Source organism: Camellia sinensis, chromosome 15 (genome assembly GCF_055761805.1).
Source record: "Camellia sinensis isolate YWXY chromosome 15, ASM5576180v1, whole genome shotgun sequence".
Classification (NCBI taxonomy): Eukaryota; Viridiplantae; Streptophyta; class Magnoliopsida; order Ericales; family Theaceae; genus Camellia; species Camellia sinensis.
In genome coordinates, this window is record NC_138975.1 from 58,545,873 (window position 1) to 58,617,961 (window position 72,089).

Genomic DNA, 72,089 nt, shown 5'->3' on the forward strand with positions numbered 1-72,089 from the left:
GTGTTCGAGTGTTCGAACCGTAATGCGCAAGAAATGGTATGTAAACCCCGTATTTACATATCTGCCACTGTGCAGGGGAATCCGTATAGGTGTTCGAGTGTTCGAACCGTAATGCGCAAGAAATGGAACGGAAACCCCGTATTTACATATCTGCCACTGTGCAGGAGAATCCGTATAGGTGTTCGATTGTTCGAACCGTAATGCGCAAGAAATGGTACCGAAACCCCGTATTTACATATCTGCCACTGTGCAGGAGAATCCGTATAGGTGTTCGAGTGTTCGAACCGTAATGCGCAAGAAATGGTATGGAAACCCCGTATTTACATATCTGCCACTGTGCAGGAGAATCCGTATAGGTGTTCGAGTGTTCGAACCGTAATGCGCAAGAAATGGTTCCGAAACCCCGTATTTACATATCTGCCACTGTGCAGGAGAATCCGTATAGCTGTTCGAGAGTTCGAACCGTAATGCGCAAGAAATGGTACGGAAACCCCGTATTTACATATATGCCACTTTGTAGGAGAATCCGCATAGGTGTTCGAGTGTTCGAACCGTAATGTGCAAGAAATGGTATGGAAACCCCGTATTTACATATCTGCCACTGTGCAGGAGAATCCGTATAGGTGTTCGAGTGTTCGAATCGTAATGAGCAAGAAATGGTACCGAAACCCCATATTTACATATCTGCCACTGTGCAGGAGAATCCGAATAGGTGTTCGAGTGTTCGAACCGTAATGCGCAAGAAATGGTATGTAAACCCCGTATTTACATATCTGCCACTGTGCAGGAGAATCCGTATAGGTGTTCGAGTGTTCGAACCGTAATGTGCAAGAAATGATATGTAAACCCCGTATTTACATATCTGCCACTTTGCAGGAGAATCCGTATAGGTGTTCGAGTGTTCGAACCGTAATGCGCAAGAAATGGTACGGAAACCCCGTATTTAGATATCTGCCACTGTGCAGGAGAATCCGTATAGGTGTTCGATTGTTCGAACCGTAATGCGCAAGAAATGGTATGTAAACTCCGTATTTACATATCTACCACTATGCAGGAGAATCCGTATAGGTGTTCGAGTGTTCGAACCGTAATGCGCAAGAAATGGTATGGAAACCCCGTATTTACATATCAGCCACTGTGCAGGAGAATCCGTATAGGTGTTCGAGTGTTCGAACCGTAATGCGCAAGAAATGGTACCGAAACCCCGTATTTACATATCTGCCACTGTGCAGGAGAATCCGTATAGGTGTTCGAGTGTTCGAACCGTAATGCGCAAGAAATGGTATGTAAACCCCGTATTTATATATCTGCCACTGTGCTGGATAATCCGTATAGGTGTCCGAGTGTTCGAACCGTAATGCGCAAGAAATGGTACGGAAACCCCGTATTTACATATATGCCACTTTGTTGGAGAATCCGCATAGGTGTTCGAGTGTTGGAACCGTAATGTGCAAGAAATGGTATGGAAACCCCGTATTTACATATCTGCCACTGTGCAGGAGAATCCGTATAGGTGTTCGAGTGTTCGAATCGTAATGCGCAAGAAATGGTACCGAAACCCCGTATTTACATATCTGCCACTGTGCAAGAGAATCCGAATAGGTGTTCGAGTGTTCGAACCGTAATGCGCAAGAAATGGTTCCGAAACCCCGTATTTACATATCTGTCACTGTGCAGGAGAATCCGTATAGGTGTTCGAGAGTTCGAACCGTAATGCGCAAGAAATGGTACGGAAACCCCGTATTTACATATATGCCACTTTGTAGGAGAATCTGCATAGGTGTTCGAGTGTTCGAACCGTAATGTGCAAGAAATGGTATGGAAACCCCGTATTTACATATCTGCCACTGTGCAGGAGAATCCGTATAGGTGCTCGAGTGTTCGAATCGTAATGCGCAAGAAATGGTACCGAAACCCCGTATTTACATATCTGCCACTGTGCAGGAGAATCCGAATAGGTGTTCGAGTGTTCGAACCGTAATGCGCAAGAAATGGTATGTAAACCCCGTATTTACATATCTGCCACTGTGCAGGAGAATCCGTATAGGTGTTCGAGTGTTCGAACCGTAATGCGAAAGAAATGGTATGGAAACCCCGTATTTACATATCTGCCACTGTGCAGGAGAATCCTTATAGGTGTTCGAGTGTTCGAATCGTAATGCGCAAGAAATGGTACCGAAACCCCGTATTTACATATCTGCCACTGTGCAGGAGAATCCGAATAGGTGTTCGAGTGTTCGAACCGTAATGCGCAAGAAATGGTATGTAAACCCCGTATTTACATATCTGCCACTGTGCAGGAGAATCCGTATAGGTGTTCGAGTGTTCGAACCGTAATGCGAAAGAAATGGTATGGAAACCCCGTATTTACATATCTGCCACTGTGCAGGAGAATCCTTATAGGTGTTCGAGTGTTCGAATCGTAATGCGCAAGAAATGGTACCGAAACCCCGTATTTACATATCTGCCACTGTGCAGGAGAATCCGAATAGGTGTTCGAGTGTTCGAACCGTAATGCGCAAGAAATGGTATGTAAACCCCGTATTTACATATCTGCCACTGTGCAGGAGAATCCGTATAGGTGTTCGAGTGTTCGAACCGTAATGCGCAAGAAATGGTACGGAAACCTCGTATTTACATATCTGCCACTGTGCAGGAGAATCCGTATAGGTGTTCGATTGTTCGAACCGTAATGCGCAAGAAATGTTATGTAAACCCCGTTTTTACATATCTGCCACTGTGCAGGAGAATCCGTATAGGTGTTCGAGTGTTCGAACCGTAATGCGCAAAAAATGGTACCGAAACCCCGTATTTACATATCTGCCACTGTGCAGGAGAATTCGTATAGGTGTTCGACTGTTCGAACCGTAATGCGCAAGAAATGGTATGGAAACCCCGTATTTACATATCTGCCACTGTGCAGGAGAATCCGTATAGGTGTTCGAGTGTTCGAACCGTAATGCGCAAGAAATGGTTCCGAAACCCCGTATTTACATATCTGCCACTATGCAGGAGAATCCGTATAGGTGTTCGAGAGTTCGAACCGTAATGCGCACGAAATGGTACGGAAACCCCGTATTTACATATCTGCCACTTTGTAGGAGAATCCGCATAGGTGTTCGAGTGTTCGAACCGTAATGTGCAAGAAATGGTATGGAAACCCCGTATTTACATATCTGCCACTGTGCAGGATAATCCGTATAGGTGTTCGAGTGTTCGAATCGTAATGCGCAAGAAATGGTACCGAAACCCCGTATTTACATATCTGCCACTGTGCAGGAGAATCCGAATAGGTGTTCGAGTGTTCGAACCGTAATGCGCAAGAAATGGTATGTAAACCCCGTATTTACATATCTGCCACTGTGCAGGGGAATCCGTATAGGTGTTCGAGTGTTCGAACCGTAATGCGCAAGAAATGGAACGGAAACCCCGTATTTACATATCTGCCACTGTGCAGGAGAATCCGTATAGGTGTTCGATTGTTCGAACCGTAATGCGCAAGAAATGGTACCGAAACCCCGTATTTACATATCTGCCACTGTGCAGGAGAATCCGTATAGGTGTTCGAGTGTTCGAACCGTAATGCGCAAGAAATGGTATGGAAACCCCGTATTTACATATCTGCCACTGTGCAGGAGAATCCGTATAGGTGTTCGAGTGTTCGAACCGTAATGCGCAAGAAATGGTTCCGAAACCCCGTATTTACATATCTGCCACTGTGCAGGAGAATCCGTATAGCTGTTCGAGAGTTCGAACCGTAATGCGCAAGAAATGGTACGGAAACCCCGTATTTACATATATGCCACTTTGTAGGAGAATCCGCATCGGTGTTCGAGTGTTCGAACCGTAATGTGCAAGAAATGGTATGGAAACCCCGTATTTACATATCTGCCACTGTGCAGGAGAATCCGTATAGGTGTTCGAGTGTTCGAATCGTAATGAGCAAGAAATGGTACCGAAACCCCATATTTACATATCTGCCACTGTGCAGGAGAATCCGAATAGGTGTTCGAGTGTTCGAACCGTAATGCGCAAGAAATGGTATGTAAACCCCGTATTTACATATCTGCCACTGTGCAGGAGAATCCGTATAGGTGTTCGAGTGTTCGAACCGTAATGTGCAAGAAATGATATGTAAACCCCGTATTTACATATCTGCCACTTTGCAGGAGAATCCGTATAGGTGTTCGAGTGTTCGAACCGTAATGCGCAAGAAATGGTACGGAAACCCCGTATTTAGATATCTGCCACTGTGCAGGAGAATCCGTATAGGTGTTCGATTGTTCGAACCGTAATGCGCAAGAAATGGTATGTAAACTCCGTATTTACATATCTACCACTATGCAGGAGAATCCGTATAGGTGTTCGAGTGTTCGAACCGTAATGCGCAAGAAATGGTATGGAAACCCCGTATTTACATATCAGCCACTGTGCAGGAGAATCCGTATAGGTGTTCGAGTGTTCGAACCGTAATGCGCAAGAAATGGTACCGAAACCCCGTATTTACATATCTGCCACTGTGCAGGAGAATCCGTATAGGTGTTCGAGTGTTCGAACCGTAATGCGCAAGAAATGGTATGTAAACCCCGTATTTATATATCTGCCACTGTGCTGGATAATCCGTATAGGTGTCCGAGTGTTCGAACCGTAATGCGCAAGAAATGGTACGGAAACCCCGTATTTACATATATGCCACTTTGTTGGAGAATCCGCATAGGTGTTCGAGTGTTGGAACCGTAATGTGCAAGAAATGGTATGGAAACCCCGTATTTACATATCTGCCACTGTGCAGGAGAATCCGTATAGGTGTTCGAGTGTTCGAATCGTAATGCGCAAGAAATGGTACCGAAACCCCGTATTTACATATCTGCCACTGTGCAAGAGAATCCGAATAGGTGTTCGAGTGTTCGAACCGTAATGCGCAAGAAATGGTTCCGAAACCCCGTATTTACATATCTGTCACTGTGTAGGAGAATCCGTATAGGTGTTCGAGAGTTCGAACCGTAATGCGCAAGAAATGGTACGGAAACCCCGTATTTACATATATGCCACTTTGTAGGAGAATCTGCATAGGTGTTCGAGTGTTCGAACCGTAATGTGCAAGAAATGGTATGGAAACCCCGTATTTACATATCTGCCACTGTGCAGGAGAATCCGTATAGGTGTTCGAGTGTTCGAACCGTAATGCGCAAGAAATGGTACCGAAACCCCGTATTTACATATCTGCCACTGTGCAGGAGAATCCTTATAGGTGTTCGAGTGTTCGAATCGTAATGCGCAAGAAATGGTACCGAAACCCCGTATTTACATATCTGCCACTGTGCAGGAGAATCCGTATAGGTGTTCGAGTGTTCGAACCGTAATGCGCAGGAAATGGTATGTAAACCCCGTATTTACATATCTGCCACTGTGCAGGAGAATCCGTATAGGTGTTCGAGTGTTCGAACCGTAATGCGCAAGAAATGGTTCCGAAACCCCGTATTTACATATCTGCCACTGTGCAGGAGAATCCGTATAGGTGTTCGAGAGTTCGAACCGTAATGCGCAAGAAATGGTACGGAAACCCCGTATTTACATATCTGCCACTTTGTAGGAGAATCCGCAAAGGTGTTCGAGTGTTCGAACCGTAATGCGAAAGAAATGGTATGGAAACCCCGTATTTACATATCTGCCACTGTGCAGGAGAATCCTTATAGGTGTTCGAGTGTTCGAATCGTAATGCGCAAGAAATGGTACCGAAACCCCGTATTTACATATCTGCCACTGTGCAGGAGAATCCGAATAGGTGTTCGAGTGTTCGAACCGTAATGCGCAAGAAATGGTATGTAAACCCCGTATTTACATATCTGCCACTGTGCAGGAGAATCCGTATAGGTGTTCGAGTGTTCGAACCGTAATGCGCAAGAAATGGTACGGAAACCTCGTATTTACATATCTGCCACTGTGCAGGAGAATCCGTATAGGTGTTCGATTGTTCGAACCGTAATGCGCAAGAAATGTTATGTAAACCCCGTTTTTACATATCTGCCACTGTGCAGGAGAATCCGTATAGGTGTTCGAGTGTTCGAACCGTAATGCGCAAAAAATGGTACCGAAACCCCGTATTTACATATCTGCCACTGTGCAGGAGAATTCGTATAGGTGTTCGACTGTTCGAACCGTAATGCGCAAGAAATGGTATGGAAACCCCGTATTTACATATCTGCCACTGTGCAGGAGAATCCGTATAGGTGTTCGAGTGTTCGAACCGTAATGCGCAAGAAATGGTTCCGAAACCCCGTATTTACATATCTGCCACTGTGCAGGAGAATCCGTATAGGTGTTCGAGAGTTCGAACCGTAATGCGCACGAAATGGTACGGAAACCCCGTATTTACATATCTGCCACTTTGTAGGAGAATCCGCATAGGTGTTCGAGTGTTCGAACCGTAATGTGCAAGAAATGGTATGGAAACCCCGTATTTACATATCTGCCACTGTGCAGGATAATCCGTATAGGTGTTCGAGTGTTCGAATCGTAATGCGCAAGAAATGGTACCGAAACCCCGTATTTACATATCTGCCACTGTGCAGGAGAATCCGAATAGGTGTTCGAGTGTTCGAACCGTAATGCGCAAGAAATGGTATGTAAACCCCGTATTTACATATCTGCCACTGTGCAGGGGAATCCGTATAGGTGTTCGAGTGTTCGAACCGTAATGCGCAAGAAATGGAACGGAAACCCCGTATTTACATATCTGCCACTGTGCAGGAGAATCCGTATAGGTGTTCGATTGTTCGAACCGTAATGCGCAAGAAATGGTACCGAAACCCCGTATTTACATATCTGCCACTGTGCAGGAGAATCCGTATAGGTGTTCGAGTGTTCGAACCGTAATGCGCAAGAAATGGTATGGAAACCCCGTATTTACATATCTGCCACTGTGCAGGAGAATCCGTATAGGTGTTCGAGTGTTCGAACCGTAATGCGCAAGAAATGGTTCCGAAACCCCGTATTTACATATCTTCCACTGTGCAGGAGAATCCGTATAGCTGTTCGAGAGTTCGAACCGTAATGCGCAAGAAATGGTACGGAAACCCCGTATTTACATATATGCCACTTTGTAGGAGAATCCGCATAGGTGTTCGAGTGTTCGAACCGTAATGTGCAAGAAATGGTATGGAAACCCCGTATTTACATATCTGCCACTGTGCAGGAGAATCCGTATAGGTGTTCGAGTGTTCGAATCGTAATGAGCAAGAAATGGTACCGAAACCCCATATTTACATATCTGCCACTGTGCAGGAGAATCCGAATAGGTGTTCGAGTGTTCGAACCGTAATGCGCAAGAAATGGTATGTAAACCCCGTATTTACATATCTGCCACTGTGCAGGAGAATCCGTATAGGTGTTCGAGTGTTCGAACCGTAATGTGCAAGAAATGATATGTAAACCCCGTATTTACATATCTGCCACTTTGCAGGAGAATCCGTATAGGTGTTCGAGTGTTCGAACCGTAATGCGCAAGAAATGGTACGGAAACCCCGTATTTAGATATCTGCCACTGTGCAGGAGAATCCGTATAGGTGTTCGATTGTTCGAACCGTAATGCGCAAGAAATGGTATGTAAACTCCGTATTTACATATCTACCACTATGCAGGAGAATCCGTATAGGTGTTCGAGTGTTCGAACCGTAATGCGCAAGAAATGGTATGGAAACCCCGTATTTACATATCAGCCACTGTGCAGGAGAATCCGTATAGGTGTTCGAGTGTTCGAACCGTAATGCGCAAGAAATGGTACCGAAACCCCGTATTTACATATCTGCCACTGTGCAGGAGAATCCGTATAGGTGTTCGAGTGTTTGAACCGTAATGCGTGAGAAATGGTATGTAAACCCCGTATTTATATATCTGCCACTGTGCTGGATAATCCGTATAGGTGTTCGAGTGTTCGAACCGTAATGCGCCAGAAATGGTACCGAAACCCCGTATTTACATATCTGCCACTGTGCAGGAGAATCCGTATAGGTGTTCGAGAGTTCGAACCGTAATGCGCAAGAAATGGTACGGAAACCCCGTATTTACATATCTGCCACTTTGTAGGAGAATCCGCATAGGTGTTCGAGTGTTCGAACCGTAATGTGCAAGAAATGGTATGGAAACCCCGTATTTACATATCTGCCACTGTGCAGGAGAATCCTTATAGGTGTTCGAGTGTTCGAATCGTAATGCGCAAGAAATGGTACCGAAACCCCGTATTTACATATCTGCCACTGTGCAGGAGAATCCGAATAGGTGTTCGAGTGTTCGAACCGTAATGCGCAAGAAATGGTATGTAAACCCCGTATTTACATATCTGCCACTGTGCAGGAGAATCCGTATAGGTGTTCGAGTGTTCGAACCGTAATGCGCAAGAAATGGTACCGAAACCCCGTATTTACATATCTGCCACTGTGCAGGAGAATCCGTATAGGTGTTCGAGTGTTCGAACCGTAATGCGCAAGAAATGGTATGTAAACCCCGTATTTATATATCTGCCACTGTGCTGGATAATCCGTATAGGTGTCCGAGTGTTCGAACCGTAATGCGCAAGAAATGGTACGGAAACCCCGTATTTACATATATGCCACTTTGTTGGAGAATCCGCATAGGTGTTCGAGTGTTGGAACCGTAATGTGCAAGAAATGGTATGGAAACCCCGTATTTACATATCTGCCACTGTGCAGGAGAATCCGTATAGGTGTTCGAGTGTTCGAATCGTAATGCGCAAGAAATGGTACCGAAACCCCGTATTTACATATCTGCCACTGTGCAAGAGAATCCGAATAGGTGTTCGAGTGTTCGAACCGTAATGCGCAAGAAATGGTTCCGAAACCCCGTATTTACATATCTGTCACTGTGTAGGAGAATCCGTATAGGTGTTCGAGAGTTCGAACCGTAATGCGCAAGAAATGGTACGGAAACCCCGTATTTACATATATGCCACTTTGTAGGAGAATCTGCATAGGTGTTCGAGTGTTCGAACCGTAATGTGCAAGAAATGGTATGGAAACCCCGTATTTACATATCTGCCACTGTGCAGGAGAATCCGTATAGGTGTTCGAGTGTTCGAACCGTAATGCGCAAGAAATGGTACCGAAACCCCGTATTTACATATCTGCCACTGTGCAGGAGAATCCTTATAGGTGTTCGAGTGTTCGAATCGTAATGCGCAAGAAATGGTACCGAAACCCCGTATTTACATATCTGCCACTGTGCAGGAGAATCCGTATAGGTGTTCGAGTGTTCGAACCGTAATGCGCAGGAAATGGTATGTAAACCCCGTATTTACATATCTGCCACTGTGCAGGAGAATCCGTATAGGTGTTCGAGTGTTCGAACCGTAATGCGCAAGAAATGGTTCCGAAACCCCGTATTTACATATCTGCCACTGTGCAGGAGAATCCGTATAGGTGTTCGAGAGTTCGAACCGTAATGCGCAAGAAATGGTACGGAAACCCCGTATTTACATATCTGCCACTTTGTAGGAGAATCCGCAAAGGTGTTCGAGTGTTCGAACCGTAATGCGAAAGAAATGGTATGGAAACCCCGTATTTACATATCTGCCACTGTGCAGGAGAATCCTTATAGGTGTTCGAGTGTTCGAATCGTAATGCGCAAGAAATGGTACCGAAACCCCGTATTTACATATCTGCCACTGTGCAGGAGAATCCGAATAGGTGTTCGAGTGTTCGAACCGTAATGCGCAAGAAATGGTATGTAAACCCCGTATTTACATATCTGCCACTGTGCAGGAGAATCCGTATAGGTGTTCGAGTGTTCGAACCGTAATGCGCAAGAAATGGTACGGAAACCTCGTATTTACATATCTGCCACTGTGCAGGAGAATCCGTATAGGTGTTCGATTGTTCGAACCGTAATGCGCAAGAAATGTTATGTAAACCCCGTTTTTACATATCTGCCACTGTGCAGGAGAATCCGTATAGGTGTTCGAGTGTTCGAACCGTAATGCGCAAAAAATGGTACCGAAACCCCGTATTTACATATCTGCCACTGTGCAGGAGAATTCGTATAGGTGTTCGACTGTTCGAACCGTAATGCGCAAGAAATGGTATGGAAACCCCGTATTTACATATCTGCCACTGTGCAGGAGAATCCGTATAGGTGTTCGAGTGTTCGAACCGTAATGCGCAAGAAATGGTTCCGAAACCCCGTATTTACATATCTGCCACTGTGCAGGAGAATCCGTATAGGTGTTCGAGAGTTCGAACCGTAATGCGCACGAAATGGTACGGAAACCCCGTATTTACATATCTGCCACTTTGTAGGAGAATCCGCATAGGTGTTCGAGTGTTCGAACCGTAATGTGCAAGAAATGGTATGGAAACCCCGTATTTACATATCTGCCACTGTGCAGGATAATCCGTATAGGTGTTCGAGTGTTCGAATCGTAATGCGCAAGAAATGGTACCGAAACCCCGTATTTACATATCTGCCACTGTGCAGGAGAATCCGAATAGGTGTTCGAGTGTTCGAACCGTAATGCGCAAGAAATGGTATGTAAACCCCGTATTTACATATCTGCCACTGTGCAGGGGAATCCGTATAGGTGTTCGAGTGTTCGAACCGTAATGCGCAAGAAATGGAACGGAAACCCCGTATTTACATATCTGCCACTGTGCAGGAGAATCCGTATAGGTGTTCGATTGTTCGAACCGTAATGCGCAAGAAATGGTACCGAAACCCCGTATTTACATATCTGCCACTGTGCAGGAGAATCCGTATAGGTGTTCGAGTGTTCGAACCGTAATGCGCAAGAAATGGTATGGAAACCCCGTATTTACATATCTGCCACTGTGCAGGAGAATCCGTATAGGTGTTCGAGTGTTCGAACCGTAATGCGCAAGAAATGGTTCCGAAACCCCGTATTTACATATCTGCCACTGTGCAGGAGAATCCGTATAGCTGTTCGAGAGTTCGAACCGTAATGCGCAAGAAATGGTACGGAAACCCCGTATTTACATATATGCCACTTTGTAGGAGAATCCGCATAGGTGTTCGAGTGTTCGAACCGTAATGTGCAAGAAATGGTATGGAAACCCCGTATTTACATATCTGCCACTGTGCAGGAGAATCCGTATAGGTGTTCGAGTGTTCGAATCGTAATGAGCAAGAAATGGTACCGAAACCCCATATTTACATATCTGCCACTGTGCAGGAGAATCCGAATAGGTGTTCGAGTGTTCGAACCGTAATGCGCAAGAAATGGTATGTAAACCCCGTATTTACATATCTGCCACTGTGCAGGAGAATCCGTATAGGTGTTCGAGTGTTCGAACCGTAATGTGCAAGAAATGATATGTAAACCCCGTATTTACATATCTGCCACTTTGCAGGAGAATCCGTATAGGTGTTCGAGTGTTCGAACCGTAATGCGCAAGAAATGGTACGGAAACCCCGTATTTAGATATCTGCCACTGTGCAGGAGAATCCGTATAGGTGTTCGATTGTTCGAACCGTAATGCGCAAGAAATGGTATGTAAACTCCGTATTTACATATCTACCACTATGCAGGAGAATCCGTATAGGTGTTCGAGTGTTCGAACCGTAATGCGCAAGAAATGGTATGGAAACCCCGTATTTACATATCAGCCACTGTGCAGGAGAATCCGTATAGGTGTTCGAGTGTTCGAACCGTAATGCGCAAGAAATGGTACCGAAACCCCGTATTTACATATCTGCCACTGTGCAGGAGAATCCGTATAGGTGTTCGAGTGTTTGAACCGTAATGCGTGAGAAATGGTATGTAAACCCCGTATTTATATATCTGCCACTGTGCTGGATAATCCGTATAGGTGTTCGAGTGTTCGAACCGTAATGCGCCAGAAATGGTACCGAAACCCCGTATTTACATATCTGCCACTGTGCAGGAGAATCCGTATAGGTGTTCGAGAGTTCGAACCGTAATGCGCAAGAAATGGTACGGAAACCCCGTATTTACATATCTGCCACTTTGTAGGAGAATCCGCATAGGTGTTCGAGTGTTCGAACCGTAATGTGCAAGAAATGGTATGGAAACCCCGTATTTACATATCTGCCACTGTGCAGGAGAATCCTTATAGGTGTTCGAGTGTTCGAATCGTAATGCGCAAGAAATGGTACCGAAACCCCGTATTTACATATCTGCCACTGTGCAGGAGAATCCGAATAGGTGTTCGAGTGTTCGAACCGTAATGCGCAAGAAATGGTATGTAAACCCCGTATTTACATATCTGCCACTGTGCAGGAGAATCCGTATAGGTGTTCGAGTGTTCGAACCGTAATGCGCAAGAAATGGTACGGAAACCCCGTATTTACATATCTGCCACTGTGCAGGAGAATCCGTATAGGTGTTCGATTGTTCGAACCGTAATGCGCAAGAAATGTTATGTAAACCCCGTTTTTACATATCTGCCACTGTGCAGGAGAATCCGTATAGGTGTTCGAGTGTTCGAACCGTAATGCGCAAAAAATGGTACCGAAACCCCGTATTTACATATCTGCCACTGTGCAAGAGAATCCGTATAGGTGTCCGAGTGTTCGAACCGTAATGCGCAAGAAATGGTACGGAAACCCCGTATTTACATATATGCCACTTTGTAGGAGAATCCGCATAGGTGTTCGAGTGTTCGAACCGTAATGTGCAAGAAATGGTATGGAAACCCCGTATTTACATATCTGCCACTGTGCAGGAGAATCCGTATAGGTGTTCGAGTGTTCGAATCGTAATGCGCAAGAAATGGTACCGAAACCCCGTATTTACATATCTGCCACTGTGCAAGAGAATCCGAATAGGTGTTCGAGTGTTCGAACCGTAATGCGCCAGAAATGGTACCGAAACCCCGTATTTACATATCTGCCACTGTGCAGGAGAATCCGTATAGGTGTTCGAGAGTTCGAACCGTAATGCGCAAGAAATGGTACGGAAACCCCGTATTTACATATCTGCCACTTTGTAGGAGAATCCGCATAGGTGTTCGAGTGTTCGAACCGTAATGTGCAAGAAATGGTATGGAAACCCCGTATTTACATATCTGCCACTGTGCAGGAGAATCCTTATAGGTGTTCGAGTGTTCGAATCGTAATGCGCAAGAAATGGTACCGAAACCCCGTATTTACATATCTGCCACTGTGCAGGAGAATCCGAATAGGTGTTCGAGTGTTCGAACCGTAATGCGCAAGAAATGGTATGTAAACCCCGTATTTACATATCTGCCACTGTGCAGGAGAATCCGTATAGGTGTTCGAGTGTTCGAACCGTAATGCGCAAGAAATGGTACGGAAACCCCGTATTTACATATCTGCCACTGTGCAGGAGAATCCGTATAGGTGTTCGATTGTTCGAACCGTAATGCGCAAGAAATGTTATGTAAACCCCGTTTTTACATATCTGCCACTGTGCAGGAGAATCCGTATAGGTGTTCGAGTGTTCGAACCGTAATGCGCAAAAAATGGTACCGAAACCCCGTATTTACATATCTGCCACTGTGCAAGAGAATCCGTATAGGTGTCCGAGTGTTCGAACCGTAATGCGCAAGAAATGGTACGGAAACCCCGTATTTACATATATGCCACTTTGTAGGAGAATCCGCATAGGTGTTCGAGTGTTCGAACCGTAATGTGCAAGAAATGGTATGGAAACCCCGTATTTACATATCTGCCACTGTGCAGGAGAATCCGTATAGGTGTTCGAGTGTTCGAATCGTAATGCGCAAGAAATGGTACCGAAACCCCGTATTTACATATCTGCCACTGTGCAAGAGAATCCGAATAGGTGTTCGAGTGTTCGAACCGTAATGCGCAAGAAATGGTTCCGAAATCCCGTATTTACATATCTGCCACTGTGCAGGAGAATCCGTATAGGTGTTCGAGAGTTCGAACCGTAATGCGCAAGAAATGGTACGGAAACCCCGTATTTACATATATGCCACTTTGTAGGAGAATCCGCATAGGTGTTCGAGTGTTCGAACCGTAATGTGCAAGAAATGGTATGGAAACCCCGTATTTACATATCTGCCACTGTGCAGGAGAATCCGTATAGGTGTTCGAGTGTTCGAATCATAATGCGCAAGAAATGGTACCGAAACCCCGTATTTACATATCTGCCACTGTGCAGGAGAATCCGAATAGGTGTTCGAGTGTTCGAACCGTAATGCGCAAGAAATGGTATGTAAACCCCGTATTTACATATCTGCCACTGTGCAGGAGAATCCGTATAGGTGTTTGAGTGTTCGAACCGTAATGCGCAAGAAATGGTATGTAAACCCCGTATTTACATATCTGCCACTATGCAGGAGAATCCGTATAGGTGTTCGAGAGTTCGAACCGTAATGCGCAAGAAATGGCACGGAAACCCCGTATTTACATATATGCCACTTTGTAGGAGAATCCGCATAGGTGTTCGAGTGTTCGAACCGTAATGTGCAAGAAATGGTATGGAAACCCCGTATTTACATATCTGCCACTGTGCAGGAGAATCCGTATAGGTGTTCGAGTGTTCGAATCGTAATGCGCAAGAAATGGTACCGAAACCCCGTATTTACATATCTGCCACTGTGCAGGAGAATCCGAATTGGTGTTCGAGTGTTCGAACCGTAATGCGCAAGAAATGGTATGTAAACCCCGTATTTACATATCTGCCACTGTGCAGGAGAATCTGTATAGGTGTTCGAGTGTTCGAACCGTAATGTGCAAGAAATGATATGTAAACCCCGTATTTACATATCTGCCACTTTGCAGGAGAATCCGTATAGGTGTTCGAGTGTTCGAACCGTAATGCGCAAGAAATGGTACGGAAACCCCGTATTTAGATATCTGCCACTGTGCAGGAGAATCCGTATAGGTGTTCGATTGTTCGAACCGTAATGCGCAAGAAATGGTATGTAAACTCCGTATTTACATATCTACCACTATGCAGGAGAATCCGTATAGGTGTTCGAGTGTTCGAACCGTAATGCGCAAGAAATGGTATGGAAACCCCGTATTTACATATCAGCCACTGTGCAGGAGAATCCGTATAGGTGTTCGAGTGTTCGAACCGTAATGCGCAAGAAATGGTACCGAAACCCCGTATTTACATATCTGCCACTATGCAGGAGAATCCGTATAGGTGTTCGAGTGTTTGAACCGTAATGCGTGAGAAATGGTATGTAAACCCCGTATTTATATATCTGCCACTGTGCTGGATAATCCGTATAGGTGTTCGAGTGTTCGAACCGTAATGCGCCAGAAATGGTACCGAAACCCCGTATTTACATATCTGCCACTGTGCAGGAGAATCCGTATAGGTGTTCGAGAGTTCGAACCGTAATGCGCAAGAAATGGTACGGAAACCCCGTATTTACATATCTGCCACTTTGTAGGAGAATCCGCATAGGTGTTCGAGTGTTCGAACCGTAATGTGCAAGAAATGGTATGGAAACCCCGTATTTACATATCTGCCACTGTGCAGGAGAATCCTTATAGGTGTTCGAGTGTTCGAATCGTAATGCGCAAGAAATGGTACCGAAACCCCGTATTTACATATCTGCCACTGTGCAGGAGAATCCGAATAGGTGTTCGAGTGTTCGAACCGTAATGCGCAAGAAATGGTATGTAAACCCCGTATTTACATATCTGCCACTGTGCAGGAGAATCCGTATAGGTGTTCGAGTGTTCGAACCGTAATGCGCAAGAAATGGTACGGAAACCCCGTATTTACATATCTGCCACTGTGCAGGAGAATCCGTATAGGTGTTCGATTGTTCGAACCGTAATGCGCAAGAAATGTTATGTAAACCCCGTTTTTACATATCTGCCACTGTGCAGGAGAATCCGTATAGGTGTTCGAGTGTTCGAACCGTAATGCGCAAAAAATGGTACCGAAACCCCGTATTTACATATCTGCCACTGTGCAAGAGAATCCGTATAAGTGTCCGAGTGTTCGAACCGTAATGCGCAAGAAATGGTACGGAAACCCCGTATTTACATATATGCCACTTTGTAGGAGAATCCGCATAGGTGTTCGAGTGTTCGAACCGTAATGTGCAAGAAATGGTATGGAAACCCCGTATTTACATATCTGCCACTGTGCAGGAGAATCCGTATAGGTGTTCGAGTGTTCGAATCGTAATGCGCAAGAAATGGTACCGAAACCCCGTATTTACATATCTGCCACTGTGCAGGAGAATCCGAATAGGTGTTCGAGTGTTCGAACCGTAATGCGCAAGAAATGGTATGTAAACCCCGTATTTACATATCTGCCACTGTGCAGGAGAATCCGTATAGGTGTTCGAGTGTTCGAACCGTAATGCGCAAGAAATGGTATGTAAACCCCGTATTTACATATCTGCCACTGTGCAGGAGAATCCGTATAGGTGTTCGAGTGTTCGAACCGTAATGCGCAAGAAATGGTACGGAAACCCCGTATTTAGATATCTGCCACTGTGCAGGAGAATCCGTATAGGTGTTCGATTGTTCGAACCGTAATGCGCAAGAAATGGTACCGAAACCCCGTATTTACATATCTGCCACTGTGCAGGAGAATCCGTATAGGTGTTCTAGTGTTCGAACCGTAATGCGCAAGAAATGGTATGGAAACCCCGTATTTACATATCTGCCACTGTGCAGGAGAATCCGTATAGGTGTTCGAGTGTTCGAACCGTAATGCGCAAGAAATGGTACCGAAACCCCGTATTTACATATCTGCCACTGTGCAGGAGAATCCGTATAGGTGTTCGAGTGTTTGAACCGTAATGCGTGAGAAATGGTATGTAAACCCCGTATTTATATATCTGCCACTGTGCTGGATAATCCGTATAGGTGTTCGAGTGTTCGAACCGTAATGCGCCAGAAATGGTACCGAAACCCCGTATTTACATATCTGCCACTGTGCAGGAGAATCCGTATAGGTGTTCGAGAGTTCGAACCGTAATGCGCAAGAAATGGTACGGAAACCCCGTATTTACATATCTGCCACTTTGTAGGAGAATCCGCATAGGTGTTCGAGTGTTCGAACCGTAATGTGCAAGAAATGGTATGGAAACCCCGTATTTACATATCTGCCACTGTGCAGGAGAATCCTTATAGGTGTTCGAGTGTTCGAATCGTAATGCGCAAGAAATGGTACCGAAACCCCGTATTTACAAATCTGCCACTGTGCAGGAGAATCCGAATAGGTGTTCGAGTGTTCGAACCGTAATGCGCAAGAAATGGTATGTAAACCCCGTATTTACATATCTGCCACTGTGCAGGAGAATCCGTATAGGTGTTCGAGTGTTCGAACCGTAATGCGCAAGAAATGGTACGGAAACCCCGTATTTACATATCTGTCACTGTGCAGGAGAATCCGTATAGGTGTTCGATTGTTCGAACCGTAATGCGCAAGAAATGTTATGTAAACCCCGTTTTTACATATCTGCCACTGTGCAGGAGAATCCGTATAGGTGTTCGAGTGTTCGAACCGTAATGCGCAAAAAATGGTACCGAAACCCCGTATTTACATATCTGCCACTGTGCAAGAGAATCCGTATAGGTGTCCGAGTGTTCGAACCGTAATGCGCAAGAAATGGTACGGAAACCCCGTATTTACATATATGCCACTTTGTAGGAGAATCCGCATAGGTGTTCGAGTGTTCGAACCGTAATGTGCAAGAAATGGTATGGAAACCCCGTATTTACATATCTGCCACTGTGCAGGAGAATCCGTATAGGTGTTCGAGTGTTCGAATCGTAATGCGCAAGAAATGGTACCGAAACCCCGTATTTACATATCTGCCACTGTGCAAGAGAATCCGAATAGGAGTTCGAGTGTTCGAACCGTAATGCGCAAGAAATGGTTCCGAAACCCCGTATTTACATATCTGCCACTGTGCAGGAGAATCCGTATAGGTGTTCGAGAGTTCGAACCGTAATGCGCAAGAAATGGTACGGAAACCCCGTATTTACATATATGCCACTTTGTAGGAGAATCCGCATAGGTGTTCGAGTGTTCGAACCGTAATGTGCAAGAAATGGTATGGAAACCCCGTATTTACATATCTGCCACTGTGCAGGAGAATCCGTATAGGTGTTCGAGTGTTCGAATCGTAATGCGCAAGAAATGGTACCGAAACCCCGTATTTACATATCTGCCACTGTGCAGGAGAATCCGAATAGGTGTTCGAGTGTTCGAACCGTAATGCGCAAGAAATGGTATGTAAACCCCGTATTTACATATCTGCCACTGTGCAGGAGAATCCGTATAGGTGTTCGAGTGTTCGAACCGTAATGCGCAAGAAATGGTATGTAAACCCCGTATTTACATATCTGCCACTATGCAGGAGAATCCGTATAGGTGTTCGAGAGTTCGAACCGTAATGCGCAAGAAATGGTACGGAAACCCCGTATTTACATATATGCCACTTTGTAGGAGAATCCGCATAGGTGTTCGAGTGTTCGAACCGTAATGTGCAAGAAATGGTATGGAAACCCCGTATTTACATATCTGCCACTGTGCAGGAGAATCCGTATAGGTGTTCGAGTGTTCGAATCGTAATGCGCAAGAAATGGTACCGAAACCCCGTATTTACATATCTGCCACTGTGCAGGAGAATCCGAATAGGTGTTCGAGTGTTCGAACCGTAATGCGCAAGAAATGGTATGTAAACCCCGTATTTACATATCTGCCACTGTGCAGGAGAATCCGTATAGGTGTTCGAGTGTTCGAACCGTAATGCGCAAGAAATGGTATGTAAACCCCGTATTTACATATCTGCCACTGTGCAGGAGAATCCGTATAGGTGTTCGAGTGTTCGAACCGTAATGCGCAAGAAATGGTACGGAAACCCCGTATTTAGATATCTGCCACTGTGCAGGAGAATCCGTATAGGTGTTCGATTGTTCGAACCGTAATGCGCAAGAAATGGTACCGAAACCCCGTATTTACATATCTGCCACTGTGTAGGAGAATCCGTATAGGTGTTCGAGTGTTCGAACCGTAATGCGCAAGAAATGGTATGGAAACCCCGTATTTACATATCTGCCACTGTGCAGGAGAATCCGTATAGGTGTTCGAGTGTTCGAACCGTAATGCGCAAGAAATGGTACCGAAACCCCGTATTTACATATCTACCACTGTGCAGGAGAATCCGTATAGGTGTTCGAGTGTTTGAACCGTAATGCGTGAGAAATGGTATGTAAACCCCGTATTTATATATCTGCCACTGTGCTGGATAATCCGTATAGGTGTTCGAGTGTTCGAACCGTAATGCGCCAGAAATGGTACCGAAACCCCGTATTTACATATCTGCCACTGTGCAGGAGAATCCGTATAGGTGTTCGAGAGTTCGAACCGTAATGCGCAAGAAATGGTACGGAAACCCCGTATTTACATATCTGCCACTTTGTAGGAGAATCCGCATAGGTGTTCGAGTGTTCGAACCGTAATGTGCAAGAAATGGTATGGAAACCCCGTATTTACATATCTGCCACTGTGCAGGAGAATCCTTATAGGTGTTCGAGTGTTCGAATCGTAATGCGCAAGAAATGGTACCGAAACCCCGTATTTACAAATCTGCCACTGTGCAGGAGAATCCGAATAGGTGTTCGAGTGTTCGAACCGTAATGCGCAAGAAATGGTATGTAAACCCCGTATTTATATATCTGCCACTGTGCTGGATAATCCGTATAGGTGTTCGAGTGTTCGAACCGTAATGCGCCAGAAATGGTACCGAAACCCCGTATTTACATATCTGCCACTGTGCAGGAGAATCCGTATAGGTGTTCGAGAGTTCGAACCGTAATGCGCAAGAAATGGTACGGAAACCCCGTATTTACATATCTGCCACTTTGTAGGAGAATCCGCATAGGTGTTCGAGTGTTCGAACCGTAATGTGCAAGAAATGGTATGGAAACCCCGTATTTACATATCTGCCACTGTGCAGGAGAATCCGTATAGGTGTTCGAGTGTTTGAACCGTAATGCGTGAGAAATGGTATGTAAACCCCGTATTTATATATCTGCCACTGTGCTGGATAATCCGTATAGGTGTTCGAGTGTTCGAACCGTAATGCGCCAGAAATGGTACCGAAACCCCGTATTTACATATCTGCCACTGTGCAGGAGAATCCGTATAGGTGTTCGAGAGTTCGAACCGTAATGCGCAAGAAATGGTACGGAAACCCCGTATTTACATATCTGCCACTTTGTAGGAGAATCCGCATAGGTGTTCGAGTGTTCGAACCGTAATGTGCAAGAAATGGTATGGAAACCCCGTATTTACATATCTGCCACTGTGCAGGAGAATCCTTATAGGTGTTCGAGTGTTCGAATCGTAATGCGCAAGAAATGGTACCGAAACCCCGTATTTACAAATCTGCCACTGTGCAGGAGAATCCGAATAGGTGTTCGAGTGTTCGAACCGTAATGCGCAAGAAATGGTATGTAAACCCCGTATTTACATATCTGCCACTGTGCAGGAGAATCCGTATAGGTGTTCGAGTGTTCGAACCGTAATGCGCAAGAAATGGTACGGAAACCCCGTATTTACATATCTGTCACTGTGCAGGAGAATCCGTATAGGTGTTCGATTGTTCGAACCGTAATGCGCAAGAAATGTTATGTAAACCCCGTTTTTACATATCTGCCACTGTGCAGGAGAATCCGTATAGGTGTTCGAGTGTTCGAACCGTAATGCGCAAAAAATGGTACCGAAACCCCGTATTTACATATCTGCCACTGTGCAAGAGAATCCGTATAGGTGTCCGAGTGTTCGAACCGTAATGCGCAAGAAATGGTACGGAAACCCCGTATTTACATATATGCCACTTTGTAGGAGAATCCGCATAGGTGTTCGAGTGTTCGAACCGTAATGTGCAAGAAATGGTATGGAAACCCCGTATTTACATATCTGCCACTGTGCAGGAGAATCCGTATAGGTGTTCGAGTGTTCGAATCGTAATGCGCAAGAAATGGTACCGAAACCCCGTATTTACATATCTGCCACTGTGCAAGAGAATCCGAATAGGAGTTCGAGTGTTCGAACCGTAATGCGCAAGAAATGGTTCCGAAACCCCGTATTTACATATCTGCCACTGTGCAGGAGAATCCGTATAGGTGTTCGAGAGTTCGAACCGTAATGCGCAAGAAATGGTACGGAAACCCCGTATTTACATATATGCCACTTTGTAGGAGAATCCGCATAGGTGTTCGAGTGTTCGAACCGTAATGTGCAAGAAATGGTATGGAAACCCCGTATTTACATATCTGCCACTGTGCAGGAGAATCCGTATAGGTGTTCGAGTGTTCGAATCGTAATGCGCAAGAAATGGTACCGAAACCCCGTATTTACATATCTGCCACTGTGCAGGAGAATCCGAATAGGTGTTCGAGTGTTCGAACCGTAATGCGCAAGAAATGGTATGTAAACCCCGTATTTACATATCTGCCACTGTGCAGGAGAATCCGTATAGGTGTTCGAGTGTTCGAACCGTAATGCGCAAGAAATGGTATGTAAACCCCGTATTTACATATCTGCCACTATGCAGGAGAATCCGTATAGGTGTTCGAGAGTTCGAACCGTAATGCGCAAGAAATGGTACGGAAACCCCGTATTTACATATATGCCACTTTGTAGGAGAATCCGCATAGGTGTTCGAGTGTTCGAACCGTAATGTGCAAGAAATGGTATGGAAACCCCGTATTTACATATCTGCCACTGTGCAGGAGAATCCGTATAGGTGTTCGAGTGTTCGAATCGTAATGCGCAAGAAATGGTACCGAAACCCCGTATTTACATATCTGCCACTGTGCAGGAGAATCCGAATAGGTGTTCGAGTGTTCGAACCGTAATGCGCAAGAAATGGTATGTAAACCCCGTATTTACATATCTGCCACTGTGCAGGAGAATCCGTATAGGTGTTCGAGTGTTCGAACCGTAATGCGCAAGAAATGGTATGTAAACCCCGTATTTACATATCTGCCACTGTGCAGGAGAATCCGTATAGGTGTTCGAGTGTTCGAACCGTAATGCGCAAGAAATGGTACGGAAACCCCGTATTTAGATATCTGCCACTGTGCAGGAGAATCCGTATAGGTGTTCGATTGTTCGAACCGTAATGCGCAAGAAATGGTACCGAAACCCCGTATTTACATATCTGCCACTGTGTAGGAGAATCCGTATAGGTGTTCGAGTGTTCGAACCGTAATGCGCAAGAAATGGTATGGAAACCCCGTATTTACATATCTGCCACTGTGCAGGAGAATCCGTATAGGTGTTCGAGTGTTCGAACCGTAATGCGCAAGAAATGGTACCGAAACCCCGTATTTACATATCTACCACTGTGCAGGAGAATCCGTATAGGTGTTCGAGTGTTTGAACCGTAATGCGTGAGAAATGGTATGTAAACCCCGTATTTATATATCTGCCACTGTGCTGGATAATCCGTATAGGTGTTCGAGTGTTCGAACCGTAATGCGCCAGAAATGGTACCGAAACCCCGTATTTACATATCTGCCACTGTGCAGGAGAATCCGTATAGGTGTTCGAGAGTTCGAACCGTAATGCGCAAGAAATGGTACGGAAACCCCGTATTTACATATCTGCCACTTTGTAGGAGAATCCGCATAGGTGTTCGAGTGTTCGAACCGTAATGTGCAAGAAATGGTATGGAAACCCCGTATTTACATATCTGCCACTGTGCAGGAGAATCCTTATAGGTGTTCGAGTGTTCGAATCGTAATGCGCAAGAAATGGTACCGAAACCCCGTATTTACAAATCTGCCACTGTGCAGGAGAATCCGAATAGGTGTTCGAGTGTTCGAACCGTAATGCGCAAGAAATGGTATGTAAACCCCGTATTTATATATCTGCCACTGTGCTGGATAATCCGTATAGGTGTTCGAGTGTTCGAACCGTAATGCGCCAGAAATGGTACCGAAACCCCGTATTTACATATCTGCCACTGTGCAGGAGAATCCGTATAGGTGTTCGAGAGTTCGAACCGTAATGCGCAAGAAATGGTACGGAAACCCCGTATTTACATATCTGCCACTTTGTAGGAGAATCCGCATAGGTGTTCGAGTGTTCGAACCGTAATGTGCAAGAAATGGTATGGAAACCCCGTATTTACATATCTGCCACTGTGCAGGAGAATCCTTATAGGTGTTCGAGTGTTCGAATCGTAATGCGCAAGAAATGGTACCGAAACCCCGTATTTACAAATCTGCCACTGTGCAGGAGAATCCGAATAGGTGTTCGAGTGTTCGAACCGTAATGCGCAAGAAATGGTATGTAAACCCCGTATTTACATATCTGCCACTGTGCAGGAGAATCCGTATAGGTGTTCGAGTGTTCGAACCGTAATGCGCAAGAAATGGTACGGAAACCCCGTATTTACATATCTGTCACTGTGCAGGAGAATCCGTATAGGTGTTCGATTGTTCGAACCGTAATGCGCAAGAAATGTTATGTAAACCCCGTTTTTACATATCTGCCACTGTGCAGGAGAATCCGTATAGGTGTTCGAGTGTTCGAACCGTAATGCGCAAAAAATGGTACCGAAACCCCGTATTTACATATCTGCCACTGTGCAAGAGAATCCGTATAGGTGTCCGAGTGTTCGAACCGTAATGCGCAAGAAATGGTACGGAAACCCCGTATTTACATATATGCCACTTTGTAGGAGAATCCGCATAGGTGTTCGAGTGTTCGAACCGTAATGTGCAAGAAATGGTATGGAAACCCCGTATTTACATATCTGCCACTGTGCAGGAGAATCCGTATAGGTGTTCGAGTGTTCGAATCGTAATGCGCAAGAAATGGTACCGAAACCCCGTATTTACATATCTGCCACTGTGCAAGAGAATCCGAATAGGAGTTCGAGTGTTCGAACCGTAATGCGCAAGAAATGGTTCCGAAACCCCGTATTTACATATCTGCCACTGTGCAGGAGAATCCGTATAGGTGTTCGAGAGTTCGAACCGTAATGCGCAAGAAATGGTACGGAAACCCCGTATTTACATATATGCCACTTTGTAGGAGAATCCGCATAGGTGTTCGAGTGTTCGAACCGTAATGTGCAAGAAATGGTATGGAAACCCCGTATTTACATATCTGCCACTGTGCAGGAGAATCCGTATAGGTGTTCGAGTGTTCGAATCGTAATGCGCAAGAAATGGTACCGAAACCCCGTATTTACATATCTGCCACTGTGCAGGAGAATCCGAATAGGTGTTCGAGTGTTCGAACCGTAATGCGCAAGAAATGGTATGTAAACCCCGTATTTACATATCTGCCACTGTGCAGGAGAATCCGTATAGGTGTTCGAGTGTTCGAACCGTAATGCGCAAGAAATGGTATGTAAACCCCGTATTTACATATCTGCCACTATGCAGGAGAATCCGTATAGGTGTTCGAGAGTTCGAACCGTAATGCGCAAGAAATGGTACGGAAACCCCGTATTTACATATATGCCACTTTGTAGGAGAATCCGCATAGGTGTTCGAGTGTTCGAACCGTAATGTGCAAGAAATGGTATGGAAACCCCGTATTTACATATCTGCCACTGTGCAGGAGAATCCGTATAGGTGTTCGAGTGTTCGAATCGTAATGCGCAAGAAATGGTACCGAAACCCCGTATTTACATATCTGCCACTGTGCAGGAGAATCCGAATAGGTGTTCGAGTGTTCGAACCGTAATGCGCAAGAAATGGTATGTAAACCCCGTATTTACATATCTGCCACTGTGCAGGAGAATCCGTATAGGTGTTCGAGTGTTCGAACCGTAATGCGCAAGAAATGGTATGTAAACCCCGTATTTACATATCTGCCACTGTGCAGGAGAATCCGTATAGGTGTTCGAGTGTTCGAACCGTAATGCGCAAGAAATGGTACGGAAACCCCGTATTTAGATATCTGCCACTGTGCAGGAGAATCCGTATAGGTGTTCGATTGTTCGAACCGTAATGCGCAAGAAATGGTACGGAAACCCCGTATTTACATATCTGCCACTTTGTAGGAGAATCCGCATAGGTGTTCGAGTGTTCGAACCGTAATGTGCAAGAAATGGTATGGAAACCCCGTATTTACATATCTGCCACTGTGCAGGAGAATCCTTATAGGTGTTCGAGTGTTCGAATCGTAATGCGCAAGAAATGGTACCGAAACCCCGTATTTACAAATCTGCCACTGTGCAGGAGAATCCGAATAGGTGTTCGAGTGTTCGAACCGTAATGCGCAAGAAATGGTATGTAAACCCCGTATTTATATATCTGCCACTGTGCTGGATAATCCGTATAGGTGTTCGAGTGTTCGAACCGTAATGCGCCAGAAATGGTACCGAAACCCCGTATTTACATATCTGCCACTGTGCAGGAGAATCCGTATAGGTGTTCGAGAGTTCGAACCGTAATGCGCAAGAAATGGTACGGAAACCCCGTATTTACATATCTGCCACTTTGTAGGAGAATCCGCATAGGTGTTCGAGTGTTCGAACCGTAATGTGCAAGAAATGGTATGGAAACCCCGTATTTACATATCTGCCACTGTGCAGGAGAATCCTTATAGGTGTTCGAGTGTTCGAATCGTAATGCGCAAGAAATGGTACCGAAACCCCGTATTTACAAATCTGCCACTGTGCAGGAGAATCCGAATAGGTGTTCGAGTGTTCGAACCGTAATGCGCAAGAAATGGTATGTAAACCCCGTATTTACATATCTGCCACTGTGCAGGAGAATCCGTATAGGTGTTCGAGTGTTCGAACCGTAATGCGCAAGAAATGGTACGGAAACCCCGTATTTACATATCTGTCACTGTGCAGGAGAATCCGTATAGGTGTTCGATTGTTCGAACCGTAATGCGCAAGAAATGTTATGTAAACCCCGTTTTTACATATCTGCCACTGTGCAGGAGAATCCGTATAGGTGTTCGAGTGTTCGAACCGTAATGCGCAAAAAATGGTACCGAAACCCCGTATTTACATATCTGCCACTGTGCAAGAGAATCCGTATAGGTGTCCGAGTGTTCGAACCGTAATGCGCAAGAAATGGTACGGAAACCCCGTATTTACATATATGCCACTTTGTAGGAGAATCCGCATAGGTGTTCGAGTGTTCGAACCGTAATGTGCAAGAAATGGTATGGAAACCCCGTATTTACATATCTGCCACTGTGCAGGAGAATCCGTATAGGTGTTCGAGTGTTCGAATCGTAATGCGCAAGAAATGGTACCGAAACCCCGTATTTACATATCTGCCACTGTGCAAGAGAATCCGAATAGGAGTTCGAGTGTTCGAACCGTAATGCGCAAGAAATGGTTCCGAAACCCCGTATTTACATATCTGCCACTGTGCAGGAGAATCCGTATAGGTGTTCGAGAGTTCGAACCGTAATGCGCAAGAAATGGTACGGAAACCCCGTATTTACATATATGCCACTTTGTAGGAGAATCCGCATAGGTGTTCGAGTGTTCGAACCGTAATGTGCAAGAAATGGTATGGAAACCCCGTATTTACATATCTGCCACTGTGCAGGAGAATCCGTATAGGTGTTCGAGTGTTCGAATCGTAATGCGCAAGAAATGGTACCGAAACCCCGTATTTACATATCTGCCACTGTGCAGGAGAATCCGAATAGGTGTTCGAGTGTTCGAACCGTAATGCGCAAGAAATGGTATGTAAACCCCGTATTTACATATCTGCCACTGTGCAGGAGAATCCGTATAGGTGTTCGAGTGTTCGAACCGTAATGCGCAAGAAATGGTATGTAAACCCCGTATTTACATATCTGCCACTATGCAGGAGAATCCGTATAGGTGTTCGAGAGTTCGAACCGTAATGCGCAAGAAATGGTACGGAAACCCCGTATTTACATATATGCCACTTTGTAGGAGAATCCGCATAGGTGTTCGAGTGTTCGAACCGTAATGTGCAAGAAATGGTATGGAAACCCCGTATTTACATATCTGCCACTGTGCAGGAGAATCCGTATAGGTGTTCGAGTGTTCGAATCGTAATGCGCAAGAAATGGTACCGAAACCCCGTATTTACATATCTGCCACTGTGCAGGAGAATCCGAATAGGTGTTCGAGTGTTCGAACCGTAATGCGCAAGAAATGGTATGTAAACCCCGTATTTACATATCTGCCACTGTGCAGGAGAATCCGTATAGGTGTTCGAGTGTTCGAACCGTAATGCGCAAGAAATGGTATGTAAACCCCGTATTTACATATCTGCCACTGTGCAGGAGAATCCGTATAGGTGTTCGAGTGTTCGAACCGTAATGCGCAAGAAATGGTACGGAAACCCCGTATTTAGATATCTGCCACTGTGCAGGAGAATCCGTATAGGTGTTCGATTGTTCGAACCGTAATGCGCAAGAAATGGTACCGAAACCCCGTATTTACATATCTGCCACTGTGTAGGAGAATCCGTATAGGTGTTCGAGTGTTCGAACCGTAATGCGCAAGAAATGGTATGGAAACCCCGTATTTACATATCTGCCACTGTGCAGGAGAATCCGTATAGGTGTTCGAGTGTTCGAACCGTAATGCGCAAGAAATGGTACCGAAACCCCGTATTTACATATCTACCACTGTGCAGGAGAATCCGTATAGGTGTTCGAGTGTTTGAACCGTAATGCGTGAGAAATGGTATGTAAACCCCGTATTTATATATCTGCCACTGTGCTGGATAATCCGTATAGGTGTTCGAGTGTTCGAACCGTAATGCGCCAGAAATGGTACCGAAACCCCGTATTTACATATCTGCCACTGTGCAGGAGAATCCGTATAGGTGTTCGAGAGTTCGAACCGTAATGCGCAAGAAATGGTACGGAAACCCCGTATTTACATATCTGCCACTTTGTAGGAGAATCCGCATAGGTGTTCGAGTGTTCGAACCGTAATGTGCAAGAAATGGTATGGAAACCCCGTATTTACATATCTGCCACTGTGCAGGAGAATCCTTATAGGTGTTCGAGTGTTCGAATCGTAATGCGCAAGAAATGGTACCAAAACCCCGTATTTACATATCTGCCACTGTGCAGGAGAATCCGAATAGGTGTTCGAGTGTTCGAACCGTAATGCGCAAGAAATGGTATGTAAACCCCGTATTTACATATCTGCCACTGTGCAGGAGAATCCGTATAGGTGTTCGAGTGTTCGAACCGTAATGCGCAAGAAATGGTACGGAAACCCCGTATTTACATATCTGCCACTGTGCAGGAGAATCCGTATAGGTGTTCGATTGTTCGAACCGTAATGCGCAAGAAATGTTATGTAAACCCCGTTTTTACATATCTGCCACTGTGCAGGAGAATCCGTATAGGTGTTCGAGTGTTCGAACCGTAATGCGCAAAAAATGGTACCGAAACCCCGTATTTACATATCTGCCACTGTGCAGGAGAATCCGTATAGGTGTTCGACTGTTCGAACCGTAATGCGCAAGAAATGGTATGGAAACCCCGTATTTACATATCTGCCACTGTGCAGGAGAATCCGTATAGGTGTTCGAGTGTTCGAACCGTAATGCGCAAGAAATGGTTCCGAAACCCCGTATTTACATATCTGCCACTGTGCAGGAGAATCCGTATAGGTGTTCGAGAGTTCGAACCGTAATGCGCACGAAATGGTACGGAAACCCCGTATTTACATATCTGCCACTTTGTAGGAGAATCCGCATAGGTGTTCGAGTGTTCGAACCGTAATGTGCAAGAAATGGTATGGAAACCCCGTATTTACATATCTGCCACTGTGCAGGATAATCCGTATAGGTGTTCGAGTGTTCGAATCGTAATGCGCAAGAAATGGTACCGAAACCCCGTATTTACATATCTGCCACTGTGCAGGAGAATCCGAATAGGTGTTCGAGTGTTCGAACCGTAATGCGCAAGAAATGGTACGGAAACCCCGTATTTACATATCTGCCACTGTGCAGGAGAATCCGTATAGGTGTTCGATTGTTCGAACCGTAATGCGCAAGAAATGTTATGTAAACCCCGTTTTTACATATCTGCCACTGTGCAGGAGAATCCGTATAGGTGTTCGAGTGTTCGAACCGTAATGCGCAAAAAATGGTACCGAAACCCCGTATTTACATATCTGCCACTGTGCAGGAGAATCCGTATAGGTGTTCGACTGTTCGAACCGTAATGCGCAAGAAATGGTACCGAAACCCCGTATTTACATATATGCCACTTTGTAGGAGAATCCGCATAGGTGTTCGAGTGTTCGAACCGTAATGTGCAAGAAATGGTATGGAAACCCCGTATTTACATATCTGCCACTGTGCAGGAGAATCCGTATAGGTGTTCGAGTGTTCGAATCGTAATGCGCAAGAAATGGTACCGAAACCCCGTATTTACATATCTGCCACTGTGCAGGAGAATCCGAATAGGTGTTCGAGTGTTCGAACCGTAATGCGCAAGAAATGGTATGTAAACCCCGTATTTACATATCTGCCACTGTGCAGGAGAATCCGTATAGGTGTTCGAGTGTTCGAACCGTAATGCACAAGAAATGGTATGTAAACCCCGTATTTACATATCTGCCACTATGCAGGAGAATCCGTATAGGTGTTCGAGAGTTCGAACCGTAATGCGCAAGAAATGGTACGGAAACCCCGTATTTACATATATGCCACTTTGTAGGAGAATCCGCATAGGTGTTCGAGTGTTCGAACCGTAATGTGCAAGAAATGGTATGGAAACCCCGTATTTACATATCTGCCACTGTGCAGGAGAATCCGTATAGGTGTTCGAGTGTTCGAATCGTAATGCGCAAGAAATGGTACCGAAACCCCGTATTTACATATCTGCCACTGTGCAGGAGAATCCGAATAGGTGTTCGAGTGTTCGAACCGTAATGCGCAAGAAATGGTATGTAAACCCCGTATTTACATATCTGCCACTGTGCAGGAGAATCCGTATAGGTGTTCGAGTGTTCGAACCGTAATGCGCAAGAAATGGTATGTAAACCCCGTATTTACATATCTGCCACTGTGCAGGAGAATCCGTATAGGTGTTCGAGTGTTCGAACCGTAATGCGCAAGAAATGGTACGGAAACCCCGTATTTAGATATCTGCCACTGTGCAGGAGAATCCGTATAGGTGTTCGATTGTTCGAACCGTAATGCGCAAGAAATGGTACCGAAACCCCGTATTTACATATCTGCCACTGTGTAGGAGAATCCGTATAGGTGTTCGAGTGTTCGAACCGTAATGCGCAAGAAATGGTATGGAAACCCCGTATTTACATATCTGCCACTGTGCAGGAGAATCCGTATAGGTGTTCGAGTGTTCGAACCGTAATGCGCAAGAAATGGTACCGAAACCCCGTATTTACATATCTACCACTGTGCAGGAGAATCCGTATAGGTGTTCGAGTGTTCGAACCGTAATGCGCCAGAAATGGTACCGAAACCCCGTATTTACATATCTGCCACTGTGCAGGAGAATCCGTATAGGTGTTCGAGAGTTCGAACCGTAATGCGCAAGAAATGGTACGGAAACCCCGTATTTACATATCTGCCACTTTGTAGGAGAATCCGCATAGGTGTTCGAGTGTTCGAACCGTAATGTGCAAGAAATGGTATGGAAACCCCGTATTTACATATCTGCCACTGTGCAGGAGAATCCTTATAGGTGTTCGAGTGTTCGAATCGTAATGCGCAAGAAATGGTACCAAAACCCCGTATTTACATATCTGCCACTGTGCAGGAGAATCCGAATAGGTGTTCGAGTGTTCGAACCGTAATGCGCAAGAAATGGTATGTAAACCCCGTATTTACATATCTGCCACTGTGCAGGAGAATCCGTATAGGTGTTCGAGTGTTCGAACCGTAATGCGCAAGAAATGGTACGGAAACCCCGTATTTACATATCTGCCACTGTGCAGGAGAATCCGTATAGGTGTTCGATTGTTCGAACCGTAATGCGCAAGAAATGTTATGTAAACCCCGTTTTTACATATCTGCCACTGTGCAGGAGAATCCGTATAGGTGTTCGAGTGTTCGAACCGTAATGCGCAAAAAATGGTACCGAAACCCCGTATTTACATATCTGCCACTGTGCAGGAGAATCCGTATAGGTGTTCGACTGTTCGAACCGTAATGCGCAAGAAATGGTATGGAAACCCCGTATTTACATATCTGCCACTGTGCAGGAGAATCCGTATAGGTGTTCGAGTGTTCGAACCGTAATGCGCAAGAAATGGTTCCGAAACCCCGTATTTACATATCTGCCACTGTGCAGGAGAATCCGTATTGGTGTTCGAGAGTTCGAACCGTAATGCGCACGAAATGGTACGGAAACCCCGTATTTACATATCTGCCACTTTGTAGGAGAATCCGCATAGGTGTTCGAGTGTTCGAACCGTAATGTGCAAGAAATGGTATGGAAACCCCGTATTTACATATCTGCCACTGTGCAGGATAATCCGTATAGGTGTTCGAGTGTTCGAATCGTAATGCGCAAGAAATGGTACCGAAACCCCGTATTTACATATCTGCCACTGTGCAGGAGAATCCGAATAGGTGTTCGTGTGTTCGAACCGTAATGCGCAAGAAATGGTACGGAAACCCCGTATTTACATATCTGCCACTGTGCAGGAGAATCCGTATAGGTGTTCGATTGTTCGAACCGTAATGCGCAAGAAATGTTATGTAAACCCCGTTTTTACATATCTGCCACTGTGCAGGAGAATCCGTATAGGTGTTCGAGTGTTCGAACCGTAATGCGCAAAAAATGGTACCGAAACCCCGTATTTACATATCTGCCACTGTGCAGGAGAATCCGTATAGGTGTTCGACTGTTCGAACCGTAATGCGCAAGAAATGGTATGGAAACCCCGTATTTACATATCTGCCACTGTGCAGGAGAATCCGTATAGGTGTTCGAGTGTTCGAACCGTAATGCGCCAGAAATGGTACCGAAACCCCGTATTTACATATCTGCCACTGTGCAGGAGAATCCGTATAGGTGTTCGAGAGTTCGAACCGTAATGCGCAAGAAATGGTACGGAAACCCCGTATTTACATATCTGCCACTTTGTAGGAGAATCCGCATAGGTGTTCGAGTGTTCGAACCGTAATGTGCAAGAAATGGTATGGAAACCCCGTATTTACATATCTGCCACTGTGCAGGAGAATCCGTATAGGTGTTCGAGTGTTCGAATCGTAATGCGCAAGAAATGGTACCGAAACCCCGTATTTACATATCTGCCACTGTGCAGGAGAATCCGAATAGGTGTTCGAGTGTTCGAACCGTAATGCGCAAGAAATGGTATGTAAACCCCGTATTTACATATCTGCCACTGTGCAGGAGAATCCGTATAGGTGTTCGAGTGTTCGAACCGTAATGCGCAAGAAATGGTATGTAAACCCCGTATTTACATATCTGCCACTATGCAGGAGAATCCGTATAGGTGTTCGAGAGTTCGAACCGTAATGCGCAAGAAATGGTACGGAAACCCCGTATTTACATATATGCCACTTTGTAGGAGAATCCGCATAGGTGTTCGAGTGTTCGAACCGTAATGTGCAAGAAATGGTACCGAAACCCCGTATTTACATATCTGCCACTGTGCAGGAGAATCCGTATAGGTGTTCGAGTGTTCGAATCGTAATGCGCAAGAAATGGTACCGAAACCCCGTATTTACATATCTGCCACTGTGCAGGAGAATCCGAATAGGTGTTCGAGTGTTCGAACCGTAATGCGCAAGAAATGGTATGTAAACCCCGTATTTACATATCTGCCACTGTGCAGGAGAATCCGTATAGGTGTTCGAGTGTTCGAACCGTAATGCGCAAGAAATGGTATGTAAACCCCGTATTTACATATCTGCCACTGTGCAGGAGAATCCGTATAGGTGTTCGAGTGTTCGAACCGTAATGCGCAAGAAATGGTACGGAAACCCCGTATTTAGATATCTGCCACTGTGCAGGAGAATCCGTATAGGTGTTCGATTGTTCGAACCGTAATGCGCAAGAAATGGTACCGAAACCCCGTATTTACATATCTGCCACTGTGTAGGAGAATCCGTATAGGTGTTCGAGTGTTCGAACCGTAATGCGCAAGAAATGGTATGGAAACCCCGTATTTACATATCTGCCACTGTGCAGGAGAATCCGTATAGGTGTTCGAGTGTTCGAACCGTAATGCGCAAGAAATGGTACCGAAACCCCGTATTTACATATCTACCACTGTGCAGGAGAATCCGTATAGGTGTTCGAGTGTTTGAACCGTAATGCGTGAGAAATGGTATGTAAACCCCGTATTTACATATCTGCCACTGTGCTGGATAATCCGTATAGGTGTTCGAGTGTTCGAACCGTAATGCGCCAGAAATGGTACCGAAACCCCGTATTTACATATCTGCCACTGTGCAGGAGAATCCGTATAGGTGTTCGAGAGTTCGAACCGTAATGCGCAAGAAATGGTACGGAAACCCCGTATTTACATATCTGCCACTTTGTAGGAGAATCCGCATAGGTGTTCGAGTGTTCGAACCGTAATGTGCAAGAAATGGTATGGAAACCCCGTATTTACATATCTGCCACTGTGCAGGAGAATCCGTATAGGTGTTCGACTGTTCGAACCGTAATGCGCAAGAAATGGTATGGAAACCCCGTATTTACATATCTGCCACTGTGCAGGAGAATCCGTATAGGTGTTCGAGTGTTCGAACCGTAATGCGCAAGAAATGGTTCCGAAACCCCGTATTTACATATCTGCCACTGTGCAGGAGAATCCGTATAGGTGTTCGAGAGTTCGAACCGTAATGCGCACGAAATGGTACGGAAACCCCGTATTTACATATCTGCCACTTTGTAGGAGAATCCGCATAGGTGTTCGAGTGTTCGAACCGTAATGTGCAAGAAATGGTATGGAAACCCCGTATTTACATATCTGCCACTGTGCAGGATAATCCGTATAGGTGTTCGAGTGTTCGAATCGTAATGCGCAAGAAATGGTACCGAAACCCCGTATTTACATATCTGCCACTGTGCAGGAGAATCCGAATAGGTGTTCGAGTGTTCGAACCGTAATGCGCAAGAAATGGTACGGAAACCCCGTATTTACATATCTGCCACTGTGCAGGAGAATCCGTATAGGTGTTCGATTGTTCGAACCGTAATGTGCAAGAAATGTTATGTAAACCCCGTTTTTACATATCTGCCACTGTGCAGGAGAATCCGTATAGGTGTTCGAGTGTTCGAACCGTAATGCGCAAAAAATGGTACCGAAACGCCGTATTTACATATCTGCCACTGTGCAGGAGAATCCGTATAGGTGTTCGACTGTTCGAACCGTAATGCGCAAGAAATGGTATGGAAACCCCGTATTTACATATCTGCCACTGTGCAGGAGAATCCGTATAGGTGTTCGAGTGTTCGAACCGTAATGCGCCAGAAATGGTACCGAAACCCCGTATTTACATATCTGCCACTGTGCAGGAGAATCCGTATAGGTGTTCGAGAGTTCGAACCGTAATGCGCAAGAAATGGTACGGAAACCCCGTATTTACATATCTGCCACTTGTTAGGAGAATCCGCATAGGTGTTCGAGTGTTCGAACCGTAATGTGCAAGAAATGGTATGGAAACCCCGTATTTACATATCTGCCACTGTGCAGGAGAATCCTTATAGGTGTTCGAGTGTTCGAATCGTAATGCGCAAGAAATGGTACCGAAACCCCGTATTTACATATCTGCCACTGTGCAGGAGAATCCGAATAGGTGTTCGAGTGTTCGAACCGTAATGCGCAAGAAATGGTATGTAAACCCCGTATTTACATATCTGCCACTGTGCAGGAGAATCCGTATAGGTGTTCGAGTGTTCGAACCGTAATGCGCAAGAAATGGTACGGAAACCACGTATTTACATATCTGTCACTGTGCAGGAGAATCCGTATAGGTGTTCGATTGTTCGAACCGTAATGCGCAAGAAATGTTATGTAAACCCCGTTTTTACATATCTGCCACTGTGCAGGAGAATCCGTATAGGTGTTCGAGTGTTCGAACCGTAATGCGCAAAAAATGGTACCGAAACCCCGTATTTACATATCTGCCACTGTGCAAGAGAATCCGTATAGGTGTCCGAGTGTTCGAACCGTAATGCGCAAGAAATGGTACGGAAACCCCGTATTTACATATATGCCACTTTGTAGGAGAATCCGCATAGGTGTTCGAGTGTTCGAACCGTAATGTGCAAGAAATGGTATGGAAACCCCGTATTTACATATCTGCCACTGTGCAGGAGAATCCGTATAGGTGTTCGAGTGTTCGAATCGTAATGCGCAAGAAATGGTACCGAAACCCCGTATTTACGTATCTGCCACTGTGCAAGAGAATCCGAATAGGTGTTCGAGTGTTCGAACCGTAATGCGCAAGAAATGGTTCCGAAACCCCGTATTTACATATCTGCCACTGTGCAGGAGAATCCGTATAGATGTTCGAGAGTTCGAACCGTAATGCGCAAGAAATGGTACGGAAACCCCGTATTTACATATATGCCACTTTGTAGGAGAATCCGCATAGGTGTTCGAGTGTTCGAACCGTAATGTGCAAGAAATGGTATGGAAACCCCGTATTTACATATCTGCCACTGTGCAGGAGAATCCGTATAGGTGTTCGAGTGTTCGAATCGTAATGCGCAAGAAATGGTACCGAAACCCCGTATTTACATATCTGCCACTGTGCAGGAGAATCCGAATAGGTGTTCGAGTGTTCGAACCGTAATGCGCAAGAAATGGTATGTAAACCCCGTATTTACATATCTGCCACTGTGCAGGAGAATCCGTATAGGTGTTCGAGTGTTCGAACCGTAATGCGCAAGAAATGGTATGTAAACCCCGTATTTATATATCTGCCACTATGCAGGAGAATCCGTATAGGTGTTCGAGAGTTCGAACCGTAATGCGCAAGAAATGGTACGGAAACCCCGTATTTACATATATGCCACTTTGTAGGAGAATCCGCATCGGTGTTCGAGTGTTCGAACCGTAATGTGCAAGAAATGGTATGGAAACCCCGTATTTACATATCTGCCACTGTGCAGGAGAATCCGTATAGGTGTTCGAGTGTTCGAATCGTAATGCGCAAGAAATGGTACCGAAATCCCGTATTTACATATCTGCCACTGTGCAGGAGAATCCGAATAGGTGTTCGAGTGTTCGAACCGTAATGCGCAAGAAATGGTATGTAAACCCCGTATTTACATATCTGCCACTGTGCAGGAGAATCCGTATAGGTGTTCGAGTGTTCGAACCGTAATGCGCAAGAAATGGTATGTAAACCCCGTATTTACATATCTGCCACTGTGCAGGAGAATCCGTATAGGTGTTCGAGTGTTCGAACCGTAATGCGCAAGAAATGGTACGGAAACCCCGTATTTAGATATCTGCCACTGTGCAGGAGAATCCGTATAGGTGTTCGATTGTTCGAACCGTAATGCGCAAGAAATGGTACCGAAACCCCGTATTTACATATCTGCCACTGTGCAGGAGAATCCGTATAGGTGTTCGAGTGTTCGAACCGTAATGCGCAAGAAATGGTATGGAAACCCCGTATTTACATATCTGCCACCGTGCAGGAGAATCCGTATAGGTGTTCGAGTGTTCGAACCGTAATGCGCAAGAAATGGTACCGAAACCCCGTATTTACATATCTACCACTGTGCAGGAGAATCCGTATAGGTGTTCGAGTGTTTGAACCGTAATGCGTGAGAAATGGTATGTAAACCCCGTATTTATATATCTGCCACTGTGCTGGATAATCCGTATAGGTGTTCGAGTGTTCGAACCGTAATGCGCCAGAAATGGTACCGAAACCCCGTATTTACATATCTGCCACTGTGCAGGAGAATCCGTATAGGTGTTCGAGAGTTCGAACCGTAATGCGCAAGAAATGGTACGGAAACCCCGTATTTACATATCTGCCACTTTGTAGGAGAATCCGCATAGGTGTTCGAGTGTTCGAACCGTAATGTGCAAGAAATGGTATGGAAACCCCGTATTTACATATCTGCCACTGTGTAGGAGAATCCTTATAGGTGTCCGAGTGTTCGAACCGTAATGCGCAAGAAATGGTACGGAAACCCCGTATTTACATATATGCCACTTTGTAGGAGAATCCGCATAGGTGTTCGAGTGTTCGAACCGTAATGTGCAAGAAATGGTATGGAAACCCCGTATTTACATATCTGCCACTGTGCAGGAGAATCCGTATAGGTGTTCGAGTGTTCGAATCGTAATGCGCAAGAAATGGTACCGAAACCCCGTATTTACGTATCTGCCACTGTGCAAGAGAATCCGAATAGGTGTTCGAGTGTTCGAACCGTAATGCGCAAGAAATGGTTCCGAAACCCCGTATTTACATATCTGCCACTGTGCAGGAGAATCCGTATAGATGTTCGAGAGTTCGAACCGTAATGCGCAAGAAATGGTACGGAAACCCCGTATTTACATATATGCCACTTTGTAGGAGAATCCGCATAGGTGTTCGAGTGTTCGAACCGTAATGTGCAAGAAATGGTATGGAAACCCCGTATTTACATATCTGCCACTGTGCAGGAGAATCCGTATAGGTGTTCGAGTGTTCGAATCGTAATGCGCAAGAAATGGTACCGAAACCCCGTATTTACATATCTGCCACTGTGCAGGAGAATCCGAATAGGTGTTCGAGTGTTCGAACCGTAATGCGCAAGAAATGGTATGTAAACCCCGTATTTACATATCTGCCACTGTGCAGGAGAATCCGTATAGGTGTTCGAGTGTTCGAACCGTAATGCGCAAGAAATGGTATGTAAACCCCGTATTTACATATCTGCCACTATGCAGGAGAATCCGTATAGGTGTTCGAGAGTTCGAACCGTAATGCGCAAGAAATGGTACGGAAACCCCGTATTTACATATATGCCACTTTGTAGGAGAATCCGCATCGGTGTTCGAGTGTTCGAACCGTAATGTGCAAGAAATGGTATGGAAACCCCGTATTTACATATCTGCCACTGTGCAGGAGAATCCGTATAGGTGTTCGAGTGTTCGAATCGTAATGCGCAAGAAATGGTACCGAAACCCCGTATTTACATATCTGCCACTGTGCAGGAGAATCCGAATAGGTGTTCGAGTGTTCGAACCGTAATGCGCAAGAAATGGTATGTAAACCCCGTATTTACATATCTGCCACTGTGCAGGAGAATCCGTATAGGTGTTCGAGTGTTCGAACCGTAATGCGCAAGAAATGGTATGTAAACCCCGTATTTACATATCTGCCACTGTGCAGGAGAATCCGTATAGGTGTTCGAGTGTTCGAACCGTAATGCGCAAGAAATGGTACGGAAACCCCGTATTTAGATATCTGCCACTGTGCAGGAGAATCCGTATAGGTGTTCGATTGTTCGAACCGTAATGCGCAAGAAATGGTACCGAAACCCCGTATTTACATATCTGCCACTGTGCAGGAGAATCCGTATAGGTGTTCGAGTGTTCGAACCGTAATGCGCAAGAAATGGTATGGAAACCCCGTATTTACATATCTGCCACCGTGCAGGAGAATCCGTATAGGTGTTCGAGTGTTCGAACCGTAATGCGCAAGAAATGGTACCGAAACCCCGTATTTACATATCTACCACTGTGCAGGAGAATCCGTATAGGTGTTCGAGTGTTTGAACCGTAATGCGTGAGAAATGGTATGTAAACCCCGTATTTATATATCTGCCACTGTGCTGGATAATCCGTATAGGTGTTCGAGTGTTCGAACCGTAATGCGCCAGAAATGGTACCGAAACCCCGTATTTACATATCTGCCACTGTGCAGGAGAATCCGTATAGGTGTTCGAGAGTTCGAACCGTAATGCGCAAGAAATGGTACGGAAACCCCGTATTTACATATCTGCCACTTTGTAGGAGAATCCGCATAGGTGTTCGAGTGTTCGAACCGTAATGTGCAAGAAATGGTATGGAAACCCCGTATTTACATATCTGCCACTGTGTAGGAGAATCCTTATAGGTGTTCGAGTGTTCGAATCGTAATGCGCAAGAAATGGTACCCAAACCCCGTATTTACATATCTGCCACTGTGCAGGAGAATCCGAATAGGTGTTCGAGTGTTCGAACCGTAATGCGCAAGAAATGGTATGTAAATCCCGTATTTACATATCTGCCGTTGTGCAGGAGAATCCGTATAGGTGTTCGAGTGTTCGAACCGTAATGCGCAAGAAATGGTACGGAAACCCCGTATTTACATATCTGCCACTGTGCAGGAGAATCCGTATAGGTGTTCGATTGTTCGAACCGTAATGCGCAAGAAATGTTATGTAAACCCCGTTTTTACATATCTGCCACTGTGCAGGAGAATCCGTATAGGTGTTCGAGTGTTCGAACCGTAATGCGCAAAAAATGGTACCGAAACCCCGTATTTACATATCTGCCACTGTGCAGGAGAATCCGTATAGGTGTTCGACTGTTCGAACCGTAATGCGCAAGAAATGGTATGGAAACCCCGTATTTACATATCTGCCACTGTGCAGGAAAATCCGTATAGGTGTTCGAGTGTTCGAACCGTAATGCGCAAGAAATGGTTCCGAAACCCCGTATTTACATATCTGCCACTGTGCAGGAGAATCCGTATAGGTGTTCGAGAGTTCGAACCGTAATGCGCACGAAATGGTACGGAAACCCCGTATTTACATATCTGCCACTTTGTAGGAGAATCCGCATAGGTGTTCGAGTGTTCGAACCGTAATGTGCAAGAAATGGTATGGAAACCCCGTATTTACATATCTGCCACTGTGCAGGATAATCCGTATAGGTGTTCGAGTGTTCGAATCGTAATGCGCAAGAAATGGTACCGAAACCCCGTATTTACATATCTGCCACTGTGCAAGAGAATCCGAATAGGTGTTCGAGTGTTCGAACCGTAATGCGCAAGAAATGGTATGTAAACCCCGTATTTACATATCTGCCACTGTGCAGGAGAATCCGTATAGGTGTTCGAGTGTTCGAACCGTAATGCGCAAGAAATGGAACGGAAACCCCGTATTTACATATCTGCCACTGTGCAGGAGAATCCGTATAGGTGTTCGACAGTTCGAACCGTAATGCGCAAGAAATGGTACGGAAACCCCGTATTTACATATCTGCCACTTTGTAGGAGAATCCGCATAGGTGTTCGAGTGTTCGAACCGTAATGTGCAAGAAATGGTATGTAAACCCAGTATTTACATATCTGCCACTGTGCAGGAGAATCCGAATAGGTGTTCGAGTGTTCGAACCGTAATGCGCAAGAAATGGTATGTAAACCCCGTATTTACATATCTGCCACTGTGCAGGAGAATCCGTATAGGTGTTCGAGTGTTCGAACCGTAATGCGCAAGAAATGGTACGGAAACCCCGTATTTACATATCTGCCACTGTGCAGGAGAATCCGTATAGGTGTTCGAGTGTTCGAACCGTAATGCGCAAGAAATGGTATGTAAACCCCGTATTTACATATCTGACACTGTGCAGGAGAATCCGTATAGGTGTTCGAGTGTTCGAACCGTAATGCGCAAGAAATGGTACGGAAATCCCGTATTTACATATCTGCCACTGTGCAGGAGAATCCGTATAGGTGTTCGATTGTTCGAACCGTAATGCGCAAGAAATGTTATGTAAACCCCGTTTTTACATATCTGCCACTGTGCAGGAGAATCCGTATAGGTGTTCGAGTGTTCGAACCGTAATGCGCAAAAAATGGTACCGAAACCCCGTATTTACATATCTGCCACTGTGCAAGAGAATCCGTATAGGTGTTCGACTGTTCGAACCGTAATGCGCAAGAAATGGTATGGAAACCCCGTATTTACATATCTCCCACTGTGCAGGAGAATCCGTATAGGTGTTCGAGTGTTCGAACCGTAATGCGCAAGAAATGGTTCCGAAACCCCGTATTTACATATCTGCCACTGTGCAGGAGAATCCGTATAGGTGTTCGAGAGTTCGAACCGTAATGCGCACGAAATGGTACGGAAACCCCGTATTTACATATCTGCCACTTTGTAGGAGAATCCGCATAGGTGTTCGAGTGTTCGAACCGTAATGTGCAAGAAATGGTATGGAAACCCCGTATTTACATATCTGCCACTGTGCAGGATAATCCGTATAGGTGTTCGAGTGTTCGAATCGTAATGCGCAAGAAATGGTACCGAAACCCCGTATTTACATATCTGCCACTGTGCAGGAGAATCCGAATAGGTGTTCGAGTGTTCGAACCGTAATGCGCAAGAAATGGTATGTAAACCCCGTATTTACATATCTGCCACTGTGCAGGAGAATCCGTATAGGTGTTCGAGTGTTCGAACCGTAATGCGCAAGAAATGGTACGGAAACCCCGTATTTACATATCTGCCACTATGCAGGAGAATCCGTATAGGTGTTCGATTGTTCGAACCGTAATGCGCAAGAAATGGTATGTAAACCCCGTATTTACATATCTGCCACTGTGCAGGAGAATCCGTATAGGTGTTCGAGTGTTCGAACCGTAATGCGCAAGAAATGGTACGGAAACCCCGTATTTACATATCTGCCACTGTGCAGGAGAATCCGTATAGGTGTTCGATTGTTCGAACCGTAATGCACAAGAAATGTTATGTAAACCCCGTTTTTACATATCTGCCACTGTGCAGGAGAATCCGTATAGGTGTTCGAGTGTTCGAACCGTAATGCGCAAAAAATGGTACCGAAACCCCGTATTTACATATCTGCCACTGTGCAGGAGAATCCGTATAGGTGTTCGAGTGTTCGAACCGTAATGCGCAAGAAATGGTATCGAAACCCCGTATTTACATATCTGCCACTGTGCAGGAGAATCCGTATAGGTGTTCGAGTGTTCGAACCGTAATGCGCAAGAAATGGTTCCGAAACCCCGTATTTACATATCTGCCACTGTGCAGGAGAATCCGTATAGGTGTTCGAGAGTTCGAACCGTAATGCGCAAGAAATGGTACGGAAACCTCGTATTTACATATCTGCCACTTTGTAGGAAAATCCGCATAGGTGTTCGAGTGTTCGAACCATAATGTGCAAGAAATGTTATGGAAACCCCGTATTTACATATCTGCCACTGTGCAGGAGAATTCGTATAGGTGTTCGAGTGTTCGAATCGTAATGCGCAAGAAATGGTACCGAAACCCCGTATTTACATATCTGCCACTGTGCAGGAGAATCCGAATAGGTGTTCGAGTGTTCGAACCGTAATGCGCAAGAAATGGTATGTAAACCCCGTATTTACATATCTGCCACTATGCAGGAGAATCCGTATAGGTGTTCGAGTGTTCGAACCGTATTGCGCAAGAAATGGTACGGAAACCCCGTATTTACATATCTGCCACTGTGCAGGAGAATCCGTATAGGTGTTCGATTGTTCGAACCGTAATGCGCAAGAAATGGTATGTAAACCCCGTATTTACATATCTGCCACTGTGCAGGAGAATCCGTATAGGTGTTCGAGTGTTCGAACCGTAATGCGCAAGAAATGGTACGGAAACCCCGTATTTAGATATCTGCCACTGTGCAGGAGAATCCGTATAGGTGTTCGATTGTTCGAACCGTAATGCGCAAGAAATGGTACCGAAACCCCGTATTTACATATCTGCCACTGTGCAGGAGAATCCGTATAGGTGTTCGAGTGTTCGAACCGTAATGCGCAAGAAATGGTATGGAAACCCCGTATTTACATATCTGCCACCGTGCAGGAGAATCCGTATAGGTGTTCGAGTGTTCGAACCGTAATGCGCAAGAAATGGTACCGAAACCCCGTATTTACATATCTACCACTGTGCAGGAGAATCCGTATAGGTGTTCGAGTGTTTGAACCGTAATGCGTGAGAAATGGTATGTAAACCCCGTATTTATATATCTGCCACTGTGCTGGATAATCCGTATAGGTGTTCGAGTGTTCGAACCGTAATGCGCCAGAAATGGTACCGAAACCCCGTATTTACATATCTGCCACTGTGCAGGAGAATCCGTATAGGTGTTCGAGAGTTCGAACCGTAATGCGCAAGAAATGGTACGGAAACCCCGTATTTACATATCTGCCACTTTGTAGGAGAATCCGCATAGGTGTTCGAGTGTTCGAACCGTAATGTGCAAGAAATGGTATGGAAACCCCGTATTTACATATCTGCCACTGTGTAGGAGAATCCTTATAGGTGTTCGAGTGTTCGAATCGTAATGCGCAAGAAATGGTACCCAAACCCCGTATTTACATATCTGCCACTGTGCAGGAGAATCCGAATAGGTGTTCGAGTGTTCGAACCGTAATGCGCAAGAAATGGTATGTAAATCCCGTATTTACATATCTGCCGTTGTGCAGGAGAATCCGTATAGGTGTTCGAGTGTTCGAACCGTAATGCGCAAGAAATGGTACGGAAACCCCGTATTTACATATCTGCCACTGTGCAGGAGAATCCGTATAGGTGTTCGATTGTTCGAACCGTAATGCGCAAGAAATGTTATGTAAACCCCGTTTTTACATATCTGCCACTGTGCAGGAGAATCCGTATAGGTGTTCGAGTGTTCGAACCGTAATGCGCAAAAAATGGTACCGAAACCCCGTATTTACATATCTGCCACTGTGCAGGAGAATCCGTATAGGTGTTCGACTGTTCGAACCGTAATGCGCAAGAAATGGTATGGAAACCCCGTATTTACATATCTGCCACTGTGCAGGAAAATCCGTATAGGTGTTCGAGTGTTCGAACCGTAATGCGCAAGAAATGGTTCCGAAACCCCGTATTTACATATCTGCCACTGTGCAGGAGAATCCGTATAGGTGTTCGAGAGTTCGAACCGTAATGCGCACGAAATGGTACGGAAACCCCGTATTTACATATCTGCCACTTTGTAGGAGAATCCGCATAGGTGTTCGAGTGTTCGAACCGTAATGTGCAAGAAATGGTATGGAAACCCCGTATTTACATATCTGCCACTGTGCAGGATAATCCGTATAGGTGTTCGAGTGTTCGAATCGTAATGCGCAAGAAATGGTACCGAAACCCCGTATTTACATATCTGCCACTGTGCAAGAGAATCCGAATAGGTGTTCGAGTGTTCGAACCGTAATGCGCAAGAAATGGTATGTAAACCCCGTATTTACATATCTGCCACTGTGCAGGAGAATCCGTATAGGTGTTCGAGTGTTCGAACCGTAATGCGCAAGAAATGGAACGGAAACCCCGTATTTACATATCTGCCACTGTGCAGGAGAATCCGTATAGGTGTTCGACAGTTCGAACCGTAATGCGCAAGAAATGGTACGGAAACCCCGTATTTACATATCTGCCACTTTGTAGGAGAATCCGCATAGGTGTTCGAGTGTTCGAACCGTAATGTGCAAGAAATGGTATGTAAACCCAGTATTTACATATCTGCCACTGTGCAGGAGAATCCGAATAGGTGTTCGAGTGTTCGAACCGTAATGCGCAAGAAATGGTATGTAAACCCCGTATTTACATATCTGCCACTGTGCAGGAGAATCCGTATAGGTGTTCGAGTGTTCGAACCGTAATGCGCAAGAAATGGTACGGAAACCCCGTATTTACATATCTGCCACTGTGCAGGAGAATCCGTATAGGTGTTCGAGTGTTCGAACCGTAATGCGCAAGAAATGGTATGTAAACCCCGTATTTACATATCTGACACTGTGCAGGAGAATCCGTATAGGTGTTCGAGTGTTCGAACCGTAATGCGCAAGAAATGGTACGGAAATCCCGTATTTACATATCTGCCACTGTGCAGGAGAATCCGTATAGGTGTTCGATTGTTCGAACCGTAATGCGCAAGAAATGTTATGTAAACCCCGTTTTTACATATCTGCCACTGTGCAGGAGAATCCGTATAGGTGTTCGAGTGTTCGAACCGTAATGCGCAAAAAATGGTACCGAAACCCCGTATTTACATATCTGCCACTGTGCAAGAGAATCCGTATAGGTGTTCGACTGTTCGAACCGTAATGCGCAAGAAATGGTATGGAAACCCCGTATTTACATATCTCCCACTGTGCAGGAGAATCCGTATAGGTGTTCGAGTGTTCGAACCGTAATGCGCAAGAAATGGTTCCGAAACCCCGTATTTACATATCTGCCACTGTGCAGGAGAATCCGTATAGGTGTTCGAGAGTTCGAACCGTAATGCGCACGAAATGGTACGGAAACCCCGTATTTACATATCTGCCACTTTGTAGGAGAATCCGCATAGGTGTTCGAGTGTTCGAACCGTAATGTGCAAGAAATGGTATGGAAACCCCGTATTTACATATCTGCCACTGTGCAGGATAATCCGTATAGGTGTTCGAGTGTTCGAATCGTAATGCGCAAGAAATGGTACCGAAACCCCGTATTTACATATCTGCCACTGTGCAGGAGAATCCGAATAGGTGTTCGAGTGTTCGAACCGTAATGCGCAAGAAATGGTATGTAAACCCCGTATTTACATATCTGCCACTGTGCAGGAGAATCCGTATAGGTGTTCGAGTGTTCGAACCGTAATGCGCAAGAAATGGTACGGAAACCCCGTATTTACATATCTGCCACTATGCAGGAGAATCCGTATAGGTGTTCGATTGTTCGAACCGTAATGCGCAAGAAATGGTATGTAAACCCCGTATTTACATATCTGCCACTGTGCAGGAGAATCCGTATAGGTGTTCGAGTGTTCGAACCGTAATGCGCAAGAAATGGTACGGAAACCCCGTATTTACATATCTGCCACTGTGCAGGAGAATCCGTATAGGTGTTCGATTGTTCGAACCGTAATGCACAAGAAATGTTATGTAAACCCCGTTTTTACATATCTGCCACTGTGCAGGAGAATCCGTATAGGTGTTCGAGTGTTCGAACCGTAATGCGCAAAAAATGGTACCGAAACCCCGTATTTACATATCTGCCACTGTGCAGGAGAATCCGTATAGGTGTTCGAGTGTTCGAACCGTAATGCGCAAGAAATGGTATCGAAACCCCGTATTTACATATCTGCCACTGTGCAGGAGAATCCGTATAGGTGTTCGAGTGTTCGAACCGTAATGCGCAAGAAATGGTTCCGAAACCCCGTATTTACATATCTGCCACTGTGCAGGAGAATCCGTATAGGTGTTCGAGAGTTCGAACCGTAATGCGCAAGAAATGGTACGGAAACCTCGTATTTACATATCTGCCACTTTGTAGGAAAATCCGCATAGGTGTTCGAGTGTTCGAACCATAATGTGCAAGAAATGTTATGGAAACCCCGTATTTACATATCTGCCACTGTGCAGGAGAATTCGTATAGGTGTTCGAGTGTTCGAATCGTAATGCGCAAGAAATGGTACCGAAACCCCGTATTTACATATCTGCCACTGTGCAGGAGAATCCGAATAGGTGTTCGAGTGTTCGAACCGTAATGCGCAAGAAATGGTATGTAAACCCCGTATTTACATATCTGCCACTATGCAGGAGAATCCGTATAGGTGTTCGAGTGTTCGAACCGTATTGCGCAAGAAATGGTACGGAAACCCCGTATTTACATATCTGCCACTGTGCAGGAGAATCCGTATAGGTGTTCGATTGTTCGAACCGTAATGCGCAAGAAATGGTATGTAAACCCCGTATTTACATATCTCCCACTGTGCAGGAGAATCCGTATAGGTGTTCGAGTGTTCGAACCGTAATGCGCAAAAAATGGTACCGAAACCCCGTATTTACATATCTGCCACTGTGCAGGAGAATCCGTATAGGTGTTCGAGTGTTCGAACCGTAATGCGCAAGAAATGGTATCGAAACCCCGTATTTACATATCTGCCACTGTGCAGGAGAATCCGTATAGGTGTTCGAGTGTTCGAACCGTAATGCGCAAGAAATGGTTCCGAAACCCCGTATTTACATATCTGCCACTGTGCAGGAGAATCCGTATAGGTGTTCGAGAGTTCGAACCGTAATGCGCAAGAAATGGTACGGAAACCTCGTATTTACATATCTGCCACTTTGTAGGAGAATCCGCATAGGTGTTCGAGTGTTCGAACCATAATGTGCAAGAAATGTTATGGAAACCCCGTATTTACATATCTGCCACTGTGCAGGAGAATTCGTATAGGTGTTCGAGTGTTCGAATCGTAATGCGCAAGAAATGGTACCGAAACCCCGTATTTACATATCTGCCACTGTGCAGGAGAATCCGAATAGGTGTTCGAGTGTTCGAACCGTAATGCGCAAGAAATGGTATGTAAACCCCGTATTTACATATCTGCCACTGTGCAGGAGAATCCGTATAGGTGTTCGAGTGTTCGAACCGTATTGCGCAAGAAATGGTACGGAAACCCCGTATTTACATATCTGCCACTGTGCAGGAGAATCCGTATAGGTGTTCGATTGTTCGAACCGTAATGCGCAAGAAATGGTATGTAAACCCCGTATTTACATATCTCCCACTGTGCAGGAGAATCCGTATAGGTGTTCGAGTGTTCGAACCGTAATGCGCAAGAAATGGTATGGAAACCCCGTATTTACATATCAGCCGCTGTGTAGGAGAATCCGTATAGGTGTTCGAGTGTTCGAACCGTAATGCGCAAGAAATGGTACGGAAACCCCGTATTTACATATCTGCCACTGTGCAGGAGAATCCGTATAGGAGTTCGAGTGTTTGAACCGTAATGCATGAGAAATGGTATGTAAACCCCGTATTTATATATCTGCCACTGTGCTGGATAATCCGTATAGGTGTTCGAACCGTAATGCGCCAGAAATGGTACCGAAACCCTGTATTTACATATCTGCCACTGTGTAGGAGAATCCGTATAGGTGTTCGAGTGTTCGAACCGTAATGCGCAAGAAATGGTACCGAAACCCCGTATTTACATATCTGCCACTGTGCAGGAGAATCCGTATAGGTGTTCGAGTGTTCGAACCGTAATGCGCAAGAAATGGTATGGAAACCCCGTATTTACATATCTGCCACTGTGCAGGAGAATCCGTATAGGTGTTCGAGTGTTCGAACCGTAATGCGCAAGAAATGGTTCCGAAACCCCGTATTTACATATCTGCCACTGTGCAGGAGAATCCGTATAGGTGTTCGAGAGTTCGAACCGTAATGCGCACGAAATGGTACGGAAACCCCGTATTTACATATCTGCCACTTTGTAGGAGAATCCGCATAGGTGTTCGAGTGTTCGAACCGTAATGTGCAAGAAATGGTATGGAAACCCCGTATTTACATATCTGCCACTGTGCAGGATAATCCGTATAGGTGTTCGAGTGTTCGAATCGTAATGCGCAAGAAATGGTACCGAAACCCCGTATTTACATATCTGCCACTGTGCAGGAGAATCCGAATAGGTGTTCGAGTGTTCGAACCGTAATGCGCAAGAAATGGTATGTAAACCCCGTATTTACATATCTGCCACTGTGCAGGAGAATCCGTATAGGTGTTCGAGTGTTCGAACCGTAATGCGCAAGAAATGGTACGGAAACCCCGTATTTACATATCTGCCACTATGCAGGAGTATCCGTATAGGTGTTCGATTGTTCGAACCGTAATGCGCAAGAAATGGTATGTAAACCCCGTATTTACATATCTGCCACTGTGCAGGAGAATCCGTATAGGTGTTCGAGTGTTCGAACCGTAATGCGCAAGAAATGGTACGGAAACCCCGTATTTACATATCTGCCACTGTGCAGGAGAATCCGTATAGGTGTTCGATTGTTCGAACCGTAATGCACAAGAAATGTTATGTAAACCCCGTTTTTACATATCTGCCACTGTGCAGGAGAATCCGTATAGGTGTTCGAGTGTTCGAACCGTAATGCGCAAAAAATGGTACCGAAACCCCGTATTTACATATCTGCCACTGTGCAGGAGAATCCGTATAGGTGTTCGAGTGTTCGAACCGTAATGCGCAAGAAATGGTATGGAAACCCCGTATTTACATATCTGCCACTGTGCAGGAGAATCCGTATAGGTGTTCGAGTGTTCGAACCGTAATGCGCAAGAAATGGTTCCGAAACCCCGTATTTACATATCTGCCACTGTGCAGGAGAATCCGTATAGGTGTTCGAGAGTTCGAACCGTAATGCGCAAGAAATGGTACGGAAACCTCGTATTTACATATCTGCCACTTTGTAGGAGAATCCGCATAGGTGTTCGAGTGTTCGAACCGTAATGTGCAAGAAATGTTATGGAAACCCCGTATTTACATATCTGCCACTGTGCAGGAGAATTCGTATAGGTGTTCGAGTGTTCGAATCGTAATGCGCAAGAAATGGTACCGAAACCCCGTATTTACATATCTGCCACTGTGCAGGAGAATCCGAATAGGTGTTCGAGTGTTCGAACCGTAATGCGCAAGAAATGGTATGTAAACCCCGTATTTACATATCTGCCACTGTGCAGGAGAATCCGTATAGGTGTTCGAGTGTTCGAACCGTAATGCGCAAGAAATGGTACGGAAACCCCGTATTTACATATCTGCCACTGTGCAGGAGAATCCGTATAGGTGTTCGATTGTTCGAACCGTAATGCGCAAGAAATGGTATGTAAACCCCGTATTTACATATCTCCCACTGTGCAGGAGAATCCGTATAGGTGTTCGAGTGTTCGAACCGTAATGCGCAAGAAATGGTATGGAAACCCCGTATTTACATATCAGCCACTGTGTAGGAGAATCCGTATAGGTGTTCGAGTGTTCGAACCGTAATGCGCAAGAAATGGTACGGAAACCCCGTATTTACATATCTGCCACTGTGCAGGAGAATCCGTATAGGAGTTCGAGTGTTTGAACCGTAATGCGTGAGAAATAGTATGTAAACCCCGTATTTATATATCTGCCACTGTGCTGGATAATCCGTATAGGTGTTCGAACCGTAATGCGCCAGAAATTGAACCGAAACCCCGTATTTACATATCTGCCACTGTGCAGGAGAATCCGTATAGGTGTTCGAGTGTTCGAACCGTAATGCGCAAGAAATGGTACCGAAACCCCGTATTTACATATCTGCCACTGTGCAGGAGAATCCGTATAGGTGTTCGAGTGTTCGAACCGTAATGCGCAAGAAATGGTATGGAAACCCCGTATTTACATATCTGCCACTGTGCAGGAGAATCCGTATAGGTGTTCGAGTGTTCGAACCGTAATGCGCAAGAAATGGTTCCGAATCCCCGTATTTACATATCTGCCACTGTGCAGGAGAATCCGTATAGGTGTTCGAGAGTTCGAACCGTAATGCGCAAGAAATGGTACGGAAACCCCGTATTTACATATATGCCACTTTGTAGGAGAATCCGCATAGGTGTTCGAGTGTTCGAACCGTAATGTGCAAGAAATGGTATGGAAACCCCGTATTTACATATCTGCCACTGTGCAGGAGAATCCGTATAGGTGTTCGAGTGTTCGAATCGTAATGCGCAAGAAATGGTACCGAAACCCCGTATTTACATATCTGCCACTGTGCAGGAGAATCCGAATAGGTGTTCGAGTGTTCGAACCGTAATGCGCAAGAAATGGTATGTAAACCCCGTATTTACATATCTGCCACTGTGCAGGAGAATCCGTATAGGTGTTCGAGTGTTCGAACCGTAATGCGCAAGAAATGGTATGTAAACCCCGTATTTACATATCTGCCACTGTGCAGGAGAATCCGTATAGGTGTTCGAGTGTTCGAACCGTAATGCGCAAGAAATGGTACGGAAACCCCGTATTTAGATATCTGCCACTGTGCAGGAGAATCCGTATAGGTGTTCGATTGTTCGAACCGTAATGCGCAAGAAATGGTATGTAAACTCCGTATTTACATATCTACCACTGTGCAGGAGAATCCGTATAGGTGTTCGAGTGTTCGAACCATAATGCGCAAGAAATGGTATGGAAACCCCGTATTTACATATCAGCCACTGTGCAGGAGAATCCGTATAGGTGTTCGAGTGTTCGAACCGTAATGCGCAAGAAATGGTACCGAAACCCCGTATTTACATATCTGCCACTGTGCAGGAGAATCCGTATAGGTGTTCGAGTGTTTGAACCGTAATGCGTGAGAAATGGTATGTAAACCCCGTATTTATATATCTGCCACTGTGCTGGATAATCCGTATAGGTGTTCGAGTGTTCGAACCGTAATGCGCCAGAAATGGTACCGAAACCCCGTATTTACATATCTGCCACTGTGCAGGAGAATCCGTATAGGTGTTCGAGAGTTCGAACCGTAATGCGCATGAAATGGTACGGAAACCCCGTATTTACATATCTGCCACTTTGTAGGAGAATCCGCATAGGTGTTCGAGTGTTCGAACCGTAATGTGCAAGAAATGGTATGGAAACCCCGTATTTACATATCTGCCACTGTGCAGGAGAATCCGTATAGGTGTTCGAGTGTTCGAATCGTAATGCGCAAGAAATGGTACCGAAACCCCGTATTTACATATCTGCCACTGTGCAGGAGAATCCGAATAGGTGTTCGAGTGTTCGAACCGTAATGCGCAAGAAATGGTATGTAAACCCCGTATTTACATATCTGCCACTGTGCAGGAGAATCCGTATAGGTGTTCGAGTGTTCGAACCGTAATGCGCAAGAAATGGTACGGAAACCCCGTATTTACATATCTGCCACTGTGCAGGAGAATCCGTATAGGTGTTCGATTGTTCGAACCGTAATGCGCAAGAAATGTTATGTAAACCCCGTTTTTACATATCTGCCACTGTGCAGGAGAATCCGTATAGGTGTTCGAGTGTTCGAACCGTAATGCGCAAGAAATGGTACCGAAACCCCGTATTTACATATCTGCCACTGTGCAGGAGAATCCGTATAGGTGTTCGAGTGTTCAAACCGTAATGCGCAAGAAATGGTATGGAAACCCCGTATTTACATATCTGCCACTTTGTAGGAGAATCCGAATAGGTGTTCGAGTGTTCGAACCGTAATGCGCAAGAAATGGTATGTAAACCCCGTATTTACATATCTGCCACTGTGCAGGAGAATCCGTATAGGTGTTCGAGTGTTCGAACCGTAATGCGCAAGAAATGGTATGGAAACCCCGTATTTACATATCAGCCACTGTGCAGGAGAATCCGTATAGGTGTTCGAGTGTTCGAACCGTAATGCGCAAGAAATGGTACCGAAACCCCGTATTTACATATCTGCCACTGTGCAAGAGAATCCGTATAGGTGTTCGAGTGTTTGAACCGTAATGCGTGAGAAATGGTATGTAAACCCCGTATTTATATATCTGCCACTGTGCTGGATAATCCGTATAGGTGTTCGAGTGTTCGAACCGTAATGCGCCAGAAATGGTACCGAAACCCCGTATTTACATATCTGCCACTGTGCAGGAGAATCCGTATAGGTGTTCGAGAGTTCGAACCGTAATGCGCAAGAAATGGTACGGAAACCCCGTATTTACATATCTGCCACTTTGTAGGAGAATCCGCATAGGTGTTCGAGTGTTCGAACCGTAATGTGCAAGAAATGGTATGGAAACCCCGTATTTACATATCTGCCACTGTGCAGGAGAATCCTTATAGGTGTTCGAGTGTTCGAATCGTAATGCGCAAGAAATGGTACCGAAACCCCGTATTTACATATCTGCCACTGTGCAGGAGAATCCGAATAGGTGTTCGAGTGTTCGAACCGTAATGCGCAAGAAATGGTATGTAAACCCCGTATTTACATATCTGCCACTGTGCAGGAGAATCCGTATAGGTGTTCGAGAGTTCGAACCGTAATGCGCAAGAAATGGTACGGAAACCCCGTATTTACATATCTGCCACTTTGTAGGAGAATCCGCATAGGTGTTCGAGTGTTAGAACCGTAATGTGCAAGAAATGGTATAGAAACCCCGTATTTACATATCTGCCACTGTGCAGGAGAATCCTTATAGGTGTTCGAGTGTTCGAATCGTAATGCGCAAGAAATGGTACCGAAACCCCGTATTTACATATCTGCCACTGTGCAGGAGAATCCGAATAGGTGTTCGAGTGTTCGAACCGTAATGCGCAAGAAATGGTATGTAAACCCCGTATTTACATATCTGCCACTGTGCAGGAGAATCCGTATAGGTGTTCGAGTGTTCGAACCGTAATGCGCAAGAAATGGTACGGAAACCCCGTATTTACATATCTGTCACTGTGCAGGAGAATCCGTATAGGTGTTCGATTGTTCGAACCGTAATGCGCAAGAAATGTTATGTAAACCCCGTTTTTACATATCTGCCACTGTGCAGGAGAATCCGTATAGGTGTTCGAGTGTTCGAACCGTAATGCGCAAAAAATGGTACCGAAACCCCGTATTTACATATCTGCCACTGTGCAAGAGAATCCGTATAGGTGTCCGAGTGTTCGAACCGTAATGCGCAAGAAATGGTACGGAAACCCCGTATTTACATATATGCCACTTTGTAGGAGAATCCGCATAGGTGTTCGAGTGTTCGAACCGTAATGTGCAAGAAATGGTATGGAAACCCCGTATTTACATATCTGCCACTGTGCAGGAGAATCCGTATAGGTGTTCGAGTGTTCGAATCGTAATGCGCAAGAAATGGTACCGAAACCCCGTATTTACATATCTGCCACTGTGCAAGAGAATCCGAATAGGTGTTCGAGTGTTCGAACCGTAATGCGCAAGAAATGGTTCCGAAACCCCGTATTTACATATCTGCCACTGTGCAGGAGAATCCGTATAGGTGTTCGAGAGTTCGAACCGTAATGCGCAAGAAATGGTACGGAAACCCCGTATTTACATATATGCCACTTTGTAGGAGAATCCGCATAGGTGTTCGAGTGTTCGAACCGTAATGTGCAAGAAATGGTATGGAAACCCCGTATTTACATATCTGCCACTGTGCAGGAGAATCCGTATAGGTGTTCGAGTGTTCGAATCGTAATGCGCAAGAAATGGTACCGAAACCCCGTATTTACATATCTGCCACTGTGCAGGAGAATCCGAATAGGTGTTCGAGTGTTCGAACCGTAATGCGCAAGAAATGGTATGTAAACCCCGTATTTACATATCTGCCACTGTGCAGGAGAATCCGTATAGGTGTTCGAGTGTTCGAACCGTAATGCGCAAGAAATGGTATGTAAACCCCGTATTTACATATCTGCCACTATGCAGGAGAATCCGTATAGGTGTTCGAGAGTTCGAACCGTAATGCGCAAGAAATGGTACGGAAACCCCGTATTTACATATATGCCACTTTGTAGGAGAATCCGCATAGGTGTTCGAGTGTTCGAACCGTAATGTGCAAGAAATGGTATGGAAACCCCGTATTTACATATCTGCCACTGTGCAGGAGAATCCGTATAGGTGTTCGAGTGTTCGAATCGTAATGCGCAAGAAATGGTACCGAAACCCCGTATTTACATATCTGCCACTGTGCAGGAGAATCCGAATAGGTGTTCGAGTGTTCGAACCGTAATGCGCAAGAAATGGTATGTAAACCCCGTATTTACATATCTGCCACTGTGCAGGAGAATCCGTATAGGTGTTCGAGAGTTCGAACCGTAATGCGCAAGAAATGGTACGGAAACCCCGTATTTACATATATGCCACTTTGTAGGAGAATCCGCATAGGTGTTCGAGTGTTCGAACCGTAATGTGCAAGAAATGGTATGGAAACCCCGTATTTACATATCTGCCACTGTGCAGGAGAATCCGTATAGGTGTTCGAGTGTTCGAATCGTAATGCGCAAGAAATGGTACCGAAACCCCGTATTTACATATCTGCCACTGTGCAGGAGAATCCGAATAGGTGTTCGAGTGTTCGAACCGTAATGCGCAAGAAATGGTATGTAAACCCCGTATTTACATATCTGCCACTGTGCAGGAGAATCCGTATAGGTGTTCGAGTGTTCGAACCGTAATGCGCAAGAAATGGTATGTAAACCCCGTATTTACATATCTGCCACTATGCAGGAGAATCCGTATAGGTGTTCGAGAGTTCGAACCGTAATGCGCAAGAAATGGTACGGAAACCCCGTATTTACATATATGCCACTTTGTAGGAGAATCCGCATAGGTGTTCGAGTGTTCGAACCGTAATGTGCAAGAAATGGTATGGAAACCCCGTATTTACATATCTGCCACTGTGCAGGAGAATCCGTATAGGTGTTCGAGTGTTCGAATCGTAATGCGCAAGAAATGGTACCGAAACCCCGTATTTACATATCTGCCACTGTGCAGGAGAATCCGAATAGGTGTTCGAGTGTTCGAACCGTAATGCGCAAGAAATGGTATGTAAACCCCGTATTTACATATCTGCCACTGTGCAGGAGAATCCGTATAGGTGTTCGAGTGTTCGAACCGTAATGCGCAAGAAATGGTATGTAAACCCCGTATTTACATATCTGCCACTGTGCAGGAGAATCCGTATAGGTGTTCGAGTGTTCGAACCGTAATGCGCAAGAAATGGTACGGAAACCCCGTATTTAGATATCTGCCACTGTGCAGGAGAATCCGTATAGGTGTTCGATTGTTCGAACCGTAATGCGCAAGAAATGGTACCGAAACCCCGTATTTACATATCTGCCACTGTGCAGGAGAATCCGTATAGGTGTTCGAGTGTTCGAACCGTAATGCGCAAGAAATGGTATGGAAACCCCGTATTTACATATCTGCCACTGTGCAGGAGAATCCGTATAGGTGTTCGAGTGTTCGAACCGTAATGCGCAAGAAATGGTACCGAAACCCCGTATTTACATATCTACCACTGTGCAGGAGAATCCGTATAGGTGTTCGAGTGTTTGAACCGTAATGCGTGAGAAATGGTATGTAAACCCCGTATTTATATATCTGCCACTGTGCTGGATAATCCGTATAGGTGTTCGAGTGTTCGAACCGTAATGCGCCAGAAATGGTACCGAAACCCCGTATTTACATATCTGCCACTGTGCAGGAGAATCCGTATAGGTGTTCGAGAGTTCGAACCGTAATGCGCAAGAAATGGTACGGAAACCCCGTATTTACATATCTGCCACTTTGTAGGAGAATCCGCATAGGTGTTCGAGTGTTCGAACCGTAATGTGCAAGAAATGGTATGGAAACCCCGTATTTACATATCTGCCACTGTGCAGGAGAATCCTTATAGGTGTTCGAGTGTTCGAATCGTAATGCGCAAGAAATGGTACCAAAATCCCGTATTTACATATCTGCCACTGTGCAGGAGAATCCGAATAGGTGTTCGAGTGTTCGAACCGTAATGCGCAAGAAATGGTATGTAAACCCCGTATTTACATATCTGCCACTGTGCAGGAGAATCCGTATAGGTGTTCGAGTGTTCGAACCGTAATGCGCAAGAAATGGTACGGAAACCCCGTATTTACATATCTGCCACTGTGCAGGAGAATCCGTATAGGTGTTCGATTGTTCGAACCGTAATGCGCAAGAAATGTTATGTAAACCCCGTTTTTACATATCTGCCACTGTGCAGGAGAATCCGTATAGGTGTTCGAGTGTTCGAACCGTAATGCGCAAAAAATGGTACCGAAACCCCGTATTTACATATCTGCCACTGTGCAGGAGAATCCGTACAGGTGTTCGACTGTTCGAACCGTAATGCGCAAGAAATGGTATGGAAACCCCGTATTTACATATCTGCCACTGTGCAGGAGAATCCGTATAGGTGTTCGAGTGTTCGAACCGTAATGCGCAAGAAATGGTTCCGAAACCCCGTATTTACATATCTGCCACTGTGCAGGAGAATCCGTATAGGTGTTCGAGAGTTCGAACCGTAATGCGCACGAAATGGTACGGAAACCCCGTATTTACATATCTGCCACTTTGTAGGAGAATCCGCATAGGTGTTCGAGTGTTCGAACCGTAATGTGCAAGAAATGGTATGGAAACCCCGTATTTACATATCTGCCACTGTGCAGGATAATCCGTATAGGTGTTCGAGTGTTCGAATCGTAATGCGCAAGAAATGGTACCGAAACCCCGTATTTACATATCTGCCACTGTGCAGGAGAATCCGAATAGGTGTTCGAGTGTTCGAACCGTAATGCGCAAGAAATGGTACGGAAACCCCGTATTTACATATCTGCCACTGTGCAGGAGAATCCGTATAGGTGTTCGATTGTTCGAACCGTAATGCGCAAGAAATGTTATGTAAACCCCGTTTTTACATATCTGCCACTGTGCAGGAGAATCCGTATAGGTGTTCGAGTGTTCGAACCGTAATGCACAAAAAATGGTACCGAAACCCCGTATTTACATATCTGCCACTGTGCAGGAGAATCCGTATAGGTGTTCGACTGTTCGAACCGTAATGCGCAAGAAATGGTATGGAAACCCCGTATTTACATATCTGCCACTGTGCAGGAGAATCCGTATAGGTGTTCGAGTGTTCGAACCGTAATGCGCCAGAAATGGTACCGAAACCCCGTATTTACATATCTGCCACTGTGCAGGAGAATCCGTATAGGTGTTCGAGAGTTCGAACCGTAATGCGCAAGAAATGGTACGGAAACCCCGTATTTACATATCTGCCACTTTGTAGGAGAATCCGCATAGGTGTTCGAGTGTTCGAACCGTAATGTGCAAGAAATGGTATGGAAACCCCGTATTTACATATCTGCCACTGTGCAGGAGAATCCTTATAGGTGTTCGAGTGTTCGAATCGTAATGCGCAAGAAATGGTACCGAAACCCCGTATTTACATATCTGCCACTGTGCAGGAGAATCCGAATAGGTGTTCGAGTGTTCGAACCGTAATGCGCAAGAAATGGTATGTAAACCCCGTATTTACATATCTGCCACTGTGCAGGAGAATCCGTATAGGTCTTCGAGTGTTCGAACCGTAATGCGCAAGAAATGGTACGGAAACCCCGTATTTACATATCTGTCACTGTGCAGGAGAATCCGTATAGGTGTTCGATTGTTCGAACCGTAATGCGCAAGAAATGTTATGTAAACCCCGTTTTTACATATCTGCCACTGTGCAGGAGAATCCGTATAGGTGTTCGAGTGTTCGAACCGTAATGCGCAAAAAATGGTACCGAAACCCCGTATTTACATATCTGCCACTGTGCAAGAGAATCCGTATAGGTGTCCGAGTGTTCGAACCGTAATGCGCAAGAAATGGTACGGAAACCCCGTATTTACATATATGCCACTTTGTAGGAGAATCCGCATAGGTGTTCGAGTGTTCGAACCGTAATGTGCAAGAAATGGTATGGAAACCCCGTATTTACATATCTGCCACTGTGCAGGAGAATCCGTATAGGTGTTCGAGTGTTCGAATCGTAATGCGCAAGAAATGGTACCGAAACCCCGTATTTACATATCTGCCACTGTGCAAGAGAATCCGAATAGGTGTTCGAGTGTTCGAACCGTAATGCGCAAGAAATGGTTCCGAAACCCCGTATTTACATATCTGCCACTGTGCAGGAGAATCCGTATAGGTGTTCGAGAGTTCGAACCGTAATGCGCAAGAAATGGTACGGAAACCCCGTATTTACATATATGCCACTTTGTAGGAGAATCCGCATAGGTGTTCGAGTGTTCGAACCGTAATGTGCAAGAAATGGTATGGAAACCCCGTATTTACATATCTGCCACTGTGCAGGAGAATCCGTATAGGTGTTCGAGTGTTCGAATCGTAATGCGCAAGAAATGGTACCGAAACCCCGTATTTACATATCTGCCACTGTGCAGGAGAATCCGAATAGGTGTTCGAGTGTTCGAACCGTAATGCGCAAGAAATGGTATGTAAACCCCGTATTTACATATCTGCCACTGTGCAGGAGAATCCGTATAGGTGTTCGAGTGTTCGAACCGTAATGCGCAAGAAATGGTATGTAAACCCCGTATTTACATATCTGCCACTGTGCAGGAGAATCCGTATAGGTGTTCGAGTGTTCGAACCGTAATGCGCAAGAAATGGTACGGAAACCCCGTATTTAGATATCTGCCACTGTGCAGGAGAATCCGTATAGGTGTTCGATTGTTCGAACCGTAATGCGCAAGAAATGGTACCGAAACCCCGTATTTACATATCTGCCACTGTGCAGGAGAATCCGTATAGGTGTTCGAGTGTTCGAACCGTAATGCGCAAGAAATGGTATGGAAACCCCGTATTTACATATCTGCCACTGTGCAGGAGAATCCGTATAGGTGTTCGAGTGTTCGAACCGTAATGCGCAAGAAATGGTACCGAAACCCCGTATTTACATATCTACCACTGTGCAGGAGAATCCGTATAGGTGTTCGAGTGTTTGAACCGTAATGCGTGAGAAATGGTATGTAAACCCCGTATTTATATATCTGCCACTGTGCTGGATAATCCGTATAGGTGTTCGAGTGTTCGAACCGTAATGCGCCAGAAATGGTACCGAAACCCCGTATTTACATATCTGCCACTGTGCAGGAGAATCCGTATAGGTGTTCGAGAGTTCGAACCGTAATGCGCAAGAAATGGTACGGAAACCCCGTATTTACATATCTGCCACTTTGTAGGAGAATCCGCATAGGTGTTCGAGTGTTCGAACCGTAATGTGCAAGAAATGGTATGGAAACCCCGTATTTACATATCTGCCACTGTGCAGGAGAATCCTTATAGGTGTTCGAGTGTTCGAATCGTAATGCGCAAGAAATGGTACCAAAATCCCGTATTTACATATCTGCCACTGTGCAGGAGAATCCGAATAGGTGTTCGAGTGTTCGAACCGTAATGCGCAAGAAATGGTATGTAAACCCCGTATTTACATATCTGCCACTGTGCAGGAGAATCCGTATAGGTGTTCGAGTGTTCGAACCGTAATGCGCAAGAAATGGTACGGAAACCCCGTATTTACATATCTGCCACTGTGCAGGAGAATCCGTATAGGTGTTCGATTGTTCGAACCGTAATGCGCAAGAAATGTTATGTAAACCCCGTTTTTACATATCTGCCACTGTGCAGGAGAATCCGTATAGGTGTTCGAGTGTTCGAACCGTAATGCGCAAAAAATGGTACCGAAACCCCGTATTTACATATCTGCCACTGTGCAGGAGAATCCGTACAGGTGTTCGACTGTTCGAACCGTAATGCGCAAGAAATGGTATGGAAACCCCGTATTTACATATCTGCCACTGTGCAGGAGAATCCGTATAGGTGTTCGAGTGTTCGAACCGTAATGCGCAAGAAATGGTTCCGAAACCCCGTATTTACATATCTGCCACTGTGCAGGAGAATCCGTATAGGTGTTCGAGAGTTCGAACCGTAATGCGCACGAAATGGTACGGAAACCCCGTATTTACATATCTGCCACTTTGTAGGAGAATCCGCATAGGTGTTCGAGTGTTCGAACCGTAATGTGCAAGAAATGGTATGGAAACCCCGTATTTACATATCTGCCACTGTGCAGGATAATCCGTATAGGTGTTCGAGTGTTCGAATCGTAATGCGCAAGAAATGGTACCGAAACCCCGTATTTACATATCTGCCACTGTGCAGGAGAATCCGAATAGGTGTTCGAGTGTTCGAACCGTAATGCGCAAGAAATGGTACGGAAACCCCGTATTTACATATCTGCCACTGTGCAGGAGAATCCGTATAGGTGTTCGATTGTTCGAACCGTAATGCGCAAGAAATGTTATGTAAACCCCGTTTTTACATATCTGCCACTGTGCAGGAGAATCCGTATAGGTGTTCGAGTGTTCGAACCGTAATGCACAAAAAATGGTACCGAAACCCCGTATTTACATATCTGCCACTGTGCAGGAGAATCCGTATAGGTGTTCGACTGTTCGAACCGTAATGCGCAAGAAATGGTATGGAAACCCCGTATTTACATATCTGCCACTGTGCAGGAGAATCCGTATAGGTGTTCGAGTGTTCGAACCGTAATGCGCCAGAAATGGTACCGAAACCCCGTATTTACATATCTGCCACTGTGCAGGAGAATCCGTATAGGTGTTCGAGAGTTCGAACCGTAATGCGCAAGAAATGGTACGGAAACCCCGTATTTACATATCTGCCACTTTGTAGGAGAATCCGCATAGGTGTTCGAGTGTTCGAACCGTAATGTGCAAGAAATGGTATGGAAACCCCGTATTTACATATCTGCCACTGTGCAGGAGAATCCTTATAGGTGTTCGAGTGTTCGAATCGTAATGCGCAAGAAATGGTACCGAAACCCCGTATTTACATATCTGCCACTGTGCAGGAGAATCCGAATAGGTGTTCGAGTGTTCGAACCGTAATGCGCAAGAAATGGTATGTAAACCCCGTATTTACATATCTGCCACTGTGCAGGAGAATCCGTATAGGTCTTCGAGTGTTCGAACCGTAATGCGCAAGAAATGGTACGGAAACCCCGTATTTACATATCTGTCACTGTGCAGGAGAATCCGTATAGGTGTTCGATTGTTCGAACCGTAATGCGCAAGAAATGTTATGTAAACCCCGTTTTTACATATCTGCCACTGTGCAGGAGAATCCGTATAGGTGTTCGAGTGTTCGAACCGTAATGCGCAAAAAATGGTACCGAAACCCCGTATTTACATATCTGCCACTGTGCAAGAGAATCCGTATAGGTGTCCGAGTGTTCGAACCGTAATGCGCAAGAAATGGTACGGAAACCCCGTATTTACATATATGCCACTTTGTAGGAGAATCCGCATAGGTGTTCGAGTGTTCGAACCGTAATGTGCAAGAAATGGTATGGAAACCCCGTATTTACATATCTGCCACTGTGCAGGAGAATCCGTATAGGTGTTCGAGTGTTCGAATCGTAATGCGCAAGAAATGGTACCGAAACCCCGTATTTACATATCTGCCACTGTGCAAGAGAATCCGAATAGGTGTTCGAGTGTTCGAACCGTAATGCGCAAGAAATGGTTCCGAAACCCCGTATTTACATATCTGCCACTGTGCAGGAGAATCCGTATAGGTGTTCGAGAGTTCGAACCGTAATGCGCAAGAAATGGTACGGAAACCCCGTATTTACATATATGCCACTTTGTAGGAGAATCCGCATAGGTGTTCGAGTGTTCGAACCGTAATGTGCAAGAAATGGTATGGAAACCCCGTATTTACATATCTGCCACTGTGCAGGAGAATCCGTATAGGTGTTCGAGTGTTCGAATCGTAATGCGCAAGAAATGGTACCGAAACCCCGTATTTACATATCTGCCACTGTGCAGGAGAATCCGAATAGGTGTTCGAGTGTTCGAACCGTAATGCGCAAGAAATGGTATGTAAACCCCGTATTTACGTATCTGCCACTGTGCAGGAGAATCCGTATAGGTGTTCGAGTGTTCGAACCGTAATGCGCAAGAAATGGTATGTAAACCCCGTATTTACATATCTGCCACTATGCAGGAGAATCCGTATAGGTGTTCGAGAGTTCGAACCGTAATGCGCAAGAAATGGTACGGAAACCCCGTATTTACATATATGCCACTTTGTAGGAGAATCCGCATAGGTGTTCGAGTGTTCGAACCGTAATGTGCAAGAAATGGTATGGAAACCCCGTATTTACATATCTGCCACTGTGCAGGAGAATCCGTATAGGTGTTCGAGTGTTCGAATCGTAATGCGCAAGAAATGGTACCGAAACCCCGTATTTACATATCTGCCACTGTGCAGGAGAATCCGAATAGGTGTTCGAGTGTTCGAACCGTAATGCGCAAGAAATGGTATGTAAACCCCGTATTTACATATCTGCCACTGTGCAGGAGAATCCGTATAGGTGTTCGAGTGTTCGAACCGTAATGCGCAAGAAATGGTATGTAAACCCCGTATTTACATATCTGCCACTGTGCAGGAGAATCCGTATAGGTGTTCGAGTGTTCGAACCGTAATGCGCAAGAAATGGTACGGAAACCTCGTATTTAGATATCTGCCACTGTGCAGGAGAATCCGTATAGGTGTTCGATTGTTCGAACCGTAATGCGCAAGAAATGGTACCGAAACCCCGTATTTACATATCTGCCACTGTGCAGGAGAATCCGTATAGGTGTTCGATTGTTCGAACCGTAATGCGCAAGAAATGTTATGTAAACCCCGTTTTTACATATCTGCCACTGTGCAGGAGAATCCGTATAGGTGTTCGAGTGTTCGAACCGTAATGCGCAAGAAATGGTATGGAAACCCCGTATTTACATATCTGCCACTGTGCAGGAGAATCCGTATAGGTGTTCGAGTGTTCGAACCGTAATGCGCAAGAAATGGTGCCGAAACCCCGTATTTACATATCTACCACTGTGCAGGAGAATCCGTATAGGTGTTCGAGTGTTTGAACCGTAATGCGTGAGAAATGGTATGTAAACCCCGTATTTATATATCTGCCACTGTGCTGGATAATCCGTATAGGTGTTCGAGTGTTCGAACCGTAATGCGCCAGAAATGGTACCGAAACCCCGTATTTACATATCTGCCACTGTGCAGGAGAATCCGTATAGGTGTTCGAGAGTTCGAACCGTAATGCGCAAGAAATGGTACGGAAACCCCGTATTTACATATCTGCCACTTTGTAGGAGAATCCGCATAGGTGTTCGAGTGTTCGAACCGTAATGTGCAAGAAATGGTATGGAAACCCCGTATTTACATATCTGCCACTGTGCAGGAGAATCCTTATAGGTGTTCGAGTGTTCGAATCGTAATGCGCAAGAAATGGTACCAAAATCCCGTATTTACATATCTGCCACTGTGCAGGAGAATCCGAATAGGTGTTCGAGTGTTCGAACCGTAATGCGCAAGAAATGGTATGTAAACCCCGTATTTACATATCTGCCACTGTGCAGGAGAATCCGTATAGGTGTTCGAGTGTTCGAACCGTAATGCGCAAGAAATGGTACGGAAACCCCGTATTTACATATCTGCCACTGTGCAGGAGAATCCGTATAGGTGTTCGATTGTTCGAACCGTAATGCGCAAGAAATGTTATGTAAACCCCGTTTTTACACATCTGCCACTGTGCAGGAGAATCCGTATAGGTGTTCGAGTGTTCGAACCGTAATGCGCAAAAAATGGTACCGAAACCCCGTATTTACATATCTGCCACTGTGCAGGAGAATCCGTACAGGTGTTCGACTGTTCGAACCGTAATGCGCAAGAAATGGTATGGAAACCCCGTATTTACATATCTGCCACTGTGCAGGAGAATCCGTATAGGTGTTCGAGTGTTCGAACCGTAATGCGCAAGAAATGGTTCCGAAACCCCGTATTTACATATCTGCCACTGTGCAGGAGAATCCGTATAGGTGTTCGAGAGTTCGAACCGTAATGCGCACGAAATGGTACGGAAACCCCGTATTTACATATCTGCCACTTTGTAGGAGAATCCGCATAGGTGTTCGAGTGTTCGAACCGTAATGTGCAAGAAATGGTATGGAAACCCCGTATTTACATATCTGCCACTGTGCAGGATAATCCGTATAGGTGTTCGAGTGTTCGAATCGTAATGCGCAAGAAATGGTACCGAAACCCCGTATTTACATATCTGCCACTGTGCAGGAGAATCCGAATAGGTGTTCGAGTGTTCGAACCGTAATGCGCAAGAAATGGTACGGAAACCCCGTATTTACATATCTGCCACTGTGCAGGAGAATCCGTATAGGTGTTCGATTGTTCGAACCGTAATGCGCAAGAAATGTTATGTAAACCCCGTTTTTACATATCTGCCACTGTGCAGGAGAATCCGTATAGGTGTTCGAGTGTTCGAACCGTAATGCACAAAAAATGGTACCGAAACCCCGTATTTACATATCTGCCACTGTGCAGGAGAATCCGTATAGGTGTTCGACTGTTCGAACCGTAATGCGCAAGAAATGGTATGGAAACCCCGTATTTACATATCTGCCACTGTGCAGGAGAATCCGTATAGGTGTTCGAGTGTTCGAACCGTAATGCGCCAGAAATGGTACCGAAACCCCGTATTTACATATCTGCCACTGTGCAGGAGAATCCGTATAGGTGTTCGAGAGTTCGAACCGTAATGCGCAAGAAATGGTACGGAAACCCCGTATTTACATATCTGCCACTTTGTAGGAGAATCCGCATAGGTGTTCGAGTGTTCGAACCGTAATGTGCAAGAAATGGTATGGAAACCCCGTATTTACATATCTGCCACTGTGCAGGAGAATCCTTATAGGTGTTCGAGTGTTCGAATCGTAATGCGCAAGTAATGGTACCGAAACCCCGTATTTACATATCTGCCACTGTGCAGGAGAATCCGAATAGGTGTTCGAGTGTTCGAACCGTAATGCGCAAGAAATGGTATGTAAACCCCGTATTTACATATCTGCCACTGTGCAGGAGAATCCGTATAGGTCTTCGAGTGTTCGAACCGTAATGCGCAAGAAATGGTACGGAAACCCCGTATTTACATATCTGTCACTATGCAGGAGAATCCGTATAGGTGTTCGATTGTTCGAACCGTAATGCGCAAGAAATGTTATGTAAACCCCGTTTTTACATATCTGCCACTGTGCAGGAGAATCCGTATAGGTGTTCGAGTGTTCGAACCGTAATTCGCAAAAAATGGTACCGAAACCCCGTATTTACATATCTGCCACTGTGCAAGAGAATCCGTATAGGTGTCCGAGTGTTCGAACCGTAATGCGCAAGAAATGGTACGGAAACCCCGTATTTACATATATGCCACTTTGTAGGAGAATCCGCATAGGTGTTCGAGTGTTCGAACCGTAATGTGCAAGAAATGGTATGGAAACCCCATATTTACATATCTGCCACTGTGCAGGAGAATCCGTATAGGTGTTCGAGTGTTCGAATCGTAATGCGCAAGAAATGGTACCGAAACCCCGTATTTACATATCTGCCACTGTGCAAGAGAATCCGAATAGGTGTTCGAGTGTTCGAACCGTAATGCGCAAGAAATGGTTCCGAAACCCCGTATTTACATATCTGCCACTGTGCAGGAGAATCCGTATAGGTGTTCGAGAGTTCGAACCGTAATGCGCAAGAAATGGTACGGAAACCCCGTATTTACATATATGCCACTTTGTAGGAGAATCCGCATAGGTGTTCGAGTGTTCGAACCGTAATGTGCAAGAAATGGTATGGAAACCCCGTATTTACATATCTGCCACTGTGCAGGAGAATCTGTATAGGTGTTCGAGTGTTCGAATCGTAATGCGCAAGAAATGGTACCGAAACCCCGTATTTACATATCTGCCACTGTGCAGGAGAATCCGAATAGGTGTTCGAGTGTTCGAACCGTAATGCGCAAGAAATGGTATGTAAACCCCGTATTTACGTATCTGCCAGTGTGCAGGAGAATCCGTATAGGTGTTCGAGTGTTCGAACCGTAATGCGCAAGAAATGGTATGTAAACCCCGTATTTACATATCTGCCACTATGCAGGAGAATCCGTATAGGTGTTCGAGAGTTCGAACCGTAATGCGCAAGAAATGGTACGGAAACCCCGTATTTACATATATGCCACTTTGTAGGAGAATCCGCATAGGTGTTCGAGTGTTCGAACCGTAATGTGCAAGAAATGGTATGGAAACCCCGTATTTACATATCTGCCACTGTGCAGGAGAATCCGTATAGGTGTTCGAGTGTTCGAATCGTAATGCGCAAGAAATGGTACCGAAACCCCGTATTTACAAATCTGCCACTGTGCAGGAGAATCAGAATAGGTGTTCGAGTGTTCGAACCGTAATGCGCAAGAAATGGTATGTAAACCCCGTATTTACATATCTGCCACTGTGCAGGAGAATCCGTATAGGTGTTCGAGTGTTCGAACCGTAATGCGCAAGAAATGGTATGTAAACCCCGTATTTACATATCTGCCACTGTGCAGGAGAATCCGTATAGGTGTTCGAGTGTTCGAACCGTAATGCGCAAGAAATGGTACGGAAACCCCGTATTTAGATATCTGCCACTGTGCAGGAGAATCCGTATAGGTGTTCGATTGTTCGAACCGTAATGCGCAAGAAATGGTACCGAAACCCCGTATTTACATATCTGCCACTGTGCAGGAGAATCCGTATAGGTGTTCGAGTGTTCGAACCGTAATGCGCAAGAAATGGTATGGAAACCCCGTATTTACATATCTGCCACTGTGCAGGAGAATCCGTATAGGTGTTCGAGTGTTCGAACCGTAATGCGCAAGAAATGGTACCGAAACCCCGTATTTACATATCTACCACTGTGCAGGAGAATCCGTATAGGTGTTCGAGTGTTTGAACCGTAATGCGTGAGAAATGGTATGTAAACCCCGTATTTATATATCTGCCACTGTGCTGGATAATCCGTATAGGTGTTCGAGTGTTCGAACCGTAATGCGCCAGAAATGGTACCGAAACCCCGTATTTACATATCTGCCACTGTGCAGGAGAATCCGTATAGGTGTTCGAGAGTTCGAACCGTAATGCGCAAGAAATGGTACGGAAACCCCGTATTAACATATCTGCCACTTTGTAGGAGAATCCGCATAGGTGTTCGAGTGTTCGAACCGTAATGTGCAAGAAATGGTATGGAAACCCCGTATTTACATATCTGCCACTGTGCAGGAGAATCCGTATAGGTGTTCGAGTGTTCGAATCGTAATGCGCAAGAAATGGTACCGAAACCCCGTATTTACATATCTGCCACTGTGCAAGAGAATCCGAATAGGTGTTCGAGTGTTCGAACCGTAATGCGCAAGAAATGGTTCCGAAACCCCGTATTTACATATCTGCCACTGTGCAGGAGAATCCGTATAGGTGTTCGAGAGTTCGAACCGTAATGCGCAAGAAATGGTACGGAAACCCCGTATTTACATATATGCCACTTTGTAGGAGAATCCGCATAGGTGTTCGAGTGTTCGAACCGTAATGTGCAAGAAATGGTATGGAAACCCCGTATTTACATATCTGCCACTGTGCAGGAGAATCCGTATAGGTGTTCGAGTGTTCGAATCGTAATGCGCAAGAAATGGTACCGAAACCCCGTATTTACATATCTGCCACTGTGCAGGAGAATCCGAATAGGTGTTCGAGTGTTCGAACCGTAATGCGCAAGAAATGGTATGTAAACCCCGTATTTACGTATCTGCCACTGTGCAGGAGAATCCGTATAGGTGTTCGAGTGTTCGAACCGTAATGCGCAAGAAATGGTATGTAAACCCCGTATTTACATATCTGCCACTATGCAGGAGAATCCGTATAGGTGTTCGAGAGTTCGAACCGTAATGCACAAGAAATGGTACGGAAACCCCGTATTTACATATATGCCACTTTGTAGGAGGATCCGCATAGGTGTTCGAGTGTTCGAACCGTAATGTGCAAGAAATGGTATGGAAACCCCGTATTTACATATCTGCCACTGTGCAGGAGAATCCGTATAGGTGTTCGAGTGTTCGAATCGTAATGCGCAAGAAATGGTACCGAAACCCCGTATTTACATATCTGCCACTGTGCAGGAGAATCAGAATAGGTGTTCGAGTGTTCGAACCGTAATGCGCAAGAAATGGTATGTAAACCCCGTATTTACATATCTGCCACTGTGCAGGAGAATCCGTATAGGTGTTCGAGTGTTCGAACCGTAATGCGCAAGAAATGGTATGTAAACCCCGTATTTACATATCTGCCACTGTGCAGGAGAATCCGTATAGGTGTTCGAGTGTTCGAACCGTAATGCGCAAGAAATGGTACGGAAACCCCGTATTTAGATATCTGCCACTGTGCAGGAGAATCCGTATAGGTGTTCGATTGTTCGAACCGTAATGCGCAAGAAATGGTACCGAAACCCCGTATTTACATATCTGCCACTGTGCAGGAGAATCCGTATAGGTGTTCGAGTGTTCGAACCGTAATGCGCAAGAAATGGTATGGAAACCCCGTATTTACATATCTGCCACTGTGCAGGAGAATCCGTATAGGTGTTCGAGTGTTCGAACCGTAATGCGCAAGAAATGGTACCGAAACCCCGTATTTACATATCTACCACTGTGCAGGAGAATCCGTATAGGTGTTCGAGTGTTTGAACCGTAATGCGTGAGAAATGGTATGTAAACCCCGTATTTATATATCTGCCACTGTGCTGGATAATCCGTATAGGTGTTCGAGTGTTCGAACCGTAATGCGCCAGAAATGGTACCGAAACCCCGTATTTACATATCTGCCACTGTGCAGGAGAATCCGTATAGGTGTTCGAGAGTTCGAACCGTAATGCGCAAGAAATGGTACGGAAACCCCGTATTTACATATCTGCCACTTTGTAAGAGAATCCGCATAGGTGTTCGAGTGTTCGAACCGTAATGTGCAAGAAATGGTATGGAAACACCGTATTTACATATCTGCCACTGTGCAGGAGAATCCTTATAGGTGTTCGAGTGTTCGAATCGTAATGCGCAAGAAATGGTACCAAAACCCCGTATTTACATATCTGCCACTGTGCAGGAGAATCCGAATAGGTGTTCGAGTGTTCGAACCGTAATGCGCAAGAAATGGTATGTAAACCCCGTATTTACATATTTGCCACTGTGCAGGAGAATCCGTATAGGTGTTCGAGTGTTCGAACCGTAATGCGCAAGAAATGGTACGGAAACCCCGTATTTACATATCTGCCACTGTGCAGGAGAATCCGTATAGGTGTTCGATTGTTCGAACCGTAATGCGCAAGAAATGTTATGTAAACCCCGTTTTTACATATCTGCCACTGTGCAGGAGAATCCGTATAGGTGTTCGAGTGTTCGAACCGTAATGCGCAAAAAATGGTACCGAAACCCCGTATTTACATATCTGCCACTGTGCAGGAGAATCCGTATAGGTGTTCGACTGTTCGAACCGTAATGCGCAAGAAATGGTATGGAAACCCCGTATTTACATATCTGCCACTGTGCAGGAGAATCCGTATAGGTGTTCGAGTGTTCGAACCGTAATGCGCAAGAAATGGTTCCGAAACCCCGTATTTACATATCTGCCACTGTGCAGGAGAATCCGTATAGGTGTTCGAGAGTTCGAACCGTAATGCGCACGAAATGGTACGGAAACCCCGTATTTACATATCTGCCACTTTGTAGGAGAATCCGCATAGGTGTTCGAGTGTTCGAACCGTAATGTGCAAGAAATGGTATGGAAACCCCGTATTTACATATCTGCCACTGTGCAGGATAATCCGTATAGGTGTTCGAGTGTTCGAATCGTAATGCGCAAGAAATGGTACCGAAACCCCGTATTTACATATCTGCCACTGTGCAGGAGAATCCGAATAGGTGTTCGAGTGTTCGAACCGTAATGCGCAAGAAATGGTATTTAAACCCCGTATTTACATATCTGCCACTGTGCAGGAGAATCCGTATAGGTGTTCGAGTGTTCGAACCGTAATGCGCAAGAAATGGAACGGAAACCCCGTATTTACATATCTGCCACTGTGCAGGAGAATCCGTATAGGTGTTCGAGAGTTCGAACCGTAATGCGCAAGAAATGGTACGGAAACCCCGTATTTACATATCTGCCACTTTGTAGGAGAATCCGCATAGGTGTTCGAGTGTTCGAACCGTAATGTGCAAGAAATGGTATGTAAACCCAGTATTTACATATCTGCCACTGTGCAGGAGAATCCGAATAGGTGTTCGAGTGTTCGAACCGTAATGCGCAAGAAATGGTATGTAAACCCCGTATTTACATATCTGCCACTGTGCAGGAGAATCCGTATAGGTGTTCGAGTGTTCGAACCGTAATGCGCAAGAAATGGTACGGAAACCCCGTATTTACATATCTGCCACTGTGCAGGAGAATCCGTATAGGTGTTCGAGTGTTCGAACCGTAATGCGCAAGAAATGGTATGTAAACCCCGTATTTACATATCTGCCACTGTGCAGGAGAATCCGTATAGGTGTTCGAGTGTTCGAACCGTAATGCGCAAGAAATGGTACGGAAATCCCGTATTTACATATCTGCCACTGTGCAGGAGAATCCGTATAGGTGTTCGATTGTTCGAACCGTAATGCGCAAGAAATGTTATGTAAACCCCGTTTTTACATATCTGCCACTGTGCAGGAGAATCCGTATAGGTGTTCGAGTGTTCGAACCGTAATGCGCAAAAAATGGTAGCGAAACCCCGTATTTACATATCTGCCACTGTGCAAGAGAATCCGTATAGGTGTTCGACTGTTCGAACCGTAATGCGCAAGAAATGGTATGGAAACCCCGTATTTACATATCTGCCACTGTGCAGGAGAATCCGTATAGGTGTTCGAGTGTTCGAACCGTAATGCGCAAGAAATGATTCCGAAACCCCGTATTTACATATCTGCCACTGTGCAGGAGAATCCGTATAGGTGTTCGAGAGTTCGAACCGTAATGCGCACGAAATGGTACGGAAACCCCGTATTTACATATCTGCCACTTTGTAGGAGAATCCGCATAGGTGTTCGAGTGTTCGAACCGTAATGTGCAAGAAATGGTATGGAAACCCCGTATTTACATATCTGCCACTGTGCAGGATAATCCGTATAGGTGTTCGAGTGTTCGAATCGTAATGCGCAAGAACTGGTACCGAAACCCCGTATTTACATATCTGCCACTGTGCAGGAGAATCCGAATAGGTGTTCGAGTGTTCGAACCGTAATGCGCAAGAAATGGTATGTAAACCCCGTATTTACATATCTGCCACTGTGCAGGAGAATCCGTATAGGTGTTCGAGTGTTCGAACCGTAATGCGCAAGAAATGGTACGGAAACCCCGTATTTACATATCTGCCACTATGCAGGAGAATCCGTATAGGTGTTCGATTGTTCGAACCGTAATGCGCAAGAAATGGTATGTAAACCCCGTATTTACATATCTGCCACTGTGCAGGAGAATCCGTATAGGTGTTCGAGTGTTCGAACCGTAATGCGCAAGAAATGGTACGGAAACCCCGTATTTACATATCTGCCACTGTGCAGGAGAATCCGTATAGTTGTTCGATTGTTCGAACCGTAATGCACAAGAAATGTTATGTAAACCCCGTTTTTACATATCTGCCACTGTGCAGGAGAATCCGTATAGGTGTTCGAGTGTTCGAACCGTAATGCGCAAAAAATGGTACCGAAACCCCGTATTTACATATCTGCCACTGTGCAGGAGAATCCGTATAGGTGTTCGAGTGTTCGAACCGTAATGCGCAAGAAATGGTATGTAAACCCCGTATTTACATATCTGCCACTATGCAGGAGAATCCGTATAGGTGTTCGAGAGTTCG